Below are 68700 nucleotides of genomic sequence, written 5' to 3' on the forward strand. Positions count from 1 at the left end.
CAGAGCTGCTCTGGGGCCAAACTGGGGTTATCCTAGGGCTCACCAGGTCGAACAGGGATATCCTGGGCCAACAGCACCCACTCCGGGACCACCATCAGCCAAAATGGAGCCACTCTGAGGCAACCAGCGCTACCCTGTGGCCAACAGCAACCATAACGGGATCACCCATGGCTAAACTGGGACTAACTGGGTATGACCACCACCGTGTGCTGCCATGCAGCCAAGTGGGAACACAGAAGAGAGGCCCTGGCTCCCACCGCGCCCCGCCCGCGATGCTCCCGACCGCCAAACACCCCCAGCGCCAGCGCCCGCCACTCCTCGCAGCGCCGCCCCGCCCCTCTCCCCTCCGCCAACGACAGGCGCGGCCCTCAGCTGCCAATCACCGGCCGTGGCCAACCGAATCGCTGCGGAGGCGGGCCCTCAGTGGAGCAAAGTTGCCCGGCGGCTGCGGTGCCGCCTGGCTTAGTGCAGCTCCGCGTCGCGCTCCATACGCTAGTGTACCGCACGGCAGAACCCTACCGCACCCTACGGCATAACCCTACCGCACCCTACGGCATCGCGCCCTGCGGCAGCGTACCGCGCCCGCACCCGGCGGGGCCATGATGTCGTGCGCCGAGCTGCTGGCCGTGTGCCTGCTGTCAGCAGACCGCCGCCCCCCACTCCGTCGCCAGCCGCTCCCCATCTTCCACGACGTGAGTACCGCGGGGCGGGCCCCCGTCCCGTCCCCGTGCGGCGGTTGTCCCCTCACAGGGAGCTGCACCTGTAGGTCGTGACAGGGTGAGGTCCTGTGCTGCCTGCCCCGGCTGAGGAGCCAAAGCCGGGGGAGAAGCGAGCGGACCCTCGCTGCTGCTCTAGGCCTGGAGCTGTGAGTCGAGGCGTGGGTCGTGGTGCCTTAGGTGATGGCTCAGTGTTGTGTCCTTTCGCTGAATCGCGGTCCTGTGGGTGGCTAGAAATAGCCTGCGCCTCACCGCGGGCTGCGTGCCGTGACCGCCGGAGCGGGAGCTGCGTCTGCGGGGCAAGAGAGCTGCAGGAGGGAGCTGGAGCATCCCACGGGCAGAGCGCGTCCCATTGCCTGCTCCAGCCTCCATCCCTGGAGGACGGCTGGGCGCCCCAGCGGCTCTGGCTGGCTTGGGGGAGCCAAGATGCAATCAGTGGCTGTCTTCGTTTTCGTAAGACAGGTCCTGGCACGCTGTGTCCCCTGAAGCCCTGTGGTGAGGGTGCTCCTGTGGAGCCCTTGTTCTGGGCTAGCGGGGGCAGTGCCTCTCCCCTGTGGCACCCAGCGGGGTGGGCAGGTGGTCGCATGCCTGGCCACCTCCCAGGGCAAGTCGCACAGCCTGAGTAGAAGCCCAGCTCTGCTCTTGCAGCACAGCAGGGTGCTCAATCTCCCTGCTCCTGGACATCTTCTGTGAGCTGCAGGCTGCCTGGACTGGGTGGGCAGCACCTGAATCTCCCTGGTGGGCCACCAGCCCTTCATACCTCTGGGTCTGTCACCACTTGGGTCACCCTGTGCAGCCAAGGGAGATGTGCAGATGGAGGTGATGCCTCTGTCCTGCTGCAGGGACTAGGGAGGAGAAAGCAAACGAGGGTTAATGTGGTGCCATAGCACCTGGACAGCCCAGAGTGGTGCCAGTTGTCATCTCTTCCTTGGCCTGGGTGGTGTCACTCATTCATCCCAGGAGATCTTGGGCAGCAGGAAGGTGAAAGCCATGCTTGGCCCCATCCTCTGTCTGGGAGACCTCCTGGCATCACCAGGGAGCAGCTGGGAAGCAAGGCTGCTTTGACTGTGGTGATGTGCTTATGGCTTCCAGCTGTGGGTCAGGGTCTCCTGCCGTGGGGGGTTTCAGGCTGCAGGGCTCTCCAGCCAGCAGCATTAACTGCACTAATTACTTGGCTGATGAAAGATGGGCTGGAGGGGGGTTGGTGGTGACAGCTGTGCTCAGCTCAGCTCCTCTGGGCACTCCCTCAGTCTTGTATTTATCCCTCAGGGCATCATTAAGGCAATTAAAATGGGAAGTGTTAACAGCACTAGGGGCTACTTTCCGGTTCTGGTGGCTTCCCTTCTTCTTTCCCATAGCTCCCTTTGCTCCTGCCTCAGCTCTGGAGCTTGGCAGGGTGAGTTTAATGCCTCCACTTTGGGGTGTGGGCAGTTGGTTGGTCTCCAGTTGCCCCACCAAGCTTGTTGTGGGGAGCTGCCCCTGGCTGCAGTGGGGCAGGATCCTAACCTGCCCCTCGGGCAGCAGGAAGGGAGAGCTGCCCACAAGAGGTCCTGGGTGGCAGCTGATGCTTCTCCTGGGACCAGAGCCGCAGTCTCCTTGCCCACAGATCGCCTGCCTCCAAGAGAGGTGAGGAGGAGGAGGAGGAGGAGGAGGAGGGGGGCTTTGCCTGAGATGCTTTGCTGCCGGTGCAGTAGGTACTGCAGTGCTGCCATCGCAGGTGTTTCTCTGAGCAGACATCTCAAGCCTTTGGGATATTTGTCCCCCAGGCTGCTGCCCAGGGCTTCCTCACTCCCCTCTCCCTGTAGGAGAGGTTCAGGAAAGCTCTTTGGTGCCTGGTCACAGCCTGCATTAGCCTGCAGTGGATCAGTGAGCTCTGTGTCCCCTCTCCAACAGCCAGTGTGTCCCTGGCTGCATGTCCAGCAGCTGTGGCTGCTTCCAGCCCTGCAGGCAGGGAGAAGCCCTGGAATGTCCCTCCTTCCTGGGGTGTCTGGTGTTTGTCCCCACATCCATGCTTCTTCCATCAGCCCTGCTGTGTTTGCTGCTGCAGGCACTGAGTGGGGCTGTGGCTGCTTGGACCCAAGCCCAGGAGCTGGGGGCGAAGGGAAGTGTCTGGGGCTTGAGGCAGTGTCCCTGTGTTTCTGAGACTGCCAGACCCCTGTGTGCAAGCAAGGGATTGCCTGAAAGGCCTCTCCAGCATCTGACATAGACCCGATCCCATTTCAGTCCTGGTTTTGCACCAGGCTTTGTCCCAGTGCTGCTGTCCTCACCAGAAGCAGTGCCTGCCTGCCATTGCTGTGCATGTGCCTGTGCCCCAGGGGTCATCTCATGGAGCGTGGAAGCAGCTCTGGTGGAGCATGGAGGCAGCTCTGTGCTGTTTTTGCTTGGCTGGAGTTGGATCCTGCCTCATGCCCAGGAGCCAATGGTGTGTTTTCTGGTGTGTGCAGGGCTCTCCAAGGCAGCCTTTTGCACCTGGGGTCAGCCAAGGATGGACTGAGTGGAGGTGCTGAGGAGCCCCACCACGCCTGGGGCACAAGGAGCAGATGTGGCCTCACCTTGCAGGGCTCTGGCAGCTCCGTGGCTGGCACCATGTTTATTTGTTTTGAGCTTCAGGCAGCTGTTGCCTGTGCTCTGGCAGTGCTCTCCTTGCACTGAAGCAGAGGATCCTCTGTATGAGGGAGAAGCATCAGCTCTGTGTGCTGAGGTTTGTGCTGGAGCCAGGAAGGGCTCTTTAGAGACCTTCTCATTCCCATGGGAACCCTCTCAGCCCTCAGACAGACCCTGCTGAGCAAGACCAGCCTGTGAGTGGAAGTGTTTGGCCATGCTTGAATCTGCATTTAAGTGCCTGGGTGTCACCTGGTTGTCTTTGGGATGAGCCAGCTGCCCTCAGTGACATTTGGGGTTATAGAGATGTCATTGTGTCCCTCAGAGGACAGAGACTCTGTGGGATGGAGCTTTTTTACCTGTTGACTTGACAGAAAGTGGTGGCAGGGTGGCATAGGCATGTGGGACCTGCAGGTGGGACCCTGTGGCTGCAGGCAGAGCTGCCCCTGCAGCCTGGAGAAAGTTTTGCTTTAAAACCCAGAGAGATGCCCAGCATGTGAGAGCTGTGGGTTCCTGTGTGTGAGGCTCCAGAGTGCACCAATGCCCTGTGTGTGGGAGCTGTGGGTTCCTGTGTGTGATGCTCCAGAGTGCACCAATGCCCTGTGTGTGGGAGCTGTGGGTTCCTGTGTGTGATGCTCCAGAGTGCACCAATGCCCTGTGTGTGGGAGCTGTGGGTTCCTGTGTGTGAGGCTCCAGAGTGCACCAATGCCCTGTGTGTGGGAGCTGTGGGTTCCTGTGTGTGATGCTCCAGAGTGCACCAATGCCCTGTGTGTGGGAGCTGTGGGTTCCTGTCTCTGTGAAGCTCCAGAGTGCACCAATGCCCTGTGTGTGGGAGCTGTGGGTTCCTGTGTGTGAAGCTCCAGAGTGCACCAATGCCCTGTGTGTGGGAGCTGTGGGTTCCTGTCTCTGTGAAGCTCCAGAGTGCAGCCAGTGTGTATTCCCACAGGGGGTTCAGGTAGCCCCTGCCCTTCTTTCCTGCCAGAGAGGTAGCCTGGTTGGCTACAAGTCTCTGTCCCACTGGGATGGTTACCCAGGCTTAGGGCAGCCTCTGTTCCCTGGTTCTGGAGGAGCTCGCCTTGCTCAGAGGAGCATCCGAGGAGGAGGTGTCCCTGCTCCTGGTTTTGGTTGCAGGGAAGGACCAGGGAGCTCCCTACTGGGACCAGCGTCAGGAAAGCAAGCAGCAGAGGTTTCTCTGGGCAGCTCTTTCCTCCCCTCGGAGCTGTTTGTCAAGGACATTTCGGGGGCTGGCTGGGGGCTGCTGCCCCTCAGGCACACGGCGCCGCTGTCAGCTGCGGAGGGGAGCCGGGGGCGGAGGGGGCAGCGGCGGTGCCGCAGCGTCGTGCAGCAGGAGCAGAGCTGCTCCGGGGGTGGTTTTATCAGCTCCACTTTGCAGGTGCCTGGAAAAGAACAGAACAGAGTCCTCTTGCCCCTTTTCCTGTCCTTGTTCAAGCCTGAGCCTTCTCTACCCCTTCAGATTTCTTTGGCAACCAGGGTGATTGAAAAGAATGATGAAACAGAAGAAAGTTGTCGCACACAGAGCTGTGTTGTTGGCTCTGTGAGGATGTGCTGGCCTGCACCTCGTACTGTTTGGTGTGGCAGGGTGTTCCCAGGCTCTGGAAGTGATGCTGTTCCTCACCAGAGCCAGTCCCAGACCTTCTGCTGATCACTGGTGGAAGAGGAGCCAGGCAGGGGTAGGACACCCCAGCTTCTTCCTGGGCAGTGGGCAGGAAGAAGTCTCATGGTTGAGAACCTGAGTTGAGCCCCTGAACTGGAACAGTTCTCCAACTGTGCTCTGTGGCAGAATTAGTTGCAGATGCATTAATTAATCCATTAATTATTAATTACAGAGTGTGTGCATGTCAGGATGTCGCAGGAAGGATTGTTGTGAAGGGTGATTTTTGAGGGTGACAGAGCTCTGGAGCCAGGCTACCCAGAGAGGTGGTGGAGCCTCTGTCTCTGGAGACTTGCAAGGCCCACCTGGATGCATTCCTGTGTGACCTGTCCTAGGTGGTCCTACTGTGGTAGGGGGGTTGGAGTTAGATATCTCCAGAGGTCCTTTCCAACCTCCACCATTCTGTGATTCCATGGTGATGCCCAAGCACGAGGCAGGAGCTGCACCTCCTCAGTGCAGGCACAAAATGCTCCTGCTTTGGACTGGGTTTGTGCTCAATGTTCTTTGGTTTTAAAAGGTCTGAAAAATTAAACACTTCCCAGCATGAGGATGCAGCCAGGATTCCTTCCTCTCTGAGAGGTGCCCGGGCTAAGTGCTGGGCATGCTCTGGCAGCAGTGCCTGTGCTGGGGACAAGAAATGGGTTTAATGGTTTGCAGAGGGGAATTTCCCTGGAGCTGCCTGTGCAACCCTGGCAGTACCACCACAGGAAAACTGGCCCCTGGAGCCTGGGGAGCCCTGCTCCCCAGGCTCCAGGGGCCAGTTTTCCTGTGGTGGCAGTGCCAGATGCTGCCAGGCTTGCCCTTCAGCCATGCTCTCTCAGCCACCTCACTGAACCCTGTCTTGTTTTCTGTTGCAGATCTTCCGGCGAGCCGACAAGAACGGTGAGTGCTTGGCTCCTGCCACTGCCTTCCCTAGGCTGGGCAAAGCAGCACAGCCTGGCTGGCTCTGCTGGGAAATTTGTCTGAAGAGTGAAGGAGGCTAGGGGAGAGCAGCTCTGGCTGCAAGGAAGATGCTTTGCTTGGAGGGAAAGGAACAAAGGGCTGTGGGAAGTGGGCTCCCCCAGTTCATTGTCCACGTGCCATGCAGGGCAGAGCCCCTTCCAAGCCCTTTTCCTGAAGGCAAAGCAAACTGTGCAGCAGGCAATCCAGGCTTGAGTGGCACTGTGCCTGGATGCCCCCTCAAGCTCTCCTGGCATTGGAGTTAGGCTCTGCTCCCTTGCTTTTAATCTGGCATCCAGAAGTCCAGGGTCACAAATTGTTTCCCTGAGTCTTCCCACCCCATCTTGGGCTCTTCTCCTTCACAGGCTCCAGGAGCTGCTTTCGTTGCAGATCCAAATGCAACCTGGGAGCTGAAGTCCTCCACAGAGGGGAAGGGAAAAAACCTCTTGATTCAGTAGAGAGATTTTCACTCCTTCAAAAGCTGCTTCTGTCCTCACTGTGCTGTCTGTGACAGGCTCTATACTCGGGCAGCCAGCTAGGCGCAGCACCTGCTTGCCCTTCTGAAGGTGTTGCAGCGGGGCCCTTTTGGAAGGGGCTGAAATTCCTACCTGCAATTCCAGCAAGCAGTGGGCCCTGCTTGGCAGCAGTGTTGCTGGGTGTTGGCTGGGGACTGGTGGGACCTGCTTCCACCGAGATCTCTGCTCTCATTGTTATGCACCACACGCCCAAACGTCCCCCGCTCCCGCTGGAGAGGCTGCTGGGAGGGTGGCTGGGGCTGGCGTGCTTCTTGCTGCAGCTCTATAATTATCCTTCCCTTTGACTGAGATGCAGATGATGGGAAGCTGTCATTTGAGGAGTTCAAGAACTATTTCGCTGATGGGATCCTGAGCTCGGAGGAGCTGTGGGAGTTGTTCAGCGGCATTGACAGGCGTCACTCAGAGTAAGTAATGTGGGAGCGCAGGGGAGGGGAGATGGAGGATGGGAGGATGCTTGGAGGCTGGTGTGATAAATAGTCAGGGTGAGATTCATAGAATGGACTGGGTTGAAAGGGACCTTAAAGATCATCCAGTTCCAACCCTCCTGTCGTGGGCCCAGGTTGCTCAGTGCCTCATCCAGCTTGGCCTTGAACACCTCTGGGGAGGGGGCATCCACAGCCTCCCTGGGCAACCTGTTCTAGTGTCTCACCACCCTCACTGTAAAGAATTTCCTTCTAATTTGCAGTCTAAATCTCCTCTCTTCCAGCTCAAAGCCATTGTCCCTTGTCCTACCACTGCAAACTCTTGTCAAAAGTCCCTCTCCAGCTCTCTTGTAGCCCCCTTCAGGTCAGGGAAGGCTGCTCTAAGATCTCCCCAGAGCCTTCTCTTCTCTAGGCTGAACAGCTTGGACTCTCTCAACCCGTTCCCATAGGGAAAGGTGCTTCAGCCCTCTGATCATCTTCATGCCCTCCTCTGGACCTGTTCCAGAGGAGATCCTACAAGGTGAACCTACCTTTTGTAGCACACAGATGTTAGCATCTATTGAACAGCAGCTGGGAGCACTGGGAGCATTAGAGTCCATTGAACAGCAGCTGGGAGCACTGGGAGCATTAGAGCCCATTGAACAGCAGCTGGGAGCACTGGGAGGAGTATTAGAACTCATTGAACAGGACCTAGGGACACTGAGAGCATTAGAACCCATTGCACAGCAGTTGGGGACACTGGGAGCATTAGAACCCATTGCACAGCAGTTGGGGACACTGGGAGCATTAGAACCCATTGCACAGCAGCTGGGAGCACTGGGAGCATTAGAACCCATTGCACAGCAGCTGGGAGCACTGGGAGCATTAGAACCCATTGCACAGCAGCTGGGAGCACTGGGAGCATTAGAACCCATTGCACAGCAGCTGGGAGCACTGGGAGCATTAGAACCCATTGCACAGCAGTTGGGGACACTGGGAGCATTAGAACCCATTGCACAGCAGTTGGGGACACTGGGAGCATTAGAACCCATTGCACAGCAGTTGGGGACACTGGGAGCATTAGAACCCATTGCACAGCAGTTGGGGACACTGGGAGCATTAGAACCCATTGCACAGCAGTTGGGGACACTGGGAGCATTAGAACCCATTGCACAGCAGTTGGGGACACTGGGAGCATTAGAACCCATTGCACAGCAGTTGGGGACACTGGGAGCATTAGAACCCATTGCACAGCAGTTGGGGACACTGGGAGCATTAGAACCCATTGCACAGCAGCTGGGAGCACCGGGAGCATTAGAACCCATTGCACAGCAGTTGGGGACACTGGGAGCATTAGAACCCATTGCACAGCAGCTGGGAGCACTGGGAGCATTAGAACCCATTGCACAGCAGTTGGGGACACTGGGAGCATTAGAACCCATTGCACAGCAGTTGGGGACACTGGGAGCATTAGAACCCATTGCACAGCAGCTGGGGACACTGGGAGCATTAGAACCCATTGCACAGCAGCTGGGGACACTGGGAGCATTAGAACCCATTGCACAGCAGCTGGGAGCACTGGGAGCATTAGAACCCATTGCACAGCAGCTGGGAGCACTGGGAGCATTAGAACCCATTGCACAGCAGCTGGGAGCACTGGGAGCATTAGAACCCATTGCACAGCAGCTGGGAGCACTGGGAGCATTAGAACCCATTGCACAGCAGCTGGGAGCACTGGGAGCATTAGAACCCATTGCACAGCAGCTGGGAGCACTGGGAGCATTAGAACCCATTGCACAGCAGCTGGGAGCACTGGGAGCATTAGAACCCATTGCACAGCAGCTGGGAGCACTGGGAGCATTAGAACCCATTGCACAGCAGCTGGGAGCACTGGGAGCATTAGAACCCATTGCACAGCAGCTGGGAGCACTGGGAGCATTAGAACCCATTGCACAGCAGCTGGGAGCACTGGGAGCATTAGAACCCATTGCACAGCAGCTGGGAGCACTGGGAGCATTAGAACCCATTGCACAGCAGCTGGGAGCACTGGGAGCATTAGAACCCATTGCACAGCAGCTGGGAGCACTGGGAGCATTAGAACCCATTGCACAGCAGCTGGGAGCACTGGGAGCATTAGAACCCATTGCACAGCAGCTGGGAGCACTGGGAGCATTAGAACCCATTGCACAGCAGCTGGGAGCACTGGGAGCATTAGAACCCATTGCACAGCAGCTGGGAGCACTGGGAGCATTAGAACCCATTGCACAGCAGCTGGGAGCACTGGGAGCATTAGAACCCATTGCACAGCAGCTGGGAGCACTGGGAGCATTAGAACCCATTGCACAGCAGCTGGGAGCACTGGGAGCATTAGAACCCATTGCACAGCAGCTGGGAGCACTGGGAGCATTAGAACCCATTGCACAGCAGCTGGGAGCACTGGGAGCATTAGAACCCATTGCACAGCAGCTGGGAGCACTGGGAGCATTAGAACCCATTGCACAGCAGCTGGGAGCACTGGGAGCATTAGAACCCATTGCACAGCAGCTGGGAGCACTGGGAGCATTAGAACCCATTGCACAGCAGCTGGGAGCACTGGGAGCATTAGAACCCATTGCACAGCAGCTGGGAGCACGGGAGCATTAGAACCCATTGCACAGCAGCTGGGAGCACTGGGAGCATTAGAACCCATTGCACAGCAGCTGGGAGCACTGGGAGCATTAGAACCCATTGCACAGCAGCTGGGAGCACAGGGAGCATTAGAACCCATTGCACAGCAGCTGGGAGCACCGGGAGCATTAGAACCCATTGCACAGCAGCTGGGAGCACCGGGAGCATTAGAACCCATTGCACAGCAGCTGGGAGCACCGGGAGCATTAGAACCCATTGCACAGCAGCTGGGAGCACTGGGAGCATTAGAACCCATTGCACAGCAGCTGGGAGCACCGGGAGCATTAGAACCCATTGCACAGCAGCTGGGAGCACTGGGAGCATTAGAACCCATTGCACAGCAGCTGGGAGCACCGGGAGCATTAGAACCCATTGCACAGCAGTGGGGCACGGGAGCATTAGAACCATTGCACAGCAGCTGGGAGCACTGGGAGCATTAGAACCCATTGCACAGCAGCTGGGAGCACTGGGAGCATTAGAACCCATTGCACAGCAGTGGGGCACGGGAGCATTAGAACCCATTGCACAGCAGCTGGGGACACTGGGAGCATTAGAACCCATTGCACAGCAGCTGGGAGCACTGGGAGCATTAGAACCCATTGCACAGCAGCTGGGAGCACTGGGAGCATTAGAACCCATTGCACAGCAGCTGGGAGCACTGGGAGCATTAGAACCCATTGCACAGCAGCTGGGAGCACGGGAGCATTAGAACCCATTGCACAGCAGTTGGGAGCACCGGGAGCATTAGAACCCATTGCACAGCAGTTGGGGACACGGGAGCATTAGAACCCATTGCACAGCAGTTGGGGACACGGGAGCATTAGAACCCATTGCACAGCAGCTGGGAGCACTGGGAGCATTAGAACCCATTGCACAGCAGCTGGGAGCACTGGGAGCATTAGAACCCATTGCACAGCAGTTGGGGACACCGGGAGCATTAGAACCCATTGCACAGCAGTTGGGGACACCGGGAGCATTAGAACCCATTGCACAGCAGCTGGGAGCACTGGGAGCATTAGAACCCATTGCACAGCAGTTGGGGACACCGGGAGCATTAGAACCCATTGCACAGCAGCTGGGAGCACTGGGAGCATTAGAACCCATTGCACAGCAGCTGGGAGCACTGGGAGCATTAGAACCCATTGCACAGCAGCTGGGAGCACTGGGAGCATTAGAACCCATTGCACAGCAGCTGGGAGCACTGGGAGCATTAGAACCCATTGCACAGCAGCTGGGAGCACCAGGAGCAGGCAGTCATTCTGAGAACATTGCTCTCAGGTGTTCTGTAGTTCCCTGGGAGCAGGGGTCCCTTGCAAATTGCAGAGGTCTGGGAAATGTGTTCCAGAAATACCCCAGCTCTGCAGAGCTGTGTGTGCCTGCAGGAGCAGCATGTGGTGGTGTGAGGACGATGCACAGACTCTGCAGTTGCAGACTTTGCCACTGCTGACACAGGGAAGTGCTTTGCACTTATGTAAGAGCTGCTTTCCAGCAGGAGTGGGCCTTTGGAGTGGTCTAAATTCCCAGGTACAGCTCCCTTTCAAACAGAAAATCCCAAAGAACAGGAAAAGTAACTGCCCTGAGCCCTGCTCTCCTCTTTGCTGCTGCTGCAGTCTGTGGGGCTTGGCTGGGTTTCTCAGCCCAGTCTTTTGGATGGCAGTGTGGCCTTGCTGGGGGGTTCTCTGCCCAGTTGGCTGCTGTGAACAGGCATGGTTTAGGACTGGGACAAACTGGCCTGTCTGGGGGCTGCCTGTTCAAATGAAGCTGGTTGCAGCTTCCTCCTGGTCTTGGGTAGCAGGCTGGTCTCTGGCTCATGCCACTTCCCTGGCACCCCAGGGAGCATCACTTGCACCTACCTAACACCCTTGGCCAGGCACTGCCTGAGGAGATCTCTGCCAGGGTGAGGCCCTTGGAGCAGCCTTTAGCTGGACATGCTGGTCCCAGGGCTTTGCAGGGAGCCAGGGCCACCAGATACCACTGAGCCAGCAAAGGTGGGTACCCAGCAGTCCCTGGCTGAGTCCCCACATCACCCCCTGGGGTGATTGACTGCTAGGGTGCTGTGTTTAGCTGCTGCTGCTGCTTCAGTGACAGTGCACAGGAGTGGTCTGGTGAGGTGCAGCCCCTGGCTGTCAGTCCCCACATCACCCCCCTGGGGTGATTGGGTGCTGGGGTGCTGTGTTTAGCTGCTGCTTCAGTGACAATGCACAGGAGTTGTGAGGTGCAGCCCCTGGTACATGCAGCCTCTGCTGCCACTTGCTTTTAAGCTGCCTGCTGCTGCCTGTCCTGCCAGTGGGCAGCAGGTCTCATGAAAACACTTCTTGTCTGTCTGGGCTGTGATCCCAGAGAGACAGCAGAAAGGCCTTTCCCTTCCCTTTGCAAATCCCTCTTGCTCCATTTTGGGGTCACCCCCATACAAAAAGATGGAAAACACAGGCTGCAGCAAAGCAGAGTTTTAACTGTGTCCTTAAGTGAACCTTGAGGGCCTCCTGTCTTGCCTTCACTTTCAGTTCGGGCTTCTTCCATCTGTCCAGAGCAGACAGACAGGACAGACTGACAGGCCCATGCCAGCAGGCTGTCTCTGAAGGCCACACCCAGCCCTGGCCACAGCAGTGCTCTCCATAACCCGTTCCCCAGGATGGCAGTGTGGTAGCTATGACAACCTGGCACTCGCAGCAGTTGAGCTGCTGGCATCTATTAGCAGGGCACCACCACTGGGTCTTTGATCTCTTCCTGCCCTGAGGAGAAGAGGGGACCCTGCAGGCAGAGCTTGTTGCCAAATTCCTGTGTCCAGTGGCTTCAAGCAAATGTGAGAGACCTCCCTCCAGCCTGAGAGGATGCCCTAGTTTCTGAGGCAGCAGAAGGGAGAGTCCAGCCCTGAGACCACTGTGTGATTCCTGTTCCTGCCCTGCCTGGGGCATGGTCCCTGTGCATGTGTGCAGGGTCAGTGCGTGGCACAGCTTCAGTCTGAGCAGGTGGGAGAAGGGCAGGACATGGGGGGGTGGCAGCAGGGAACTTGCCCTCACAAGGCAGTGAGTTGCTGGAGTGTGCCCAGAGAAGGGCAGCAAGGTTGGTGAGGGAGCTTGAACACAAGTCCTGTGAGGAGCAGCTGATGGAGCTGGGGTTGTTCAGTCTGGAGAGGAGGAGGCTGAGGGGAGACCTCATTGCTCTGTGCAAGGAGGTTCAGTGAGGTGGGGGATGGTCTCTTCTCCCAAGTAACAAGTGATAGGATGAGAGGAAATGGCCTGGAGCTGCACCAAGGGAGGCTTAGGTTGGCCATGAGGAACAACTTCTTCCCCAAAAGGGTGATGGGGCACTGGAACAGGCTGCATGGGGAGGTGGTGGAGTCACCATCCCTGGAGGTGTTTAAAAGACATCTGGATGAGGAGCCCAGAGCCGTGGTCTGACAGTTGTGTTCAGGGAGGTGCTAGGTTATGGTTGGGCTTTGTGACCTTAGGGTCTTTAACAACCAGGCTATTCTATGATTCTGTGGATCCAGTACTCCAGATGTGGCCTCACCAGGGCAGAGCAGAGTGGGAGGAGGAGAACCTCCCTTGACCTGCTGGCCACACTCTTCTGAATGCACCCCAGGAGGCCATTGGCCTTCTTGGCCACCAGGGCACATTGCTGTCCCATGCAGAACTTGTCCCCCAGCACTGCCAGGTCCTTCCCCACAGAGTCCTCCCTCACCTGTCCTGCTGCAGGAGGTTGTTCCTCCCCAGGTGCAGGACTCTACACTTGCCCTTGTTGAACTTCATGAGGTTCTCCTCCCCTCAATTCTTCAGTCTGTCCAGGTCAAGGGAATGTGTCCCTGAGGATAGGGAAGAAGCCTTGAACTTGTCCACCAGCACTCCCAGGTGCTTCTCTGTGGAGCTGCAGAGGGCTTTGGATGGGATGCTGTAGTGGTGCACAACTTCTGCTCTTTGTCAGACACTGTGAAACCTTGCCAGGGAAGTGTCCTGTGGCCCTCCTGTGTCCTGTCCTGTGGCCCTCCTGTGTCCTGTCCTGTGGCCCTCCTCGTGTCCTGTCCTGCATCTGTCTGGAAAACTTAGAGAAATGAGGTCTGGCAAATCTTTGCATGAGATCTGTCAGATGGTGGTGGCAGGAATCAGGCACAAGCTGCTCAGGCCTGTGCCTCTGACTTTTGAGCCTCAAGGGCCAGAGGTGGGAGGGCTGAGCTGGTCCTTTTTACAAACTCTCAGTGGAAGCAACCTCAGGGCTCCTGTTCTGGGGAAGGAGGGACTGGGGTGAACCTTCCTGCCCTCTCTTCAGTCAGAGAGCAGAGCCACAGCCAGTCTCTGAGTGACAGGGAAGGTGACAGGAAACACTCTGGGTCACACTGGACAGGTTTGGAAACCAGCCCTGTGATGGCAGCAGGGGTGCCCAATGTGATAGATGATAGAAATCAAACATTTCCCCTCTGCTTCCCTGCAGCTGATTGCTGGCTTCTGCCACGGATTCCAGGCACATGCTGACAAAATCCCCACAGCACTCTCATGACAAGATCCTTCATCAGCAGCTCAAGCTTAATTACAGTTAATCATGGGTTTGAGCAGGCAAAATACAACTATGTGGGAATGTGGAGAGTCTCAGGATGAGTGCTTTGGAGGCAGAGGATGGCTCTTGTCTTGGAGTGGCAGAGAGAGGAGTGGAGCAGAGCCTGCTGCAGCCCTGCAGGATGGGTTGGGGGTTGCCATGCAGGTTCTTTACAGAACCACAGAGTTGTTTGGGTTGGAAAAGACCTCCAAGATCACTGAGTCCAGCCACCAAGCCAACCCCACCATGGCCATCAAACCATGTCCCCAAGTGCCATGGCCACAGCTTTCTTGAGCACCTCCTGGGGCTGCTGTAGGATGCAGGATGTGGGAAAGGGTGGCCCTGCAGTGCTGCTGTTGAAGCAGGCTGCATTGGGAAGGAGCACACCTTCTGGATGATCATCCAAGGTCTCTTCCAACCCAAAGCATTCTCTGATTCCACTGGACAGCCCTCAGAGGGCTGACTTTTGCCCCAAGATCTTGGTGACTGGTTTCAGTGGTTGAGTAGTTGGGTATTTTTAAGCACCAAACAGACAAGACAAAGAGTTTTTGATCATCTCTGGCCTCACCATGGAAGCCAAAGGGTTGGTGTTGATTTTAGCTCTTTCTCAGGTGGATCCCAGCTCCCCAGAGCTGAGGTGGGGAGTGGGCTGTGGGTTGAGCTGGTGGCCCCTTCTTCTTCCTGGTCAACCCAGTCCCAGCCCCAGGTCCTCCCTGGGCACAGATGCAAAGGCCTGGGTGATGTATGCATTATGTGTGGCACTGTGTGTTTTGGTGGCTCACCTCCACATCCTCTCTTTATGCCTTTGACCCATCTCTTGGATGGGAAGCAGTGGCTGTGGTTGGGGCATGGACTGAACCAGCAGTGCCCATGGATGCTGCAGTGCCAGCTCTCTCGTGGCTGTGCAGCAGCTGTGGCTCTGCAGGCTCCAGGCAGCTTTCAGAAGCCAGGGGAAGAATTAAGCAGGAGCAAGAAGACCTTTCTCCAGTGTAAAATTTGTGCCTCAAAGCCTCCTCAATGTCTCACAGAGCTGTGGTCGGCTGCAGGGAGCTGCTCAGAGATGGGCTCAGCAAAGTTTGATGGAGTGGAGCTGGCAGAAGAAGGGGCTGTGGTTTTGCTGAGTATCTGTATTGCATCCCAAGGGAGGCACTGGGAGGTTTGTTTTATCCACATCCAAACCAGGCAGCAGTGCCAGGACAGCCTGCCAGAGCCCTGCCTCCAGCAGCTCCTGCGGTGGGGGCTCAGAATGGCTGAGCCAAAGCACAGCCTGACGCTGCCCTGAGAGGCTGCCTGAGGCACTGAGCTGAACAGAGGGGTCTGCAGTGCCCCTGCATGGCTCTGAGATGACCTCTCACACCAAAACTCCTCCAGGGCTTGAAGCACAGCCTGTTACTGAAGTGCACAAAGTGGAAGCCCAGCAGAGAGATGAGATATTTGATATTTTTGATGCCTTTGATATTTTTTTTTTTTGGGGGGGGGAAGCTGTAGAAAGATTTTTCCTTAAATGATTCCACTTGTTCCTGGCATTTTGCACACAGTCTCACAGTGTATCAGAGGTTGGAAGGGACCTCAAGAGGTCATCAGGTCCAACCCCCCTGCCAGAGCAGCATCACTCAGGGGAGTCTGCACAGGAATGCATCCAGGTGGGGTTGGAAAGGCTCCAGAGAAGGAAACTCCACAACCCCCCTGGGCAGCCTGCTCCAGGGCTCTGACACCCTCACACCAAAGAAGTTTCTCCTCCTCTTGAGATGAAATCTTTTATATTCCAGTTTGAACCCATTGTTCCTTGTCTTATCACTGTGAACCACCCAAAAGAGCCTGGCCCCCTCCCCTTGACCCCCACCCCTCAGCTATTGATAGACATTGATCAGATCCCTCTCAGTCTTCTCTTCTCCAGACTAAACACCCCCAGGGCTCTCAGTCTCTCTTTACCACTCTCCTCTAATTTCACCTCAGGCTGGTTTTCCCCCAGTGCCCCCTGAGCAGTGTCAGAGGAGGGGACAGGGCAGTGTGGCCATGGTTTGACTTCCCCTGGGGAGTAGCACTGCAGCTGTCTTCCCACTTGGAGCCCAGCAAGCTCCAGGTAGCAGCAGTTCCTCATGGGTGACAGCACTTAAAGCCTTCAAAAACTCTCTTCCCTGCTGTCTTCCACTTTCCCAATCAGGATTCAAAATGGTTGTGGTCATTGAGGGGACTTTGAGACCTGAGCCAGCAGAGCTTGTTGGGTAGAGACAATGAATGAACAGCAGCCCAGGACATTTCCCTGCAGCTCAAGCAGCTCTGCCTCGGTGGCTTTGGCCACCTGAGAGGATCTGACAGCTTCCTGTGACCCCATGGTTCTGCCTGACATCCCATCCTGCACACAGGCAGCTCTTTCTGGACATTTCCTGCTCCCTCTCCACTCCAGCAGCACCTTTGTTCTCAAGAGGCCTGCAGGGATGCCAGCATTGGTGCTCCCTGTTACCAAAAAAGATGCAGGGAGCCTCCAGGCTTTTGGGCCCAGCTCCCTGCTCTCATGTCCTTCATGGCACACACAACCTCTCTGGTGGGCCCTGAAGCCATCCTGCTCTCACAGATGCTTTCCCAGCACACTCCAGCTCCAGGAGGTGTTTGTTGATGGAGCATCTTTGCCTGCTCCTTCAGCTGCTGAAGCAAAGGTGATGCTCTGCAGCCTCACCGTGGTACTGAAGGTGCTGGGCATGGCTCCTGAGCTGCTGGCTCTGCACTGCTGCAGCCTTTGATTATTTTTTTTTTGCCCTAATCCAGCTTTTGAAAAGACATGAGAGGAGCAGGGAATGCATTGGGGGCTCCAGACAACCCCTCAAGACCCTGCTCACCTCAACTGTTTCTCCTGAGCCAGCCCCAACATCTAACAGCTTCTCTTCTTTTCTTGTTTGTTTGTTTTCTGTTTCTTGCAGTAATGTGGACACAGAAAAATTGTGTGGTAAGTTGGGGGGAGATGTTCCTACCTTGGAGGGCTTCCTCTTGAGGGTCTGTGGTGGGGCTCTGTGTGTGTCTGACCTGGCACTCAGGTGGCATGGACAGTCCCTGTGCCTGAGTGCCAGCACAGAGGACACCCCTGCTGTTCATAGACTGACAGAAGCCCAGCACTGTAGGGGTTAGAAAGGACCTCTGGGGATCACCCAGTCCAACCCCCCTGCTAAAGCAGGGACATCCACAGCTGCTTGCCTGGAATCACAATGCCCAGGTGGGGTTTGGAATCTCTCCAGAGAAGGAGACTCCACAACCTCTCTGGGCAGCCTGCTCCAGGGCTCCAGCAGCCTCACACCAAAGAAGGTTCTGCTCATGTTCAGAGGGAACTTCCTGGGTTCCAGTTTGTGCTCATTGCCCCTTGTCCTGTCACTGGGCACCACTGAGGACAGTCTGTCCCCAACCTCTTCTCCCCTACCCTTTAGCTCTTGCTGAGCATTGCTCAGATCCCCTCTGGGGCTGCTCTTCTCCAGGCTCACCAGCCCCAGGGCTCTCAGCCTTTCCTCCTCACAGAGATGCTCCAGGCCCCTCAGCATCTCTGTAGCCTCTGCTGGACTCTCTCCAGCAGTTCCCTGCCTCTCTTGAACTGGGGAGCCCTGAGCTGGACCCAGTGCTGTAGATGTGGCCTCACCAGGGCAGAGCAGAGGGGGTGAAGAACCTCCCTTGACCTGTTGGCCACACTCTTCTGAATGCATGCCAAGACACCATTGGCCTTCTTGGCCACAAGAGCACATTGCTGGCTTATGGGGAACTTGCTGTCCCCCAGCACTCCCAGGTCCTTCTCTGCAGAGCTGATTTCCAGCAGGTGCCCCCTCACCTGTACTGCTGCAGGAGGTAGTTCCTCCCCAGGAGCAGGACTCTGCACTTGCCCTTGTTGAACTTCATGCGGTTCTGCTCCACTCCAGCCTGTCCAGGTCAAGGGGATGTGTCCCTGAGGATAGGGAAGAAGTCTTCATCCTAAGTGGGAGTGTGACCCTGGGGAGGGATATGAATGTCCCTCTGCAGTGCTGAGCTGTGTGTGGGGAGCAGCAGGTGCAGGGCAGAGATGGAGGTGCTCAGGAAGCTCACCATGGTCTTCTCTCCTGCTTCAGATTATTTCTCAGCATATCTGGGAGAATACAGGAATGTGCTCTCTGCCCTGGAAACCCTCAACTCTGCAGTCCTGGCAGCCATGGACAAAACCAAGCTGGTAAGGATGGGCCCAGGGGAGGGTGTTGGACCAGGTGGGTGTGGGACAGAAGCTGTGGTGGTGACCTTCCACTTGCTTAGTGTTGAGCTTAGGTGTCAGTGTGCTTCTCCCAGATCTGTGGGGTGGCCTCTGCATGCTTCACTCCTCCCCATGTGCAGTGGGGGCTGCAGCAGAGCCTGCAGCATGCCTGGAGGAGGGGGAGTGGTGCTGGGGGATAAGCAGGATAGAATCCTAGAATCATAGAATCAACCAGGTTGGAAGAGACCTCCAAGATCCTCCAGTCCAACCTAGCACCCAGCCCTATCCAACCAACCAGACCATGGCACCAAGTGCCTCATCCAGGCTTCTCTTGAACATCTCCAGGGATGGGGACTCCACCACCTGCCTGGGCAGCACATCCCAATGGCAAATCTCTCTCTCTGGGAAGAACTTCCTCCTAACCCCCAGCCTAGACCTGCCCTGGCACAGCTTGAGACTGTGTCCCCTCCTTCTGCTGCTGCTTGCCTGGGAGAAGAGCCCAACCCCCACCTGGCTACAACCTCCCTTCAGGGAGTTGTAGACAGCAATGAGGTCTGCCCTGAGCCTCCTCTTCTCCAGGCTGAACACCCCCAGCTCCCTCAGCCTCTCCTCACAGGGCTGTGCTCCAGACCCCTCCCCAGCCTTGTTGCCCTTCTCTGGACACCTTCCAGCATCTCAACATCTCTCTTGAACTGAGGAGCCCAGAACTGGACACAGCACTCAAGGTGTGGCCTGACCAGAGCTGAGCACAGGGCAGGATGACTTCCCTGCTCCTGCTGGCCACACTGTTCCTGATGCAGGCCAGGATGCCATTGGCTCTCCTGGGCACCTGGGCACACTGCTGGCTCCTGTTCAGAGGTAGAGCTGATGCATTTGTGCTCTGGAGACATCTTCCTCAGAGGGCTCTGGCAGTGGTTGTTTCAACAGCTTCTTGCAGACCACTTGCAGAGTCCTGAGGGAAAGTGTCTGGGAGTCCTGGCAGAGGGCAGGGTGAGCATGAGGCAGCACTGTGCCCTCATGGCATCCTGGGATGCATTAAGAGGAGTGTGGCCAGCAGGTCGAGGGAGGCTCTCCCCACCTCTGCTGTGTGCTCTGCTGGATGCAGCACTGTGTCCACTTCTGGGCTCCCCAGCTCAGGAAGGGCAAAGACCTGCTGGAGAGAGTGCAGCACAGCAGCACTGAGCTGCTGAGGGGGCTGGAACAGCTCTCATGTGAGAGAGGCTGAGAGAGCTGGGGGTGGTTAGCCTGGAGGAGGCTGTGGGGGATTTTATGCTTACAAATATCTGAGGGGTGGGGATCAGGGAGGTGGGGCCAGAATCTTAGTGGTCCCTGGTGACAGGACAAGGGGTGATGAACATAAACCTGAACATAAGTAGTTCCATCTAAACGTGAGAAGGAACTTCTGTGCTTTTGAGGGTGGCAGAGCCCTGGAGCAGCCTGCCCAGAGAGGTGATGGAGTCTCCATCTCTGGAGGCTTTCAAAGCCCACCAGGATGTGTTCCTGTGTGAGCTGCTTTAGCTGACCCTGCTCTGGCAGGGGGGTTGGATTGGATGATCTCCAGAGATTCCTTCTAAGCCCTAATGCTCTGCCTGTGAGCTCAAGCAAGGCCTTTTCCAGGAAGAAGGGTGGTGCAAACTGGAGCCTCCAGGGCCGAGCCTGCTGGGGACTGAGTCCAGCAGCTCATGCCCAGCACAGCTCTGCTCACAGCAGCAGGAAGTGGCTGCTGGAGAGGTGGCAGGAGGCTGCCTGGGGAAGCAGTGAGGCCTTGGGAGAAGGTAAGAGATGAGGAATTCATTGACTCCCAGCTTTGTGCCAGGGCCACCCCTGCAGTGAATGCTCCCTGCAGTTGGTTCTGATGGGAGGCAGATTGGAGACTGCTGATGAGGGCCTGCAGCCTCCTGCCTTGTGACCTGCCTGCCCCTGTGCTGATGAGCAGAGCTCTGCAGGGCACAGGCCAGGGGCTGCCTGCAGCCACAAAAAGCAGTGGGCAGTGCTGGAAGGGACCAGCAGCCCCCCAGCAGCTGCAGTGTATGGAATGGTTCAGCCAGGTGCTTGGGGCTGATGCTGTTTGACAGCCATGGGAAGGGCTGAGCCTTTGTCTCCCTTCCATGTGGTGGTTTGGTGTGTGGTAGGGAGCAGATGAAGGGCATCATCCTGCCCTACACTGACCCACTGGTGGGACAGAGAAGCAAAGGGGGGCTGGCCTCCCTGCAAGGCTTGTCCCTCTGAAGTGTCAGTTGTGATCTTGCCCTCTCTTTGAGTTCCCTCTGGCCATATGGGGTTGAAACTAGATGGCCTTGAAGGTCCCTTCCAACCCAACCCATTCTATGATACCCAAGCCCAGCACCATCTCCCCGTCCACTGGGGGAATTTCATGCCAGGAGAGGGAATCACTTGAACATGCATTTTCTCCTGGGTTCAGCTTCACAGTTATTAAATGCAAATCCAGAGGGAGACAACAAATCCTCTGCAGAGAGCTCAGCTTTGTGGCAGTTGTTTTGTGTTTGGGTTCTTTTTGGTAATGAATTTGTCTTTCTCCAAAGGGCAGCACAGTTCCTGTCTGCTTCACAGCACTGCCTTGCTGCATTCCTTCCCTCAGTAGTTCCCAGTGCCACAGGTGTTCCCTGGAGAGGGGAAGCAGGGGTGCCCTCTTGGAACAGCTTTTGGTGAACTCTTTTCCACCCCAATTTGGATCCACCTGGAGCCAGGGGCCCAGGGTAGCCCAATGCTGACAGCATTGCTGCTGGGGTGCTCTGCTCCCAGCTCTGTGACCTTCCTGGGAAGCATCTCCCTGTTCTTCCCTGGGCTCTGAGCTGGGAGGAGGCAGGAGAGGGCAGTGCTGCAGCCCTGTGGTGAGGGCTCTGGCAGTGCTGTGGGACACCTGCTGCTGGCAGAGATGATGAATGCTGCTGAATGCTGCCTTCTTACCTGCTGTGACTGAAGGTGTCCCTGCCTTTGGACTTCCAGAGTGAGTCTCCATGGTGTGGGTTATTATGGGGGCAGTGGGCTTGTTAGGTTGGGCTTTAGCCAGAGCTCACAGCTCTCTGAGCCAGGGCAGGGATTTCCTGGGACACCTCTGTCCCTCCTTTCTCTTGATTCAAACACCTCTGATGCCCCCAGGGCTGAGGACTGGTTGCTTCAGCTTGCCACAGAGACCACCCTCCTGGAAGAGCTGAATCAAACTCTGTCCTAGGGAGCTGGTTTGCTGCAGATGCAAAACAGCTGTGTGCTGTGTGCTCCAGCAGCCCTCAGCATGCAGCTCTGCTTCCAGAGGAGGGCTCTGCAGCCAGCAGGTGTTGAAGGACCTGCAGTCCCTCCCTGTTTGCTTCAGGCTGTATTTAAGAGAGCTTTGTGTGACTCCTGAGGAGGAGGAGGAAAGAGAGGAGGAGGCTACTTTGCTGTGAGGCTGCTGGAACCCTGGAGCAGGCTGTCCAGAGAGGGAGATTCCAATCCCACCTGGGCATTGTGGTCCTGGGCAAGCTGCTGTGGGTGCCCTGCTTTAGCAGGAGGGTTGGACTGGATGATCCCCAGAGGTCCCTTCCAGCCCCTTCCACACTGGGATTCTGTGATCTCTGACTTGAGCTGGGTCTCACCAGTTGAACCCCAGCATCCATCTCTGGTAGTTCCTTGCTTCTGCTGCCTCAGGACTGCTCACCCCTGCACCCAGGGCTGCAGATAGGCACTTGACAAGCAGGAGAACAGAGAGTGTTAAGCCAACAAGAGCAGAGCCTAGGAGATGTGCTGGGCTTGCCAGGGGGATGAGCTAGAGTGGGGGGAGAGAGAAATCAGAGGAAAGCTCAGAGGGAGCTGCTGCAGCTCTGTGCTTGGGAGCTGTGGTTTGGAGCAGTGCTGCCAAAAGCCTTTTTGCTATTCAGGATTCCCACCTCAGGCTGGGTACCCAGTGTGGATCAGTGCTGAGTCTCCTTGCTGGCAGGCTCCTGGACCTGCTGCTTGCCAAGAGCATTGCTGACTGCAGGATAAACACTGGGAGAAAGCAGGGGCAGTGCAGACCAGGCTTGGCCTCCTCACTGTGACTGTGGTTGCTGTAGGAGTAGTGCACCTGTGGGCAGCCAACCTGCTCCTGGGCTTTGGTGTGGATCCATAGGTTGGCAGGGGGGCACCAGGTCACTAAGGGTTCCTGTGCTGCCATCTTGCCCTGCTGAGCTGGCAGGACATGGTAAGGAAAGGATGCCTTGTCAGGGAGAGAGGGAGGAGTCCTGCAGGGGAGAGAGAGAGGCCTTCTCCAAAGGAAAGCAGGTATTCCCTCAAATTCTGTCACTCCTGCTTCCATTTATCAACTATAACTCATAATCAGAGAATTATCACAGAATTGTCAGGGTTGGAAGGGATCTCAAGGCTCAGCCAGTTCCAACCCCCTGCCATGGGCAGGGACACCTCACACCACAGCAGGTTGCTCACAGCCACATCCAGCCTGGCTGCAAAAACCTCCAGGGATGAGGCTTCCACCACCTCCCTGGGCAACCTCTGCCAGGCTCTCACCACCCTCATGGGGAAGAACTTCTTCTTAACATCCAATCTCAATCTCCCCACTTCCACCTTTGCTCCATTCCCCCCACTCCTATCACTCCCTGACACCCTCAAAAGTCCCTCCCCAGCTTTCTTGGAGCCTCCTTCAGATACTGGAAGGCCACAAGAAGGTCTCCTGGGAGCCTTCTCCTCTCCACACTGAACAGCCCCAACTCTCTCAGCCTCTCCTCATAGGAGAGGAGCTCCAGCCCTCTGCTCATCCTCGTGGCCCTTCTCTGGTCATGCTGACCACCCTGCAGTGGGCTCTCATTGCAGCTTGTCTTGTGGCTAAATGTTGCATTCACAGTGTAATAACATCAGAGGGAGAAGTGAGCTGTGGACATGCCTTGGGAAGCAGCCTGATGTTTCTCACAGGGGCCCTGTGTGCCAGGGGTTTGCCATTCCCCCATTTGTAGACACTGCAAAGCAGCTCAGAAACTGAGCTCCAAGTCAGGTCCTCTTATTTCTCCTGTGGCAGGAGCTCTGCAGTCACCTACCCCACTCTGACCTGAGCTTAAAGCCTCTCAAAAGTAGAATTACAGGATCAGAGGATGTGAGGGGTTGGAAGGGACCTCTGGAGATCATTGAGTCCAACCCCCCCTGCTAGAGCAGGACCATAGAATTCAGCACAGGTCACACAGGAACACATCCAGATGGGGCTGGAAAGTCTCCAGAGAAGACTCCACAGCCTCTCTGGGCAGCCTGCTCCAGGGCTCTGGGACCTTCACAGTGAATTACAGCAGCTTTCAGCAACTTTGGGATTCTCATCTGGGTCAAGGGAGCTGAAAGATGACCAGAGAGCCTTGCTGAGTTGTTTCCTCCATGACTCCCTTCCCCTGGTCCTTGCTGTGAGCAGAACACTGCAGTGCTGGGTGAGGCAGAGCAGTGTCATTGAGCCTCTCTGCTTGCAGAGGGCTTTGAACTGCCTGGTGCAGCAGCTGGCAGGAGGGTTGTGCCTGTTTGCCCCCAAGTGAGGGGTGCACAGGGGCAGCTGAACTAAGGGAAGGTGCATTTTGCAATTGATTTCCTCCCCTGGCATGAAATTTTCCAGCAAGAGCAGTTTGGGCTCTCTCTGGAGATGGCTATTTCCATCCCTCTCTGGGGTGCACTCCCCTGGGTGTGCTGTGCTTGATGAGGAGAGACAGGAGGCAGCTGGCTGCTCAAATGCTGCTGTGCCCCTGGGGCATCTGGCTGTGCCCCTCCAGGGTGGGAGCAGGAGGAGGGGGAGCCCCCTTCAGAGCCCTCCAAGCACAGCCTCCTCCAGCCTGGCAGTTGGGCCGTGGGGGTTGGCACAACCCTGCTGCCCCTGCCTGTGTGTTGGGGGTGTGAGGACTGTGCTGGGTGAGCTGCAGGGCTCAGGGCTGGCTGAAGATTGTCCTCCCCACAGCTGTGGCATGATGTCAGTGTGAGCAGCTGCCTGCTCCTGTGACAGAATTCCAGCTCCTGACTCAGCCACACAGGACATCAGATCAGGCCATGCCCAGGATGAAGGCTGGGAGGCTGGGGAGTGCTGGGGGGCTGGGGAGTGCTGGGGGCTGAGCAGTGCTGGGGGGCTGGGGAGTGCTGAGAGGCTGGGGAGTGCTGGGGGGCTGGGCAGGGCTGAGAGGCTGGGGAGTGCTGGGAGGCTGGCTGGGGAGTGCTGGGAGGCTGGCTGGGGAGTGCTGGGAGGCTGCCTGGGCAGTGCTGGGGGCTGGCTGGGCAGTGCTGGGAGGCTGGGCAGTGCTGGGGGGCTGGGGAGTGCTGGGGGGCTGGCTGGGGCTGGGCAGTGCTGGGGGGCTGGGCAGTGCTGCGAGGCTGGCTGGGGCTGAGGCTTCTCCCAGAGCCTGGCCCTATGGAGGGGAGATGCAGCTGGGGAGAAGCATCTGGCCCCTGTGCAGGGGGAAGTGTCCACATGGCTGTGGGGGCACTGCTGGCTCTGGAGGGGTAGGGGTGAGGTGGGGAGGGGGGTGGGAGATGGCAGCACACCTCATTAACCTGGCTGCAGGGGAAGTGTCCCCTGTGAGAAAGGGGTGACAGCATGTGGGTACTTGCACCCCTTGGGAGTGGGCAGGGGGGGCACAGGGTCCCTGCCTGGTCCAGCCCTGGGCTCTCCCCATGGAGAAGAAGGGCTGGGGGGAGCAGGTGAGTTGCTTGGGTGGGGAAAGCCTGGAGATGCAGAGCTGGAGCTCAGCTTCCCATGGCTGCACAGGATGAGCTTTGCTGCCATCCTCTTCCTCTGGCAGAGCAATGAGGTTCATTTCCAAGCACCATGAGCAGGAGTGGGAAATCTGTGAGCTGAGGGATGTGGTGGCACTGCTGGACTTAGTTTTGGACAGGAAAGAGTTCATGGTGCTCAAGGAGGGTGAAAGCAGCCTGGCTCCTGGTCTTGGAGGCACATGAGGACACCATGGGGAAGGCAGGGGGGACTCTGGCCCAGTCTGTGTCCTCCCCTTGTGAAGAAAAGGGGTTGATATATCCTGTGGAGCAACCTGCCCTCCATGTCACGTGGAGATTCCTTCCTTGTCCTCCCACTGCTAGTCCTGTCTCCGAAAGCTCACAGTGATGTCTTGTGGTTGCTGTGTCCCTTGAGGAGCTGGGGATGGGGGCTGGCCACGGGGAAGGAGTCTGCTATGACAGCTGGGCAGTGCCAGCTGCTTCCCTCGTGCAACCTCTGAGCCTTTTCCAGTTAGTCTGGAGCCAGGTCCCTACAGCAGCAGCAGCAGAGGCAGGTGAGTGCCATTCTGCCTGCTGACTCCACTCCCTGCAGCATCAAGTCCCCTTTACACTGAAGTGACCAAGAGCAATTTCAGTTCCCTGGTCTTCACCTGCTCGTTCTCTGGGCTGCTTTGGTGCCAAGATCAAAATTAACCTGCCCTAGGGAAAGTCTCTGCAGTGCAGGTGCCCTGTGGATCTTCTCCTCAGCTTCTTCCTCCCGCCCCTGTGCCTCCTTGCAGACCTCCGGGGTGCTGCTGCTGACTGCTGGAAGGAGTTTTCCTCCCTGCTGGGGCAGTGCTGGCAGCTGCAGGCAGGACATTCCTGAAGGGCAGCTTGGGAGTGTCCATCTGTGGTCTCCTGCAGGGACTGTGGCTGGGGACTAGAGACCACGGGTGCTGGATCCCGGTGTGCATGCCCCCGGACGATGCTTTCGCCCACAACCAAGCCCCGGGTCGGAATCCACCCCGTTTGGTCTGTTTAAGGGCCGGCCCTTTCCAGATGTGTCTGTGCTGCCCCGATGCGGAGCCGGAGGTGCCTGACTGAGCCTCTGCCCTTGCCCGCAGCGGTACGAGAGCGCCTCGAAGCTGGAGCAGTTCCTGACGCGGTTCCTGCTGCGGGAGACGCTGCAGCAGCTGCAGTGCCTGCAGTGCTCGCTGGAGTGCGCTGTGGACACCGTGGAGGAGCAGGCAGGACGCGAGAGGTAACCCAGGGCCTGCTGCGGGGCCTCTGCCTCGGGGGGAGAGGGGTGGGCTGCAGCGTGGGGCACGACTCAGAATCACAGAAACATTCAGGTGGGAAAAGCATCACCAAGTCCGACCCAGAACCCTACTCTGCAAGGGTCACCCCTAAACCACAGCCCCAAGCACCACATCCAGACCACCTTGAAACACAGCCAGGCTTGGGGACTCCACCACCTCCCTGGGCAGCACATTCCAATCCCTGACCACTCTTGATGGGAAAAACATTTCCTACTGTCCAGTTTAACCCTCCCCAGTCACAGCTTGAGGCCATTCCCTCTTGTTCTATCACTAATTACCTGGGAGAAGAGACCAGCACCAACCTCTCCACAACCTCCTTTCAGGGAGTTGTAGACAGCAAGGAGGTCTCCCCTCAGCCTCCTCTCTTTCACACTAACCATCCCCAGCTCCTTCAGTTGCTCTTCATCAGATTTCTTCTCCAGGCCCTTCACAGCTTCCTTGCCCAGCTCTGCCCTGGCTCCAGCACCTCCACATCTCTCTTGGATTGAGGTGCCCAAACTGGACACAACACTCAAGGTGTGCTCTCCCCAGAGCTGAGTCCCAGGGGACAATCCCCTCCCTGCTCCTGCTGGACACAGCATTGCTGATCCCAGCCAGGATGCCTTTGGCTCTCTTGGCCACCTGGGCACTGCTGGCTCCTCTTCAGCTGCTTGTCCATCAGCACCCCCAGGTCCCTTTGTGCCAGGCAGTTTCCAGCCACAGTGCCCCAAGCCTGGAGCATTGCTTGGGGTTGTTGTGCCCCAAGTGCAGGACCTGGCACTTGGCTGCAGCTCCTCCTGTAAATGTTGGCCATGGATCCAATCTATTCAAGTCCCTCTGCAGAGCCTCCCTACCCTGGTGCAGATCAACACTGCCACCCAGCTTGGTGTGACTCAGGGCAGGGGCTCCTGCCGGTGGGACCAGCCCTTTGCAAGCTGTCTGTGAAGCTGCCCCCTGGCTGTGGCTGGCTTCAGCTCCTCCTGTGGTGTTTTGCTCTTTCAGGAAGGAGGTGCAGAAAGCGGAGGCCTCGCTGGGCCCCAGGCCAGGCCGGCGCTGTGGGCGCAGGGGACAGAAGAACCTCTGCCTGTCACCCACAGACCCCTACTCTGGGATGCTAACCACAGGTAGCTGCTGCTGCCTGGCAGCCACACCTGGGGATGCTGTCTGTCTGCTGCTGGAACCTGCAGTGGGGGTGGGAGCAGCAGCAGCGTGGCACAGGGAGGCTGGTCCAGGACCATCTCACCCAGCTGCCAGCTGGAGCTCCTGGCAGGGGGGGTTTGTGTCTCTTAAGCAGTGGGGAGAGTTTCAGGAGAAAAACAAAGCAAGTTTTTGGTTAAAATGGGAGGTCTGGAAGTTTTTGTGGTGTTCTGGGTCTTGAGCAAGCTTTTGCCATGGCAACAGCCAGCTTTTCCCATGGCACCTCTCTGCCTTTCCCTGTGCAGGTGTTTGTGTGGAGGACAACAGCCAGTGGCTGGCGCAGATCAACAGGCTGCAGCAGCTCATTGAGAAACTGGAGTGCAAGGTGAGGGCACAGGGGAGGGCTGGGGGTTGCCCCACACCTTGGCACTGCCAGCTCGGTGCTGGGTCCCCTCCCTGTGCTATTGGCCCTGGTATTTGGTGCTGGCATTGTTACAGAGCTGCACCCACTCTCCAGACCCAGGCTGGCAGAGCTGCTCATCCCTGGCTGTATCCAAAGCTCCCCTGCTCCCCTCAGCTCTGCTGACCCTCCTCTGGCTTCTCCATGGTCTGTGCTGATCTGACAAGTCCCTAGTCCGCCCCTGAGCCCCATAGATGTGCAGGTCATCCCCCTGAGGTGCCCCAAGAAACATCCCCAGAGCAGTACCCATCTGTCACACTGAGCTGAGCTGGGCTGGGGGTTCCTGCCACCTTGTCCTGGTTCAGAGTTGTCCCAGTGAGGCTGATTTCTCCTCTGGTGTTAACACAGAGCCCACGGCTGGAGCCCCTGAAGGAGGAAGCGATGTGCAAAGGAAGAGATGCAGTAAGTCCCTGCCTGCTGCTTGTGTGCACAGACCCCCTCTGACCCTGCTCCTGCAGCCCTGTCCCCACAGTCACCTGGCTGAGCTGCTGGCTTTGGGCTGCTGAGGACTCTGCTGGTGTAGCAGGCTGGGAGTCAGAGCTGTCAGCTGGCCGTAGGACCATCCATGGGACAAATGCAGCTCCCCCAGCAGTGCCCACAGCCAGGAGGGCAACACCCTGCTTGTGAGGCCCCAAATCCCCCAGACCATGCAGAGCCCCAGCAGAGGGATCTCAAGACCCCTTTCTGCTGGGGGAAGCACACAGGGAACTGCAGCAGGCCCTAAACAAGACCCCCACCGCTAGGGGATTGAACACCTCCTGTTGGTGCAGCCCAGGTAGGTAGAAGCTGCTTGGTGCTGGCATTGTCCCCAGGGTGGTGGTGGTGCCGGCATTGTCCCCAGCGTGGTGCTGGTGCCGGCATTGTCCCCAGCGTGGTGCTGGTGCCGGCATTGTCCCCAGCGTGGTGGTGGTGCCGGCATTGTCCCCAGCGTGGCGGTGGTGCCGGCATTGTCCCCAGCGTGGTGGTGGTGCCGGCATTGTCCCCAGCGTGGTGCTGGTGCCGGCATTGTCCCCAGGGTGGCGGTGGTGCCGGCATTGTCCCCAGCGTGGCGGTGGTGCTGGCATTGTCCCCAGCGTGGCGGTGGTGCTGGCATTGTCCCCAGCGTGGTGCTGGTGCCGGCATTGTCCCCAGCGTGGTGCTGGTGCCGGCATTGTCCCCAGCGTGGCGGTGGTGCTGGCATTGTCCCCAGCGTGGTGGTGGTGCCGGCATTGTCCCCAGCGTGGCGGTGGTGCCGGCATTGTCCCCAGCGTGGTGGTGGTGCCGGCATTGTCCCCAGCGTGGTGCTGGTGCCGGCATTGTCCCCAGGGTGGCGGTGGTGCCGGCATTGTCCCCAGCGTGGCGGTGGTGCTGGCATTGTCCCCAGCGTGGCGGTGGTGCTGGCATTGTCCCCAGCGTGGTGCTGGTGCCGGCATTGTCCCCAGCGTGGTGCTGGTGCCGGCATTGTCCCCAGCGTGGTGCTGGTGCCGGCATTGTCCCCAGCGTGGTGCTGGTGCCGGCATTGTCCCCAGCGTGGCGGTGGTGCTGGCATTGTCCCCAGCGTGGTGCTGGTGCCGGCATTGTCCCCAGCATGGCGGTGGTGCCAGCTCCGTCCTGCAGCTTCCCCTGCGGAGCTGGGTGTACCTTGCCCTGCAGCAGGGTGGGCGCAGGGAGGCCAGGAGGGGACAGAGCCACCCTGCTGCCACTCTTGTGCTGTCCCTTCCCAGCACATCCTGGTGGCAAAGAGGCAGATCTCGGTGGCGAGCAGCGGCGTGGAGGAGTTCCGCCAGGCCTTCAGGTCCTACACAGAGCTCACCGCCGGCCACAGCAGCTGCCTGCAGTAAGTGTGGCAGCTGAGGGGGGGTTGGGGTCGTGGTGTGGCTCCCCCAGACGTTTGGGCTTTCAACACAGCACCCCTGGGGGCCAGAAGGGGTTTTGTGGTGTGTTTCATGTGCTGGTCAGTGCCAGGCTGAGCTCGGTGTGCAGAGCTGGCAGAGGCAGGAGGAGAGGACGTCCCAGGTGCTGCAGTGTCTCTGCAGGATCAGCACAGCTCTTGTTCCCCCTGGACTCAGCACTGGTGAGGCCACACCTTGAGTACTGGGGTCAGTTCTGGGCCCCTCGCTCCAAGAAGGACATTGAGGGGCTGGAGAGTGTCCAGAGAAGGGCAACAAAGCTGGGGAAGGGTCTGGAGAGCAGGGCTGGGGAGCAGCAGCTGAGGGAGCTGGGGGTGTTTAGCCTGGAGAAGAGGAGGCTCAGGGGAGACCTCATTGCTCTCTACAGCTCCCTGAAAGGAGGTTGGAGCCAGGTGGGGCTTGGTCTCTTCTCCCAAGTAGCAAGTGTGATGGGACAAGAGGAAATGGCCTCAAGGTGCATCAGGAAAGGCCTAGGTTGGACATCAGAAGAAAATTCCTCACTGAAAGGGATCTCAAGCACTGGCACAGGTTGCCCTGGGAGGTGGTTGAATTCCCATCCCTAGAGGTGTTCCAAAGAGGCAGAGCTGTGATGCTGAGGGCCATGGTTTAGCAGCAGCCTTGACAGAGTTAGAGAAGGGTTGGACTGGCTGGTCTTGAAGGGCCTTTCCAACCAAAACAGTTCTGTTTCTGTGATCTCCTGCCGCAGGAACCACTGGTCAGGGCTGGCAGGGAGGGGGTGGGCTTGTAGCAGCAGGGATGGCCAAGCTGTGCACACTTAGGTGGGAGAGAGCCAAGGGGAGGGCTGGTGTCAGAGCACTGCTGCCTGTGAAGTGCTGCTGAAGGAGCAGCCTCCACCAGTCTGAACCTCACCCCTGCGTGAGACCAAGGCTGAGCCCCCCTCTAGTGCTGTGCAGCTTGGAGCTAACTCCTGTGCCGTGCCACTGCCAGGCTGTCCCTGCAGCTGGCACAGCTGCTCCTGGAGAGGCCCTTCTTGGTCACAGGGGCACTTACTGGTGCTGTTGCCCCTGGCAGTGCCTTGCTCAGCTCTGCAGCTGCAGCAGCACAGCACTGTGTGTGCAAGCCCAAACAAAAGGGAGCTGCCCCTTGTGACCCAGCTGGCAGGGACAGGGAGCTGCAAGGCCTCTCTGTCACGAGCACTGAGTGCAGGCAGCTGGGTGGTGGTGCCTGGGCAGGCTCTCCACGTGAGGAATGCTGCAGCACAGCCCTGGGCAGCCTCTGCTCTCCTGGGTCACCCCAGGGGACTGCAGAGTGCCTTGGGGACCCCACACAGGGGGATTGCAGCTGCCACCTGAGTTGCTTTGCTCTCCCCCAGGGCTGGGGCCCTTCCTGCAGCCCTTAGCAGCAGCTGTAGGAAGCCTTCATCCACAGCTGGAGCTCAGGATGCTGCAGCTGAGTGCAGATGGTTCCCCAGCCCATGTACCCCCCCCCCAGCCTTGCTCTCTCACTTCCCTGCTGCTTCCCCTTCCAGCTTCCCAGGGACTGGAGGAAGCCTCAGCCTGTTCCTCTGGCAGGAGGCAGCGTGGGAAGCATCTCCTGGCCAGACAGCATCACCTGGGGGGGCAGCAGGCTGTGGGTTTGTGCTGTGGTCTCAGCTCCTCACACTCCTGCCCCACTGTGTGAGGGTGAGGGCTGCCACACACCTGCAGAGGCTGCAGGGGGGAACTGCCCTGTGTGCTGCACTGCTAGGAATGCTTCACTGCTCTCTGGGTAGCAGCAAGGAGCAGCCTAGGGGCTGTAAAGCTCCTGTCAGGCATCATCACTGATACTTGAGCAACCTGTCCAGTGGGAGGGGTCCCTGCCAGTGCCAGGGGGATTGGAACTAGATGGTCTCCCAGATCCCTTCCAACCCAACCCCTTCTATGACTCCTGAAGTGTGAGGGCTTTGGGATCCCCTGGAGCTGGGTGCTGGCTCCTGCAGCCACTCCTCTTGGGTGCATCCAGACTGCTCTCTGAAACCCTGGTGCTGAGGCCCATGTGCAGAGCCATGGGGGCCTGGTGGCACTGATGTGGCTGCACTGTGCTCAGTGGCACTCCTGTCCCCACAGTGTGTCTGCCTGCAAGCTGACAGATGAGGCCTGCTTCATCCTCTACGAGTTCTGGCAGGATGTGACCTCGTGGAGAAGGTTGGAGGCTCTCCTTGTGCAGGGCTGGGGCTGGGTGCTGTGGGCTGGGGGGCAGCTGGAAGGGGTTTCCTTTTGGGGCTCCACCAGGACTCCACTGCTCCCACTCCTTGTGGGGCCTGTCCTGCTGCTGGCAGCTGATCCCAGGGCACCCCAGGGCTGTTTGCAGCAGGAGGGGGTGAGCAGAGCAGGGCAGGAGTCCTCTGGGGGTGTGCAGTACCATCCCTGCCCCCATGCATGGGCAAGCATCACAGTGCAGCCCCAAGGCAGGCAGAAGCCCTGCACCCCCGACCCTCTCCCTCAGAGCCACTCACAGCCCTGCACCCCCGACCCTCTCCCTCAGAGCCACTCACAACCCTGCACCCCCGACCCTCTCCCTCAGAGGCACTCACAGCCCTGCACCCCGACCCTCTCCCTCAGAGCCACTCACAGCCCTGCACCCCGACCCTCTCCCTCAGAGCCACTCACAGCCCTGCACCCCGACCCTCTCCCTCAGAGCCTCTCACAGCCCTGCACCCCTGACCCTCTCCCTCAGAGCCTCTCACAGCCCTGCACCCCCGACCCTCTCCCTGCCTCAGAGCCACTCTCAGCCCTGCACCCCCGACCCTCTCCCTCAGAGCCACTCTCAGCCCTGCACCCCCGACCCTCTCCCTCAGAGCCACTCTCAGCTCTGCACCCCCGACCCTCTCCCTCAGAGCCACTCACAGCCTGCACCCCCAACCCTCTCCCTCAGAGCCACTCTCAGCTCTGCACCCCCGACCCTCTCCCTCAGAGCCACTCCAGCTCTGCACCCCCGACCCTCTCCCTCAGAGCCACTCACAGCGCTGCACCCCGCCCTCCCTCAACCCTCACTGCCCACTCTAGAGCCACTCTCAGCTCTGCACCCCCAACCCTCTCCCTCAGAGCCACTCTCAGCTCTGCACCCCCGACCCTCTCCCTCAGAGCCACTCTCAGCCCTGCACCCCTGACCCTCTCCCTGCCTTACAGCCACTTGCAGTCCAGCTGCAGCAAGACTTTCCAGCGCTCCATCCTCAGCTTGCTGGAGTCCCCAGAGCTGCTGACCACCATGCTCTTCCCAGGTGAGGAGGGAGTTGGGGCTAGGCTGCCCTGGGGGGGCTGTGGGACCCCCCCTAGACCCCATGCTTCTGCTTTGGGTGTTGTGCAGAGAGCAGGAGCAGTGCAGGGAACAGGCAGGTACAGAGCAGAGGATTGGGTTGGGGGTGACCTGAATGGTGACCCCCAGATAAAACACCAGGAAACATGGATTCATGTGTCTGGAGTTGAGTCCAGGTGCCTCTGGAGTCCTCAGCTCAGCACAGACAGGGACCTGTTGGAGCAGGGCCAGAGGAGGCCACAGCAATGCTGGGAGGGCTGGAAGGTCTTTGCTGAGAGAGTTGGGGTTGTTCAGCCTGGAGAAGAGTCAGCTCCAGGGAGACCTTCTGGTGGTGTTTCAGTGCTTAAAGGGCTGATCAAAAGCTGGGGACAGACTTTTGAGCAGGGCCTGTGGTGATGGGACAAGGGGTGATGGTTTGAAACTAGAAGAGGGAGATTCAAGCAGGAGAGAAGGAAGACATTTGTACCACTTGGGAGGGTGAGAACCTGGCCCAGGTTGCCCAGAGAGGTGGGAGATGCCCCATGCCTGCAACCATTGCAGGTGAGGTTGTTGGGGCTCTTGAGCAACCTGCTCTGGTTGCAGAGTCCCTGCTGCCTGCAGGGGGTCTGGACTGGATGACCTTGAAAGGTCCTTTCCCACTCACACCAGTCTGGGATTCCATGATTCTATGAACTGACTAAATCCCCCACTGGCAGTGCTGCTCCTGCCCTGCTGGTCCCACTGCCAGTGCTGCCCTGCAGAAGCCACCACAGCTCAAGTGCCTCACCCCTCCCTGGGGGGGTTGTGGATGCTTAGGAGCCAGGTGCCAGGGAGCTGCAGTGCAGCCTCAGCTCCCCCCGAGCAGGGCTGGATCCGTCCCCATCTGCCACCCCCACTCCCCCTGCTGACCCTGACTGCACAGCCCTGACCCCTTCCCCTCTCTCCCCTCAGCCTCCTGGTGGATCATGAACAACAACTGACCCTGGGCAGCTTCTCCAGGATGCCAGCAGCATGCGGGAGGCGGCGGAGCCCCCGGCCCGGCCAGCGCCGTCCCTCACCTGTGCCACCTGCCTGCCCCTCCTCCCCTCGGGGGTGCCCACCCCTGTCCCTGGCACTCTTTTACCCCTTTGCTCTGCTCATGGTAATTTATGGATTCCCTCACCCAGAGGCTCTGTGGGGAGCAGGGCAGCCCCAGCAGGGGTGACAGCCCAGCCTTGGGGGAGCACAGCCGTGCCCTGGCAGCCCTCAGCCCCTCTTGCCTTCCAGCTCCTCTTCCTCATGCTCCACTTCCTCCAGGCTCCACAGGGACAGGCTGAGGGATGTGGCTCTGGCCCAGCTGTGGCATCCCTGTGGCACCCGGAAGCCAGGTTGCCTTGGATGGGTTGTGAACAGTGTTTCATAGGGGAAAAAAAAAAAAACCCACAAAGGAAGTTTTCCTGGCAAGAAGTAGGTCTGGCCCTGGCCACAGCACCAGCCCCTGTGGCCACTGCAGTGGCTTTGGCATTGGCCTTGTACTCCCCCAGCAGTGCCTGTGGCACGCCAGGGCAGGCCAGCAGGGCCAGTGGCTCTCTGGTGCTTCACCCTGGGGCTCAGCACTGCCAGAGCAGGAATGCAGCTGAGTTCATGGTGGGAGGAGGCTCAAGCCAAGCAGGGCTGCCCCTGTGGCTGGAGCACAGCAAAGCCCCCCTGGGGGGTGGTTTGCACGGGGGGGGTTTCTGTGTTGCTGCTGCAGCAGCAGCTCCTCCCCTGAGCTGGTGTCAAAGCTGCTGCTGTGAACAGCCTGGGAGTGAGAGACTGGGCAGGGCAGGCAGCTGCCTCCTGGCATGGCAAATGGCACTGCCCCTCCCAGCCTGGCCCTGACACCTGCTCTGCTTCACCCAGCTTGCCACAGCTGCCCCCATCCACCCCTCCCTTGCCTGGGTACCTGCCCACTCCAACATCCTCTCCCCCTCCCTGTGGGTGCTGCTCCCCACCAGCACCCCCAGAAATAGCAACCTGCCTGCTGCTTCCCCAGTGCCCTGGTGCAGAAATTAAAACGCAGTGAAGCTGTGGCTGCAGGGGTGGTGTGGGTACAGCTGCAGCCTGAGCCCACTGCAGCCAGGCTCTGCTGGCACCTCCAGCACCCTGCCACCCCCTGCCCAGGCTTGGGAGGATGGAGACAGAGTTGGGAACTTGCTTTGCTCCAGCAGGAGCTTCCCTGGGTGTGTGGTGCAGGGAGGGGTCCTGGCTGATGCTGGCAGTGACTCCTTGTTGGAGGAAGGAGCAGCAGCCCCTGCTGCCAGCTTGGGTGGGCACCATCAGGCAAGCAAAGGGCAAATGCCCCCTCCCTGGGGCAGGGCTGAGTGTGGAGCCTGCCTTGTCTTCCAGGTGGGGCCCACCCTCCCCATGCCCAATTATCTCACTAATTAAGGCTCATTTTCCCTGGCCAGAGCCACAATTTGCCATGGTGGCTCCAGCCCAGGGCTCGGGCAGCTGCAAGGCCTTGGCTCTGCTGGGCTGAGGGCCACATTTCCACAGGTGAAGGGGACAGGGGAGTGCTGCAGGGTGGGCTGTGGGCAGGGGATGAGCTGTGCCAGGGCACATCAGGGGTGGGTTGGAGATGGGCAGCCACAACTGGCACAGCTGGAGTGACCTTTGGGATTCCTGAGGCACTGGCAGCAGAGGACACCAGCAGCCTCCTCACAGCAGTGTGGGGTTTGGCCCAGCTCTGGGTTTCTTACCTTCTGGATCAGTGTTTGCAGTTTGAAGTCCTCAGTTTGGGCCAAGGTGTGCCCCAGGGGGCATCCTCAGGTGGCTGGTGGGTGACAGAGGGCTGGAGCCTCAAGCCAGTTGTGGCCAGCAGGACAGCACCAGGCAGGATTTAAACCTGAACCTCGAGAAGTTATGGAGTAAGGGGAGCTCTGCCCTCCAGCTGCTCCCCCATGACCTGCAGCAGCAGCAGCAGCCCCCTGCAGCTCCCCTGGCCCAGGCTGTGGCATGGCAGCATTCCCCCAGCACCACCCCCAGCTCCTGCCCAGAGAGGAAGAGGAGCTGGCTGCTGAATAGAGTCTTTTTATTGACTACTTTGGAGTAGAACAAACTAAATACATCTGTACCAGGTGTGGGGGGGTTCCTTTATACAGTAACATTAAATAAGTTATGCACAGGAATGAAGTAACAAATTTCTATGACAGAATTAAATGTCCAAAAAAAAAAAAAAAAACCCAAAACCAAACCCAAAACAGAAAAAGAAAAATCATTGAAGCCTTTCCCCACTGTCTTCCCATGTCCCAATTTCACATTTATCATTCCATGTGGGAAAAGAAAGAAAAAAAACCAACCAAGGAGCACTCATCAGCATTTGATCCACGGAGGAAGGGGGAACTGCACTGCCTGGCCGTCCGGGGGTCATGGAAGACAAATCTATTTACAAGCAACTCCTCCAGCCCTGCCCTGCCCCCAGCCCCTGCCCCACAGCCAGGACTGGCATGGCACAACCAGGCTGCCCCCCCTGAGGCAGCAAAGCCCTTCAGCCCCCTTGGCTCCTGCAGAGGAGGTGTGCACAGGCAGCCCCCAGCCTGCTGCTCTCACAGGCCCAAAGACTTTGCTGCTCCTCCCTGCTGGGCACAGCACCCTGCTCGTGCCACGCACCTGGGCACAGCAAATCCTCCCACCTCCTACAGGCCTGGGCACAGCAAATCCTCCTAGGCTTTGCTGCAGGGGTATGGATAGAGCCCCTTTGCAGGACCTTTGCAAAGGGCACACAGCAGGCAGGCAGCTCAGGGCTGCAGCAGCCTGGGGCTCACCTTTGCTGCCACCTCCATCCCTCCTGCAGTGAACACCTGCAGGCTGAGTGGCACCTTCCCTAGGCTGCTGTGGGCAGAGGGGCTCTAGTGCCATCCCTGTCGGGGGGCTGCCTTAATCCCAAGGACACAGCAGCCTCATGCTCCCAGGAGCCATGCCCATGGCAAGGGCTCTGCCATGCCCAGCAGCCCTGGCCCTGTGTCCTGGGGCACAGGGAGATGCTCCCAGCTGCCACTCCAGAGCGGGGGCTTTTTTGCATAACAAACCTGTGCAGAGATGGAAGTCAGGGCTGGGCCCCCCCCAGGGCAGCAGCTCTTCCTGAGGGCCAGGGCTGGTTCAGCAGGTCACTGGCACAGCCCCAGCGCTGCAGCCTGGTGTGGGTCATTCCTGCTGCTCCATGATCCATGGGAAAAGTGATCACAAAGAATTTGGGAGTTCCTTGCTCACTGGGCTGCAGCCCAGCACTGTGCAGGAGCAGGCAGGGCCTTGCTGAATGGCTGCTGCCCTACAGCCTGCTGGGGAGCAGTATGGGAAACTGGCACAGCACCCCAGGGGACACTGCCCAGCCCTCTGATGGCCTCCACGAAGGATCTGAGATCAGCTCTGCTGGGCCCCAGAAGAGCCCTGCTGGGGGTCAGTGTTGACTGTTGGGTTTCCCTGCCCTGATCCCTCCTTCCACAACACGTCAGAGACTCTCTGAGCAAAGGACCTCCTTGGGCTGACCACAGAATCCCCACAGGAGCTCACTCTGCAGGCGTGGGGTGGCCTCTGCAAGCTGGATGAGCTGGCAGTGGCTGCACAGCCCCTCCAGGGAGCAGCACCACAGCAGCTCCTTGGGCTGGGGGTGAGAACCACCACAGGACACCAAGTCCTGCCTGCTTTTAACAGTTTGGCCAAGGCAAGGGGAGAGAAGAGACCATAACTGACCCTTCAGCACCATGGGAGGAACACCACAGCAGGAGCTCTCCCACCAACAACTTCCACGCAGTGAAAGAAACCCAACCCAACGTTTTCTGCATAGCAAAGTAAGAGGGCCCAGGTGGAAGGTGCTAGAACTGCCTGCAACCCATCCAGATCTGCTCTGTGCTTACCCCCAGCAACAGCCCCTCCCCAGGGAGCACCCTAACTGTCTGCCCCATCACAGACCAGGACTAAGCCCATGCCATCCAGAAGTGACCAGCTCCATGTTCCTGGCACTGACACTTGGTTTAGAGCAGATGGTTCCTCTCCTCCCTCTGCAATTATCAGCTGCCAACCCGCTGGCAGGAGAAGAGGAGAGGAGAGAAGAGGGCTTGGCTTTTGCCATTCTGCTGGAGGACAAGATGCTGCTGCTGGGAATCAGCTCTGCTCTGCCCACAGCGACACCCAGGCAGCACTGCCCCCTGAGACACTGCTGGCTGGGAGCAGGGCACAGAGTGGCTGCAGGCTATGGAAGAAACATGGCTGCAGGAGGTGGCTCAGGCACCTCAGGGGGGATCTGACCCCTGAGGATGGGGCTTGGTATCTCCCATGTGCACTGGCAGCACTCTCCACACAGTCCAGGTCCCCCCAGGCAGTGCCTGAATTCCCTCCAGGGTCCTGAGTGACTCTCTGGGACCCCCCTGCAAAGAGACAGGCAGGGAGGTGCCGTGGGCAGGGCTGGCCCCAGTTCTTCACAAGCTACAAAAGAAAAGGGGCAGGATGGGAAGGTGAAGCCCAAGTGCTGAGAGCCAGGTGTCAAAGGTGGCAGCTGGTACCAGTTGCTGGGTGGGGGAGGGGAGGAGGATGGTTTTGGCTTAAAACCCCCTCAGGGAAACGAATCAAGAGGGCTGAACCCAAACCTGCCCTTCAGAGTCCGTTTGTCTCTATGGCAGTGACGGAGGCCGGGGTGGAGGAGCGGGAGGTGGCGGCCGAGCTCTTCTCGAGGGCAGGGCTGGCCACGCCGTCCAGGCTCTTGGCGGCGGCGGCAGCTCGGGCCGCGGGCAGGGCCAGGGGCTTGCTCTGGCCGTGCAGGCCCTGGCCGCAGATGCGGTGGTGCCGCTCCCAGTCCTTGTGCTGGCAGAAGGAGCCGCAGTAGCGAGCGATGTTGCAGCCGCTGCAGGTCTCGCTGGCCTTGCGCCCGCAGTTCCAGCAGCTCTGCAAGACCAGAGACACCACCGCTGCAGGAGGGGTCCAGTTCCCTCGGGGGGGAGCTGCCGGCTGCTGCTGACTCGACAGCTCTGGAGGGGGCTGGTCAGCACCCCCCACCCCTGCCCAGATTTAGCAACGTTCAGATAAGCAATCCATTCATTCCTGCTCTTTCCCAGCCCTCTGCCGAGGCTGCTAACCTCTAGGCTGTCCCAAACCGCCTGCCAGGCTGCACCCGTGACATCTCCACCCCTAGATCCACCCAAGTGCTCAGAGGGAACAGCAGGCAGGACTCAAAACCAGGCTGCAGATGCTGCTCCTGGCTCCTTTTATTTCCTGTTTGAAGCAGCTCTGCGCTGGGACCGCTCCCAGCCAAGTGCTCTCTGCAGGGATTTCAGCCTTGCTGCACAGGCACCATTTGCTCTGCACCCTGCCTGGCTGCACAAGAGGTCAGAGCAGGCTCATTTGGAAAAGAAAAAGCTCATTTGAAAGCCTCCCAAGCAGGTGGAAGCACTGCCAGAGCCCGGGCTTCAATCTGGGAGCAGAGCAGAGCCCCTCTGGTTGCTGGGAGAGCTGTCAGCTGGAGGGCTCACAGCAGCCACAGCTTCCCTGTGAGCTCAGCTCTGAGCTGGGGGACAAGAGGCCAGCACCAGGAGCTGAGGCTGCAGCTGCTGTGAGGAGACTGGGGGAGGAACAGCTCCCTGCAGCTGGACCTGCATGCTGACAACCACAGACTGGGGAGGGCAAGGTCAGCTGCGGGGATGAAGCCTCTGCTAGTGCCTGCCTGCATCCAACCCTGCCCTGTGGGCACCTTGCACCAGGCACCACTTCTGCAGCCAGCAGCAAAGAGCTGCAGAAGCAGGAAAGCAGGGTGGTGGAGCAGCTGGGCTGCACTGGTCAGCCCTGCTCCAGGGAAGGGCAACCTGCATGCTGGACTGTGTCCAGAGAAGGGCCACCAGGATGAGCAGAGGGCTGGAGCTCCTCTCCTATAAGGACAGCCTGAGAGAGTTGGGGCTGTTCAGTCTGGAGAGGAGAAGGCTCCCAGGAGACCTTCTTACGGCCTTCCAGTATCTGAAGGGGGCTCCAAGAAAGCTGGGGAGGGACTTTTTAGGTAGTGATAGGACCAGGGGGGATGGATCCAAGCTGGAGAAGGGGAGATTAGATTAGACATTAGGAAGAAATTCTTCACCACAAGGGCAGTGAGAGACTGGCAGAGGTTGCCCAGGGAGGTGGTGGAAGCCTCATCCCTGGAGGTTTTGAAGGCCAGGCTGGATGTGGCTTTGGACAACCCCATCTAGTGAAAAGTGTCCCAAGCAGTCCCTGGTTATTACACTGGGTCCAGCTCACGGTGCCCACTGGTGCCTTCATGTGGCTGTTGCTCACTCACAGGTGCCACAGGCACCAGTCAGGCAGATTCCCCTGACAGCAACACCAAAAGCCAAAGGGGTTTGAATGGTATCAGCTTTATCCCTCTAGATACAGACAAGAGAGGCTCCAAAAGGAAAGGGATGGAGGGTGGCCCTGCCCATGGCAGGTGGGTTAGAACTAGATAGTCCTTGGAGTCCCTTCCAACCCTGACAACTCTGTGACTCTGTGACCCAAGTCACTGCCAGGCAGAACCTGGAGGCTTTCTAAGACTTTGGAAGGCCCTTGGCTAGGATGCCCCCTGGCACCTCACCTCTGTGGACTCCTCCTGCTCGTTGATCACCAGGAAGGCATCCTCGGTGGCCTGGCGCTTGGCGTCGGCGATGGTCTGCTCCATGCGCGCCCTCTCGGAGGCGATCATCTCAAAGGCCTTCTGCTCCGCCTCGGCCACTGCCTTCTGCACCTCCGACATGGCCTGGCGCTTCACCTCGTTCACAGCTTCTTCTGGAGGACAAGAGCAGCTTCACACACCCGCCCCAGGAGCAGCGGACCCCCCACCCCGACAGAATGGAGTGCTGGGAGAATCACGAAATGGTCAGGGTTGGAAGGGACCTCAAGGCTCAGCCAGTTCCAAGCCCCTGCCATGGGCAGGGACACCTCACACCACAGCAGGTTGCTCACAGCCACCTCCAGCCTGGCTGCAAAAACCTCCAGGGATGAGGCTTCCACCACCTCCCTGGGCAACCTCTGCCAGGCTCTCACCACCCTCATGGTGAAGAACTTCTTCCTAACATCCAATCTGAATCTCCCCATTTCTAGTTTTGCTCCATCCCCCCCAGTCCTATCACTCCCTGACACCCTCAGAAGTCCCTCCCCAGCTTTCTTGGAGCCCCTTCAGATGCTGGAAGGCCACAAGAAGGTCTCCTGGGAGCCTTCTCTTCTCCAGACTGAACAATCCCAACTCTCTCAGTCTGTCTCCATAGGACAGCAGCTCCAGCCCTCTGCTCATCCTCGTGGCCCTTCTCTGGACACCTTCCAGAGCTGTGGAGCATGCTCAGCACCACCACTGCTCCTGGCAGCAGCCAGGCCGGGCCCTATGGAATCCCCACTGCCACAGCACACAAGGAGCAGAGCCCCTGGGATAAACCCAGACACATCCTGAGTTTAGACCACACCTCAAGTACTGGGTTCAGTTTGGGGACCCTCACTACAAGAAGGACATTGAGGGGCTGGAGCATGTCCAGAGAAGGGCAAAAAAGCTGCTGGAGGGCCTTGCACACAGGTCCTATGAGAAGCAGCTGAGGGACCTGGGTTGTTTACCCTGGAGAAAAGGAGGCTGAGGGGAGACCTCATTGCTCTTTAGAACTTCCTGAGAGGAGGCTGGGGCCTCTTCTCCCAGGTAACAAGTGATAGGATGAGAGGAAATGGCCTGAAGTTGCACCAGGGGAGGTTTAGGTTGGATCTTAGGAAAAATGTCTTCCCCAAAAGGGTCACTGGGCACTGGAACAGGCTGCCCAGGGAGGTGGTGGAGTCACCATCCCTGGAGGTGGTTTAAAAGATGTCTGGATGAGGACCTTAGGGACATGGATGTATATGTTAGGTCATGGCTGGCCTCTGTGGTCTTAAGGTCTTTTCCAATCAAAGGCCATTCTATGATTTCATGATCCAGGTGCACTGGGGAACCCAACATGCACATCCCAGAGCATTCCTGCACCTTCCTGTGCCAGGTCCCCAGCAGAGCCTTGCCCCAGGTCCCCAGCACAGCTCTGCCCCAGGCCCCCAGCACAGCTCTGCCCCAGGTCCCCAGCACAGCCCTGCCCCAGGTCCCCAGCAGGACCCCTGGCCCAGACCCCAGCAGGACCCCTGCCCCAGGTCCCCAGCACAGCTCCTGCCCCAGGTCCCCAGCACAGCCTTGCCCCAGGTCCCCAGCACAGCTCCTGCCCCAGGCCCCCAGCACAGCTCCTGCCCCAGGCCCCCAGCACAGCTCCTGCCCCAGGTCCCCAGCAGGACCCCTGCCCCAGGTCCCCAGCACAGCTCCTGCCCCAGGTCCCCAGCACAGCTCCTGCCCCAGGTCCCCAGCAGGACCCCTGCCCCAGGTCCCCAGCAGGACCCCTGCCCCAGGTCCCCAGCAGGACCCCTGGCCCAGACCCCAGCAGCCCCTCACCAGCTTTTTTCCAGATCTCCTCGGTGACGTAGCCTGTTCCTGCCCTGCTGCTGAACTCCCGCAACGAATCTGTGGGGACAAGGGACAGAGGGACAGGTTGGCAAAGCCTTGTCTCACCCAGCTGCTGCTGAAGTGCCCAGCAGGACCTCTCTGCACCCCGGGGCAGGGCAGAATTCACCAGCTATAGCTCAAAGCTGAGGACTCTGACAGCTGAAGCCATTCATCAGACACTCAGATGATAAATTACGACATTTAATTAGGGCCTTGCATCATTTATGAGGCTGTGGAAGCCATCTCCATCTCCTGGTGCTCTCTAACAACAGGCACTGCTCATCAGTCTGAGCCATCAAACATCTGCACCGCTCAGCACCTCTGCAGCCATCTCTCCACAGTTCATCTTCAGCACAGCACTTCCCATCCTAGGGGCTGCAGGTGATGGACAGCCTGGCCTGCAGCAGCTCTGATGCTGAGGTGTATACATTCCCCTGCACCCACAGCCTGCCAAGAGCCTGTGACAGATGGGGACAGGCACACAAGGACCTCGACACAGGCTGCAGGCACATGGGGAAGCTGTTCAGAAGCCTTGTTCTGGGTTCTGTCTGGGTTCTATCTTCAGAAACTCCCTGAAGGGTCAAAGCAAAAGCTGGTTTCGATCAAAGGCTGGGGGAAAACCAAAGCACCCAGGGAGGTGGTGAGCTTACTTCAGCCTGTGGCACAACTGGGGAACAGAGGTTGGAAGGGACATCAGAGATCATCCACTCCAACCTCCCCACCGTGGGCAGGGACACCTCTCACTAGACTCAGCTGCTCGAGGCCTCATCCAACCTGGCCTTGAACACCCCCAGGGAGGAGGCAGCTACAACCTCCCTGGGCAGCCTGTGCCAGAGTCTCACCACCACTTCTTCCTAAGACCCAGTCTAACCCTGCTCTCCCTCACCTTCAAACCATTCCCCCTTGGCTTGTCTATAGACACCCTCATGAAAAGTCCCTCTGCAGCCTTCCTGTAGGCTCCCTTCAGGTACTGGAAGGCAGCTCTAAGGTTCCCCTGGAGCCTTCTCTTCTCCAGGCTGAGCAGCCCTAGCTCCCTCGGCCTATCTTCATACCCAAGGTGCTCCAGCCCTTGGATCATCTTTGTGGCCTCCTCTGGACTCTCTCCAACAGCTCTGTGTCCTTCTTCTGATGGGGACACCAGAACTGGAGGCAGTATTCAAGGTGGGGTCTCAGCAGAGCAGTCAAGGGGCAGAATCATCTGACTGCACCTTCTCACAACCACAACAGAGCCTGAAAATCTGCCTGAGGTCCCATGGGGTGAAAGCATCAATGACCTCTTGTGTTTTATAAATCACATCAGTGACCTCCCAGTTTATAAAACAAACTAAAGTGGCCTTCCAGGACTTGAAGGGGGCTACCAGAAGGCTGCAGAGGGACGGTTTCCAAAGGTCTGCAGTGACAGGATGAAGGGCAATGGTTTGAAATTGGAGAAGAGCAGATTAAGTTGGAAGTGAGGAACAAGTTCTGCACCATGAGGGTGGTGGAACACTGGAACAGGCTGACCAGGGAGGTAGTTGAAGCCCCATCCCTGGAGATATTCAGGGCCAGGTTTGACAATGCTCTGTGCAAGCTGCTCTGGTGGAGGATGTCTCTGCTGATTGCAGAGAAGTTGGACTGGATGACCCTGGGAGGTCCCTTCCAACCCAGTCCATTCTGTGATTCTATGACAGGACCTTTAACGAGGTGAGGCTGCCCCTTAGCCAGGATCTGTTCAACAGAGAAGGGCTAGGAGCTGGCTGTGCTCCCTGGGCTGTCACACACCCAGCTCTGTCTCCTTGCAGGAGGATTCACTCTTTGTGTTGTACACCACCAAGTCAGACAGAAATCAAACTGAGGCTGGGGTTAGCTTGACATGATTCTTCCTGTCAGAAAACATTTTTATCATCTACTGATCAGGGCTGGGCTCTTTGATCTGCAGCAGATTTGATTGGTTAAAAACGAGTCAAAGCAGCATTGCCTCTTGTGTAGGGCCAAAGCCCTGCATACTGCAGGGGAGAAATAGTCACTTTAATAAAGATAAGTTGGCTCATGATACAAAAATAGCCCTGAGAACCCAGGGAGCAGGCTCCTACACCTAGAGCAGCCCCGGGTATATTTAGTATTAGCAGACCTTGGCATTTAAAACCCTTTAGGCAAGGCAGGATGGAAGGGAGGAGGAGAGGAACCCAGCACCTCTCCTGCCTTTTCACCTTCTCAACTTTGGATGAACTCAGCTTGGTTTGGTCAGCAAGGACAGCTCAGTGACAGGGAGAATGTGGAGAACCTCCCCTATGGGGACAGGCTGAGAGAGTTGAGGTTGTCCAGCCCAGAGAAGAAAAGGCTCCAGGGAGACCTTAGAGCAGCCTTCCACTGTCTGAAGGGGGCTGCAGGAGAGCTGGGGAGGGACTTTTGACAAAGGCATGGAGTGACAGGACAAGGGGAAATGGCTTCAAACTGAATGAAACTGGATTTAGATTAGACATTAAGAAGAAATTCTTCCCCAGGAGGGTGGTGAGGCTCTGCAATAGGCTGCCCAGAGAAGCTGTGGAGGCTCCAAGGCTGGAGGCGTCCAAGGCCAGGTTGGATGAGGCCTTGAGCAGCGTGGTCTAATGGGAGATGTCCCTGCCTATGGCAGGAGGGTTGCAACGAGATGATCTTCAAGCTGCCTTCCAACCCAAACCATTCTGATTCCCTGATCCTCCTGACACTGGCAGAAGCTGCTGCTTGAAGCTGTCTTCAGACACCAACAAAAGCTGCTTCCAGGAGCTCACCCATGAGCTGATGACTTGTCTCTCTCCCAAGCTTCAAGCACTGCTTTAGTCTTTAATTCCCAGATTCGCAAGATGGTTTGGGTTGGAAGGAACCTTCAAGATCACCCAGTTGCTGCCCTGTGGCAGGGGGTTGGAACACCTCCCACCATCCCAGGCTGCTCAAGGCCTCATCCAACCTGGCCTTGAACACCTCCAGGGAGGGGACATTGGCAACCTCCCTGGGCAACCAGATCCAGTGTCTCCCCACCCTCACTGTCAAGAATTTCTTCCCAATCTCCAGCCTAACTCTATATATCTATTATCATCTGAATACATCACCAATCCCTTTACTACAGAGCCCCAGAATGGTTTGGGTTGGAAGGAACCTTCAAGATCACCCAGTTGCTGCCCTGTGGCAGGGGGTTGGAACACCTCCCACCAGCCCAGGCTGCTCAAAGCCTCATCCAGCCTGGCGCTGAACACCTCCAGGGAGGGGGCTCAACACAGCTCTGTCCTAGCCAGACACCCACTGCTGCCAGAGGGGCTGGCAGGGCCCCGTGGCCTGGCTCACCGCTGCCCATGGAGTCGGAGCTGCTGGGGCTGTGGCGTGCCAGGAGCTCGCTGCCCGCCTTGCGCGGCTCGGCCTCGCTGCAGCGCCGCTTCCAGTAGTTCAGCTCCTCCCGGTCCGCCTCCTGGCAGCGCCGCAGCACCGCCATCGAGCGCCTCGTCTTCTCCACCATCTCCATGATGCAGTTCAGCGCCTGCAGGAGGGACCACAGCACGTTAGGGACCTCTGGAGATCATCCAGTCCAACCCCCCTGACAGAGCAGGGCCACAGAATCCGGCGCAGGTCACACAGGAACACATCACAGGATCAGAGGATGTTAGGAGTTGGAAGGGACCTCAGAAGATCATCCAGTCCAACCCCTCTGCCAGAGCAGGGCCATAGAATCCATCACAGGACACAGAGGAATACATCACAGGATGTTAGGGGTTGGAAGGGACCTCAGAAGATCATCCAGTCCAACCCCTCTGCCAGAGCAGGGCCATAGAATCCATCACAGGACACAGAGGAATACATCACAGGATGTTAGGGGTTGGAAGGGACCTCAGAAGATCATCCAGTCCAACCCCCTGACAGAGCAGGGCCATAGAATCCGGCGCAGGTCACACAGGAACACATCCAGACAGGGCTGCAAAGGCTCCACAGAAGGAGACTCCACAACCTCTCTGGGCAGCCTGCTCCAATGCTCTGGGACCCTCACAGTGAAGAAGTTCCTCCTCGTATTGAGGTGGAACCTCCTGTGCTGGAGTTTATACCCATTGCCCCTTGTCCTATCACAGGGAAGGTGCCTTCATGATGGCTCCCCAGGTTCTCCTCAGAGGGTGAAACATGAGGTCACACCACAGGAGCAGGCCCTGAGAAGGGTATTTTGGGCAATGTGGTGTGAAAAATGCAGGTTAGATGCAGTTCTGGACCCACAGGCACTGCAGCAGTGCTGAGGGGGAAGGAGGTGGTCACACCTGTAGCTTGGCCTTGGTCACCACCACAGGAGGTGACTAAATACCTTCAAGCTTGGCTCCTAGAGAAGGAGAGGAAAAATCTCACTGCTTTCCCAAGGTACCAGAGTGCTCATGCAAGGGCTGGCTGTGATTCTGGTGCCAGGATCCCAGCTCACGTATATACAGCTATGGGGCCTCTAATCCAACCTTCACCCCCCAAAACACCACCCCAACATCTTTAGAACATGAGCAAGCAGGAGGTCCCTCTCATTTGTCTCTGCATTCATGATCAAAGCTGAATTTCAGTCCCATCTCTTCAGGGGAACCCTATAGTGGAGTGGCTGGAAGCAGCCTTGCTCAGATGGAAGAGGCCAAAGAACGTCTGACAGAAGTCCCAACTCTTGCTGTTGGTGCCCACCTGAGGCCCATGAAGGCTGGAGCCTCAGGGGCAGTCTTAGAAGCAGCAATGATGGCCTTGCTTATTTTCTACCTCCACATCCTCACAGCCCATAGCACATCTGCAAGCTTCTCAGTCCAGTGCTGCCCAAAGCTAGGGCAGAAAAGACCCAGGTAGGGACAAGGTTGGGTTTGGTTGCTCAGCCAGCTAAGGCAGCATGTGGTCATGCTCTGCAGAAGTTCCTCAGCTCCAGACACATTATCCAGGGTGATTTTGGCATCTACTGACCGTGGGCAGCAAAATGCTGCCAGGGAAGTGCTACCTATCTGCCCTTCCACTATCCACCTTTGTGTGGGGGCTTGTTCTTCTACAAGCCTGGGTACGGTATCCACAACAAGAAAGTGACAAACTGGGGCAGGTGGAACCCTGGGGTTGCTGCATCCCAGCGAGCTTCCCACACCCCCTGGAGTTCCTTACGTGGTCGAGATGCTTCCACTCGTCAGCCCACTCTCTCTCCGTTAAGCGGTGGTCCACCAGCTCGTCCTGGTAGCCTCCATTCAAACCTGCAACAAGGCACAGCCAGAAGAGCCATTGGATGGATCACAGATTCATGGAATGGGTTGGGTTGGAAGGGACCTGAAAGATGATCCAGTTCCAGTCCCCACTGCCACCATGGGCAGGGACACCCCCCAGCAGCCCAGGCTGCTCAAGGCCTCATCCAGCCTGGCCTTGAACACCTTCACAGAGGGGGCATCCACAACCTCCCTGGGCAACCTGTGCCAGTGACCCTCACTGTCAAGAATTTCTTCCTCATCTCCAGTCTCAATCTCCCCTCTGTTCAATCCATTCCCTCTCCTTCAATCCATTCCCTCTCCTCCAATCCATTCCCTCTCCTCCAATCCATTCCCTCTCCTCCAATCCATTCCCTCTCCTCCTGTCACCACAGACCCTCGCCAAAAGTCCCTCCCCAGCTCTCCTGTAGCCCCCTTCAGGTACTGGAAGGCTGCTCTGAGGTCTCCCCAGACAGGTCTCCTCTCCAGGCTGAACAAACCCAACTCTCAGAGCCTGTCCCCACAGGTGAGGTGCTCCAGCCCCGAGCCAAGGTTTGTTCAGCATTAAACCTGCAGAAGACTCTGCCAGCCAACTACAACAGGCAGACCATGCTGTCCTGAACCCAGAACAAGGCCAGGAGACCTCACACAAGTGTTGGGGTAGGGGGGAAGGTGGCCCTGAAGGGATAATAAAGAGCTGTACTCCCAGCTACAGGAGTTTAAAACACATCTCAAGGAGGTGGCTCTGCAGGGGCAACCCCACATCAGTGTTTTCATTCTTAACTCCGTCCCTGTGTGCTACAATCCACTCACAGGTCTGGATGTGACCTTCCTAGGGAGCTGGATCCCTCAGGACATACCCCCAGGAGCTCAGAGCCTGTGATTCAGGCTGTCCTGTTGGAAACACAGCCTGTACCTCCCATACACCCCAGAGAGAAATGGGGCCTGGGGGCCAGGCTCTGCTCTGCTGCTTCAGTGATCTTGGAAAAGCTGATTTGCATTTCCCTGACCCCACTCTTGCCTGCTGGGTTGGCTACACCCAGCTCACAGACTGGGTCCCTCACCCTTGGTGGCTCTTTGTGTCTATAAAGGGAAATACAAACTTTCCATCCTCCCATGCCAGTGATTTTCTCTGAACTCCCTCTGCAGAAGCTCTGCTGAGGCTGTGCCCAGCACTACGCAGCTTTGGGTGCCAGCAGCCAAGCAGGGCCTTAAAATGCTGAAGCTCAGCTGCTGGATCTCCCCAGCTCCTACCACTAAAAGCCCTCCAAGGCTTTCTCACCGATGCCACTGTGCCTGTCCCGCATCTCTCTGTGCTCCAGCATCTTGCTGGGGTCCCTGTAGAGGTGGGAGGTGGCGATGTCTTCCAAGGTGTAGTGCTGGAGGGGTGGTGGGGTGGGGTGGAACTGTCCCCCAGGGTTCATCAGAGGGATTGTCAGGGCAGGGCTGTGCCGGGGCGCAGGGCTGATGGTGCAAACCCTCTTGGCTGGAGGCTCCGTCGGCAGCGGCTCCCTCTCAAAGCTGCTGTCCTCCCTTCTGCAACCACACAGCAGAGAGAGAGAGAGGAGTTTGTTAGCTCTGCACAGACCTGCTCAGACAGAGCAGATCAGGGCTTGGGCTGTGCTGGTTTTACTGGGGTGTAAAGGCAGGGAGCTAAACCAAGCAGACTCAGAGAATGCTTTGGGTTGGAAGGGACCTTTCAAGGCCATCTAGTCCTGTCCCCTCCCCCCCCACTCAACTTGTGAACAAATCCACAGAGGGACCACTGGCAAAGAAGAAGTTCAAGATGCCCCAGCACTGTGATTCATCTTCCTGAGCATGACCAAATTAAAATTTCACAGTTTGGATGAATTTGAGGCATGCTCCACATAATTACATAACAGCTTCTGACTCTGAATAACAAGTGGTGAAAATGAACCACATCCTTCCCATCTTGACACAGCCTCCACTCGATGCCCAGGGAGGTGAATAACCACTCAGTTCTCCAGCTCAGTTTGCTCAGTGCTACCAACAAGTGCCTCTGGGACAGAACCTGCCTGAAAGGTTCCCAGTTTGAATTCACAGTGCAGGAGCAGCAGGCACTGGTGTCTTACTGACAGTCAGAGCAGCTGTTGGGAGCGATAAGATCCTACAGTTTAGCCCTGGATGCTGCTTGAAGTTTTATGGAATTACAGAACCATTCAGACTGGAAAAGACTTTTAAGATAAGGAAGTCCAATGTTAACCCAGCACTGCCAAGCCTGCTGCCAAACCATGTCGCTCTCAGCACCACATCTCCATGGCTTTTAAATCCCTCCAGGGATGGGGACTCCACCACTTCCCTGGGCAGCCTGTTCCAGGGCTTGACAATGCTTTGAGGTTGAAATTTTTCCCAATGTGCAACCTAAACCTCTCCTGGTACCACCTGGGACCATTTCCTCAAGTCCTCTCACTTGTTACTAGGAAGAAGAGACCAAGCCCCACCTGGCTCTAACCTCTTTACAGGGAGTTGTAGAGAGCAATGAGGTCTCCCCTCAGCCTCCATTTGCTCCAGGCTGAACAACCCCAGTTCCCTCAGCTGCTCCTCACCAGCCCTTCTCTGGGCTCACTCCAGCACCTCAGTGGAGTGAGGAGCCTAAAACTGAACCCAGTATTTGAAGTGCAGCCTCAGCAGTGCTGAGTGCCTGGGGACAGTCACCTCTCTCATCCTGCCAGCAGCAAAACCGAACCCAAAGCGACAGCTCCCCAGGTAGAGGGACAAAGGCTGTTACCTGTCTGGGCTGTGCCTCTTGCCGTTGCCATTGACCTCGATGAGCAGCTCAGAGGAGTCTGCAGGGGAGGTGGTGCTGATGCTGAGCAGGATGTGCTCGTGCTGTGCCAGGTACTGGGAGGGCGTCTGCTTGGCAGCCCGGGCGCAGTGCAGCAGCTCGCGCTGCAGCAGCGGCAGGTTGGCCTGCAGAGCAAACACAGGGCTGCTTCACAGCCTGCAGGGGAGAGCCTCCAGCCCTGCCCACAGCCCTTGCTCTGCACACAACACCCTGCAGCCCCACACAGCAGCCTCCAGCTCCTGCTGCCTGCGCTGCCAGAGTCACCCGGACCTTCTCCAGAGCTGAGCAGGGCCTGACATCGATGCAGCCAAGCCCCAAGTGGCACAGGAAGTGCTCCCTGCTGCCAGCACCCAACTGCCCCAGAGGTGCTTCATACGCCAACACTTCCAGGATTCTGGATCTGAACATCTGCAATAAGGTTGTAGGATCAGAAGCTGCCCAGTGGAGCTTGCTCTGGCTCCTTTTCCCCTGCCACACAAGCAGCCACGTGGCATCGTCACATCATTAGCTTGCCACAAGCTAGTCCCACGTGGCCAAAGCCAAGGGCTATGCAGCATGTCTTGGATGTTAACAGATCCCCATGGTGCCTCAAACAAGAGGTTTTCCAGAAGGACATGCTGCAGAGGGTCACATGGAGCATCAGCAAGCACCCCAGCCCCCTGTCACCTTCAGGAAGGGGATGACAAATGGCCGGAGGGGGAAGTTGGTTGCCTCTTGCAGCTTGCAGTGAAATTCCTCAATGGTCACCGTCGAGTTCTAGGAAAAGCAATGAAGAAACGCCATGACAATTTGTTCTTATTTTTAGACATGTGGGAAATGGCTCCAAACAAACAGAACTGGAAGGCAGACTGCATCTGCCACTGCAGGCCTTACAGGGTTTGCATCAGATCCTGCCTCACAAAGCCAGGAAGACTCAGGGCAGCACTAGGCAAGGGGTGAAGGCTGCACACAGCCAGGCGCTGCCTTGCCCAGCAGCATCCCAGCACTGGGGCCAGGAGGCAGGGACCAGCTCTGGGAAAGCAGCAGGACCCAGCTGGCATATCCTACACCCTGGCCAGGTGGCCTGGGGCAGGCTGCGTGGAGCCAGAGAGTGGTTCCAGCTGCTCAGAGCTGAATGCTGTCCTCTTCTCCTGCCTTCCTTTCAGTTCTTCCCATCTAATCCATCCATGAAGTCACCAATAGCCTGCTGCTCACCCCACTAGCACTCTCCTCACACCCCCTGTGCCTACTGAGGCTGGGTACTTCCTGGGACAAGCAGCATTTGACAAGCTGCATGTACAAAGTTCAGTCCTGCAGCAATTACCACGCTCAGTGGTGTCAGAGGAACGTGCACAGCCTCTTCCCTGTCCAACAGTGTAAGCCAAGGTACTGCCCTCCACCCATGGAATCTATCCTGTACTGTAGGTACACACCTTCAGCAGAGCATAAGCAGAGGGTCATGCAAAGGTTTGGGTCAGAAGGGACTTAAAGGGAGGAGGCATCCACAAGCACTCTGGACAACCTCTTCCAGAGTCTCACCACCCTTGTACCAAAGAACTTCTTCCTAAGATCCAGTCTAACCCTACTTCCTCTCAGCTTAAAACCATTCCCTCTTGCCCAGTTGCTAGACACCCTCATGAAAAGTCCCTTTGCAGCCTTCCTGCAGGATCCCTTCAGGTATTGGAAGGCAGCTCTAAGGTCCACCCAGAGTCTTCTGTTCTCCAGGCTGAACACCCCAGCTCCCTCAGCCTGTGCTCATAGCAAAGGTCCTCCAGCCCTCGGATCATCCTCGTGGCTTCCTCTGGACTCACTCCAACAGTTCTGTGTCCTTCTTATGATGCTTTGCCCAAATCCTTCCAGGTTTCCTTAGGTGTAGCTGCACAGCAGCTCACCCCAAAGCCACCGGACAAGCAGCATTTTGAACCCCACTGAAGCCAAGGAAAAAACCCCATGAAGTCAGCAAGTTCAGCAGAAAACAACCACAGAGAACAGCTCTGCTTGTGGAGACACAAAGAGATGCGAGGTGGGCACGAGCTGGCTGCCAGGAGCCCATCCAAAGAGGCAGTGGGGGAGCTTACCACCAGCGCCAGGACCAGGGTGCGAACCTTCTCCCCGATCTCCGGCGAGATGTCGTTGCCGAACTGCTGCAGGGTGGTGAGGAAGCGCTTCAGCTTGCTGAGCTGCCGGGCACCACACGTGGCAGGGAGCTGCTGGTTTGTCAGGGAGGAGGAGGAGGAGGAGGAAGGCCCGTTGCTGAACCTCTGGGGTGGGGATGGTGCCCCGTTCAGCGTCGGAGGGGAATGGTTTATGCCGTTGGGCACTGCAAGCGGGAGACAGAAGCGATGGTGAGCATCAGATGGGCACATCCCTGTGGCACTGAATCATGGAATGGGTTGGGTTGGAAGGGACTCCATCACTGAGTCCAACCCCCCTGCCAAAGCAGGGTCACCTAGGGCAGGCCACACAGAAACACTTCCAGGTGGGTTTTCAAAGTCTCCAGAGAGTGAGAGTCCACAGCCACTCTCTGGGCAGCATGCTGCAGGGCTCCAGCACCCTCACAGTAAAAAAGTTTCCCCTCATGCTGAGGTGGAACCTCCTGTGTCCCAGCTGACACCTGTTGTCCATGTCCTGTCACTGGGTTTGGGTTGGAAAGGTCCTTAAAGATCATCTAATTCCAACGCCCTGCTATGGGAATGGACACCTTCTACTAGACCAAGTTGCTCGAGGCCTTGCCCAACCTGGCCTTGAACACCTCCAGGGAGGGGGCATCCACAACCACCCTGGGCAACCTGTGCCAGTGTCTCCCCACACTCACTGTACAGAGTGGTGTGTAAAAGGATCCATCTTCCACCCAAGAGCCTGCTGCTGATGGTGAATTGCTGCTAGTAAACAGGGCAAGAACCAGAAAAGGAGCTATGGCCAGAGCAGAGCCCTCAGACCCTGCTGGAGGGCACCCAGCAATGGAGCAAGTCACCAGCAGCACATCTGCCTTCTCCTCAAACCTTCCCCTGAGCTCACGGGGAAGTTCTGCAGCACCCAGCACCTGAGAACCATGCACTCAGCCAAAGCATCCACAGGAGCTTATCTTTTAGGATCACTTAGGTGTGACAGCATAGCCAGTAGCTTCCTCTTCTTTTTTGTCCCCACCTTTTCTCAGTGAGCTTCACATCCAGGGCAGAGACATCTCCACTGGCATTTGAGGCAGCTCAGGGAGATGTGGTGTTAGGCTGCAGAAAGTCACCACTCAGCCCAAGGAATTAAAAGGTGCTTTAGCTCAAAGTTTACAGCCCTTGGCAAGAGCTCCTGAGCAGTGTCTTCTGACCCAAGGCTGAGCCATCAGTGCCCCTTGCAGCCACAATCCCACTAGCAGACACCCCAGCACATGTGCCCCCACCTTGTCCAAGGATGGTTGAAGCACCCTGCCCCATGGCACCTGCCCACAATCCCTGGGGCACTACAGGGAGTTTTGCAAGCATGGTTGTTTGTTCCAACCTGCTCCCATCCACAGCTTCACCTCCTGTAAGCAGCAAGCATGTCGAAACAGACCGAGGGGCTGGAAGTCTGGGAGCTCAGCAAGGGATTAGAACAAATTGTTGACATCCCCAGGAGCCCTTGTGCAATCTAGAGCCCTGGCTGAAGAGCAGCTGTGTGCCTGGGGCCCCAGCTCCCAATAAACCCAGAACTTCAGAGGTGAAAAGTACATCATGGTAAATATAGCCTCAGCTGAGCCGCTGGGTTAGTCCCAAAGCCCATCCCTGAATTCCGTATGGATGCAGGCACAGAAAAGAAGACCACAAGCTGTAAAACCCATTTCAGATGCCAGTGGTCAGAGCAGAAGCACTGAAGCCACTTGGCAGGGCTGCCCCTTGCATGTGGGGCAGGGGAAGGTGCATGCTGTGATACAACAGCAGCTTGCAACAAAAAGGGTCAACATTTCCACTCCAGCTTGTAGGACCATTCCAAATCCTCACAAGAACCATTCCAAATCCTCACTACAGGCAGCAGGAACAGAATCACAGAATGCACCAGGTTGGAAGTGACCCTCAAAGGTCATCTTGCCCAACACTCCTGCAGTGAGCTGTGACATCTCCAACTAGATCAGGCAGCTCAGGGACACATCACTTGAATGTCTCCAGGGATGGGACCTCAACCACATCTCTGGGCAACCTGTTGCAGTATTTTACTCCCCTCATTGTAAAGGAAGTACTTGAGCAGTTAAACCACTCTGGGGCACACCAGGGTGGAAGGCTGGAAAGGTTCCAGACACCTGGACCTCCCGTGGTGAGCTTGGGAGGGAACCAGAGAAGATTACCCAGAGTCAGTTAAGATGCAAGGAAAAGATAAGGCTGAAGAGACCATCAGGTGGTTCCTGCTAACCAGGGAGTGACAGGCTCTGCTGGGGCATAACAAAGGTGTGTCCTTTCATAGACAGAGAGATGATGAAATGAAGGTGAAGGCCAGGATTGAGATGATGGAGGTGCAAAGGCAAAGCTTCCCCAAGGCTGCAAAGGAGAAGAGATGACCTGCAGAGACAGCACATCCTCATGGGGTGAGCTGCCACGGAGCACCAGCAAAGGCTGAGCTATGTGAAGGGGAAAGCTTCTAGCAATGAGAATCATTTCTTCCTCAGTCAAAGTGTTGTAAACAGGGGGAAAGCTGCCCAGAGAAGGTCCTCTCAAGCAGGGCTGTACAGCTCCATGCTCTCTGGTGACCACAACCAAGGTACTTTACCCCCTTCTCTATTTCGCTTCCTCTTCTGTCAAATTAAACACCAGAGACAGCAACCAGCTCTATTTATACCCTGGGAGAAGCAGGGGCTGTGCAATCCACCCAGGGCTGGGGGGGGATCCTCAGGGGAGGCTGCCAAGGGTGGGAGTGGTGCAGGCTGATGGACTCAGGAGATGCCCAAGGGGGCTCAGGGCTGCTGTTAGATGCAGCCCCTGTAACGGCGCTCACCCTGCCCGACCCCCCTGCAAACGGCGTCACCGCAGGGCTGCTGGCAGTTATCTGATCATCTGCACCAGGATCTACTCCCCCACAGACCACAGAGCAGGTTTGGGACCTCTGCTTCCAGGTGAGAAGACAGTGGTGAAGCAACTGGTGCTGGACTGGGACCAGTGGGATTACAGCTGTGGGGGGAGGAGGATGCAGATTGCTGTGGGTACAGAAGTCGTCACCCAGGGCTGCTGTTAACCCTGCCTTAGGCTTGGTACTCAAAGACTTCCCTTGCTTCTCCAACACTTCTGGTACTGATCTGCAGGCAGGCCTGGCCTTTCTGCTCTCCTGGGGTGCATTAACAGGAGTGTGAGCAGCAGGTCAAGGAAGGTTCACCTTCCCCTCTACTCTGCCCTGGTGAAGCCACAGCTGGAGTATTGTGTCCACTTCTGGGCTTCCCAGTTCAGGGGTGACAGGGATACACTGGCGAGCATCCAATGGAGGCTATGAAGATGATGAAGGGAGTCGAACATCTGATGAGGAAAGCCTGAGAGACCTGAGACTGTTTGGTCTGGAGAAAAGAAGGCCAAGAGGGGACCAAATTCATGGTTCTAAGTACCTGAAGGGTGGGTGTCAAGAAGGGGCCAGGCTCTTTTCAGTGATGTCCTGTGGTAGGGCAAGGGGCATAAGACAAACTGGAACCCAGGAAGTTCCACCTCAACAAGAGGAGAAACTTCTTTTACTGTGAGGGTGGTGGAGCAGGCTGGAGCAGGCTGCCCAGAGAGGTTGTGGAGTCTCCTTCTCCAGAGACTTTCAAGCCTGGTCTGGTTGTGTTCCTGTGTGGCCTGCCCTACGTGACCCTGCTTTGGCAGCAGGGTTGGACTTGATCTCTGGAGGTCCCTTCCAACCCCTACCATTCTGTGATTCTATGATTTCCCCAGCCTGCTTTTTCTCAGCTGTCCAAGCCATGGCCTTTTACAGGGCAGGGCACACACCCACTGACTCTGACAAAGTCCCTTTGGTGCAGCTGAGAAGTGAAAAAAAAAAAAAACAAAGAGTAAACTTCACCACAGGCTGCATCTCTCTTCTCTCTTAGAAACAGCAATTAAGTCATCTGCAATCAGCAGAGTCAGGCTCCCTGGCCCCTAGCAGTGTGCCAAGCAACCTCCCTGGAAAAATTAATTTCTGTCACTTTGCTAATGGTCTTTTTCTGCCTGAGCAAAAGGAGAGCCATTAAAAACCCCTTGGTGCATAAAGCTGGGGACAAAGTGTCTGGCAGGGTAACCTGCTGGTTAGAGCCACTGCCAGCAGCACTTTAGAGCGTCCTGAAAGAGGCTGGAGTCTAGCTCTGAGATCACTGCCAGAGCCAAGCACTCAGATATCACAGAATGGTAGAGGTTGGAAGGGACCTCCAGAGATCATCCAGTCCAACCCCTCTGCCAAGGCAGGATCACCTAGAGAACAAAGGAACATATCCAAGCAGGTCTGGAATGTCTCCAGAGATGGAGACTCTGCCACCTCTCTGGGCAGCCTGTTCCAGTGCTCTGTTGCCCTGAAATTCAAGAGGTTCCTCCTCATGTTTAGATGGAACTTCTTAGCTCCAGTTTGTGCCTGTTACCCCTTGTCCTGTCACTGGGCACCACTGACAAAAGCCTGGTCCCATCCTCCTGACACCCACCCCTGAAGTGTTCATCAGCACTGTTGAGATCCCCTCTCAGGCTGCTCTTTTCCAGACTACAAAGCCCCAGTTCTGTCACTCTTTCCTCATCAGGGAGATGTTCCAGTCCCCTCAGCATCTTTGTAGCCCCTTGCTGTGCCCTCTCCAGCAAGTCCCTGGCCCTCTTGAACAGAAGAGCCCAGAACTGGACATGGTATCCTAGATGTGGCCTCACCAAGGCAGAAAAGAGGTCCCAGACACCATTGTGGGCAGAGCCAGCCAGGGAGACACCTGGCACAGGGCAAGAGAGGTGAGGAGAGCCTGGAAACTGTGCCACATGCTGGGGGCAGATAACTCCATGCCCAACAAAGTAAAGCAGCTTTATTCCAGAAGACATTAAATGGCTTAAATGTTGCCTAAGGGTGGGGAAAGGCTGAAGGCTGTGAGTCCATCCTGGGTACAGAGGCACCCAGCTAGAAAGGGATGCAAGGGTGAGCCACAGCTGAGCAGAGCCACAATCTACTGCAGCTCAACAGCAAAGGTCACACAGCCAAAGTGGAGCAAAGAGAAGCTGGGTGGACAGCAAGGGACTTGCCATGCTGGGAACTCAGATAAAAAAAGAAAACCTTCTAATCTCAGCTGCAGAAATGCTGTCTGCAAAGTGAGATACAGCAGAGTGGGAATTAGCTCCTCCAAAAGATCCACTGCAAAGCCTGGCTCTTGGCCTGTCTGAAGCTCTCCTGATAAAAGGCTTCCATTGCTGAAGGAGTTTATGGCAGAAATCAAGGCTGCACAACGAGAAGGACCCAAGGCATGAGGAAGGTGTGTGTGTCTTGGGGGGGTGGTTACAGACCCCATTACACATCCTGCACACGCAGCCCCACAGCAGCAGAGCCTCAGCTCCCCTTTCATGCTAGCCCTGCAGCATGGCTGGGGCTTGCCATGCTGCCCAGTGGCAGAGACATTCTGCAAGCAGAACCTTTCCTCCTGGCTACAGCTGGTCCCAGAGAAAAGTTCCTGGGGTCTTACGTGCAGTCGGGGTGAAGGAGACCGGCCGGGGGCCACCGGAGTTCACGGGGGGCAGCGGTGGCATGTTGGGAGGAGAGGACCTGGACTGTATCTTCACTTCCACGGGCGATCCGGGCATCACTGGCACCCTCTTCTCACCAGCAACTGCACAGAGAGAAGGTAGGAACACTTAGGGACAGTCCTGGACAAGCATTTCCCCACCCAGCAGAGCTGCAAGGGTGAAGGTTGAATCAATCATGGAATCATAGAACTGTTGAGGTTGGAAGAGACCTTTGAGGCCATCAAGTCCAAGCACTCCCCCAGAGCTCACAATTCCAGCACTGCTGCTAAGCCACTGCCACTGCACCACCTCCCTCAGCACCACATCCATGCAGCTTTGAAACACCTCCAAGGATGGGGACTCCACCACCAACCTGGGCAGCCTGGGACAGTGCCTGAGAATCCTCTCTGGGAAGAACTTTTTCCTAATGTCCAACCTGAACCTCTCCTGGTACAACTTAAGGATGTTTCCTCTTGTCCTGTCACTTGCTGCATGTGAGAGGAGACCAACTTCCACCTCACTCCAACCTCCTTTCACGGAGCTGTAGAGAGCAATGAGGTCTCCCCTCAGCCTCCCCCTTCCAGACTAACCAACCCCAGTTCCCTCAGCTGCTCCTCCCAAGACCTGTGTCCAAGACCCTTCACCAGCCTGGTTGCTCTTCTCTGGACATACTCCAGCACCTTGCTGTCCTTGGAGTGAAGAGCCTAAAACTGAACCCAGTACACAGATGAGGGTGGGTAGGGGGGTAAAGTCCCACAAGGTTCCCATGCCGCTCTGCATGGCCCTGAGCCACCCCAGGGAAGAGGCAGAGTATGGCCCTGGGGCGCAGCAGGTTTGCTGAGGTGGTGCTGGGCAGGCTCAGGACACCTGTGTTCACCATCCCAGTGCCTCTCAACTGCACCCTTTCACCCCTCATGCCCAAAGATGCTGCCTCAGAGTACTTCTGCCTGCTTGCTTTGCTTTTCCCACTGCTTAACACCCCCTCGGCACTGCCCAGGTGTGCCCGCACACCTCACCAGTGTGCACAGGGTGGCACTGAGGGGTGCTGAGGTTTCACCTCCTGCTGCCCAGCCAGCAAAGCCATGCTCTGAAGCAGCCACTCTGGCAAACAGTTCTCTGACAGCTCTGCACATTTGCTTTCTAAAAAGCCTCACAACTTAAAGCGTTCCTGCACCTCCTCTCTCTTGCACCAGGGTGGTCCCCACTGCCTCCCAAGCCTCCCATGCACCCCCACTGCCCTGGCTCTGAGGCAGCTGTCCCAGAGGAGCTGCCAGCTGAGGAGACATGCAGTAGGTTTTTGGGTGGATGCAGGGAGCATGGGGGCGATGGTGGTGGCAGCTGTGCCAGCAAGTGACAGAAAGGGTCACAGGGCTGTAAAAATGAGCCAGCACTGGCTGGTCACAACACACCTCCTCTGCGGAGCCCCTAGGGGCTGGCACAGCACCAGCTCACAGCACAGCCCCTGAGGATCCCTCCGGAGGGCCCAGGCTCAGCTGGGACGTCCCAGCCCGGCCTAAGAGCGCGGCTGAAACCAGCCCCGAGGGGAGCGAGCCGGAGGAGGAGGAAAGATGAACCTAGGCCCCAGGGGCAGGGGGCAGCTCCGGGGAAGGGGAGGTGTAAAACGAGACAAACAAACCAAGAGAGCTCAGCACCCAGGGCCCCAGCACCTCCAGCAGCTCAGCACCCAGAGCCCCAGCACCTCAGCACCCAGAGCCCCAGCACCTCCAGCAGCTCAGCACCCAGGGCCCCAGCACCTCCAGCAGCTCAGCACCCAGGGCCCCAGCATCTCCAGCAGCTCAGCACCCAGGGCCCCAGCACCTCCAGCAGCTCAGCACCCAGGGCCCCAGCACCTCCAGCAGCTCAGCACCCAGAGCCCGAGCACCTCCAGCAGCTCAGCACCCAGAGCCCGAGCACCTCCAGCAGCTCAGCACCCAGAGCCCGAGCACCTCCAGCAGCTCAGCACCCAGAGTCTGAGCACCTCCAGCAGCTCAGCACCCAGAGCCCCAGCACCTCCAGCAGCTCAGCACCCAGAGCCTGAGCACCTCCAGAAGCTCAGCTCCCAGAGCCCCAGCACCTCCAGCAGCTCAGCACCCAGAGCCCCAGCACCTCCAGCAGCTCAGCACCCAGGGCCCCAGCACCTCCAGCAGCTCAGCACCCAGAGCCCCAGCACCTCCAGCAGCTCAGCACCCAGAGCCCCAGCACCTCAGCACCCAGAGCCCAGCACCTCCAGCAGCTCAGCACCCAGAGCCCCAGCACCTCCAGCAGCTCAGCACCCAGGGCCCCAGCACCTCCAGCAGCTCAGCACCCAGGGCCCCAGCACCTCCAGCAGCTCAGCACCCAGGGCCCCAGCACCTCCAGCAGCTCAGCACCCGGGGCCCCAGCACCTCCAGCAGCTCAGCACCCGGGGCCCCAGCACCTCCAGCAGCTCAGCACCCAGAGCCCCAGCACCTCCAGCAGCTCAGCAGGCAGAGCCCCAGCACCTCCAGCAGCTCAGCACCCAGGGCCCCAGCACCTCCAGCAGCTCAGCACCCAGGGCCCCAGCACCTCCAGCAGCTCAGCACCCAGGGCCCCAGCACCTCCAGCAGCTCAGCACCCAGGGCCCCAGCACCTCCAGCAGCTCAGCACCCAGGGCCCCAGCACCTCCAGCAGCTCAGCACCCAGGGCCCCAGCACCTCCAGCAGCTCAGCACCCAGGGCCCCAGCACCTCCAGCAGCTCAGCACCCAGGGCCCCAGCACCTCCAGCAGCTCAGCACCCAGGGCCCCAGCACCTCCAGCAGCTCAGCACCCAGGGCCCCAGCACCTCCAGCAGCTCAGCACCCAGAGCCCCAGCACCTCCAGCAGCTCAGCAGGCAGAGCCTGAGCACCTCCAGGAGCTCAGCACCCAGAGCCCCAGCACCTCCAGCAGCTCAGCACCCAGAGCCCGAGCACCTCCAGCAGCTCAGCACCCAGAGCCCCAGCACCTCCAGCAGCTCAGCACCCAGAGCCCGAGCACCTCCAGCAGCTCAGCACCCAGAGCCTGAGCACCTCCAGCAGCTCAGCACCCAGAGCCCCAGCACCTCCAGCAGCTCAGCACCCAGAGCCTGAGCACTTCCAGCAGCTCAGCACCGAGGGCCCCAGCACCTCCAGCAGCTCAGCACTCAGAGCCCCAGCACCTCCAGCAGCTCAGCACCCAGAGCCCCAGCACCTCCAGCAGCTCAGCAGGCAGAGCCTGAGCACCTCCAGAAGCTCAGCTCCCAGAGCCCCAGCACCTCCAGCAGCTCAGCACCCAGAGCCTGAGCACCTCCAGCTCAGCAGGCAGAGCCTGAGCACCTCCAGCAGCTCAGCACCCAGAGCCCCAGCACCTCCAGCTCAGCAGGCAGAGCCTGAGCACCTCCAGCAGCTCAGCACCCAGAGCCCCAGCACCTCCAGCAGCTCAGCACCCAGAGCCCCAGCACCTCCAGCAGCTCAGCACCCAGAGCCCCAGCACCTCCAGCAGCTCAGCACCCAGAGCCCCAGCACCTCCAGTGCTCAGCACCCAGAGCCCCAGCACCTCCAGGAGCTCAGCACCCAGAGCCCCAGCACATCCAGGAGCTCAGCACCCAGAGCCCAGACACCTCCAGCAGCTCAGTTCCCGTGGGTGTACCTCCAGGGGTGCTCCATGTCACCACAGCCTGCTGCTCAGGTGCCTGTCTGGCTGTGAAGCTCACACCCCTGGGCAATGGGGCATGAGGCAAATGGCTCCTCTGAGAACATGGTCACTGCTCCCTCTCCTCGAGTCACTGCTCTCCTCACTCCATTAGCTCCCCAACGAGTTGTGGCTGTGTCCAGCAGGTCCCTGCACAGGAGCACAGATGTGTTCCCAGTTCCCCCATTTGCAGCCCAGCTCAGGCAGTGAGGCAAGGGCAGGTTTCAACCTCTCTCTGGTGCAAGCAAGGCAGGCTCTGGACTGGGCAATCCCAGGCACTTGTTGGCTTTGGGCAAGTGGAAATGTCTGCTGGAGCTTTGGGGCAGCAGCCAAGTGAGCATCCCCACAAGGAAAAGTGGGCACGGTGGGCACATCCCAGAAACCACCCGGGAGCAGCCCTGGTGCCACCTGAAGCCACCAAGGGAAGGTATGAAGGTGCAATCTAATCATACTGCATCACAACCTCCTGTGCAGCCCACAGTGCTTACCAAGACCTCTCAGCTGTCAGAAAGTCACCTCTGAAGTCCTGCAAAGCAACTCAGCGCTGCATCCCCCAAGGCAGAGGAGCACTGGGTGCACAGCACTGAAACACAACCACAAAACCTGCTGCTCCCAGCTCCTGACAACACAAGTGCTGCTTTCCAGAAGAGCACAGAAGATGCAAACAAGCTGGTTCCCAAGTCCCTTGTGCCACTGGCCTGGAATCTGCTCCATGAGCCACCAGCACCTGCTCAGCCACCAGGAACAGACTCATTTATTAGCCTCACAGCAAGTCATGGTTAGCAGCAGCAAGGCAACAGATGAAGTCTGCTGCTTCTAGCAAATTCTTGCTGTTTGCAGGGTGATTTGTAGAAGGGGAAGCACAGAGATGAACACAAGCTGCAAACTCCTTTTTCCTGCCATTTCAGTGCAGCTGGAGTAACTGAGGTGGTGGGGCTGGAATCACCCTACAGCCCATAGCCAGGATAGCTCCATGGCAAGAAAGTACTTCATGGAATCACAGCATGGTAGGGGTTGGAAGGCACTCCTGGAGATCATCCAGTCCACCCTCCCCCTCTACTCTGCCCTAGTGAGGCCACAGCTGGAGTATTGTGTCCAGTTCTGGGCTCCCCAGCTCAAGAGGGACAGGGAGCCACTTAGAGAGGCCAATGGAGGCTATGAAGATGATGAAGGGAGTGGAGCATCTGTCTGATGAGGAAGAGCTGAGAGACCTGGGGCTGTTTAGCTTGGAGAAGGCCAAGAGGGGACCTAATTAATGGTTGTAAGTATCTGAAGGGTGAGTGTCCCGAAGAAGGGGCCAGGCTCTTTTCTGTCATGTCCTGTGATAGGACAAGGGGCAGTGGACACAAACTGGAACCCAGGAGGTTCCACCTCAACAAGAGGAGAAAATTCTTTACTGTGAGGGTGCTGCAGCCCTGGAGCAGGCTGCCCAGAGAGGTTGTGGAGTCTCCTTCTCTGCAGACTTTGAAAACCTACCTGGATGTGTTCCTGATTAACCTGCTCTAGGGGATCCTGTTTTGGCAGGGGGGTTGGACTGGATGATCTCTGGAGGTCCCTTCCAAGCCCTACCCTCCTATGACGCTGGCTCTTTTCCACAAGCTCTCTGTCCACCTCCACACCTGCCCAGCTGCAGGCAGGCCAAGGAGAGAATCACATTGGATCCCTTTCCCACCACACAACATAAATCAACACATTCCCATCAACACACTGCCATCCACTTGCCTCATCTGATCTTCTCCCCAGATGCACCCAGCCAGCCTGACACTGCCATGCTCTGGTAAGAAACTGAGCATAAACCCAAACCTTAAAGTTTCTCTCCTTTCCTCCTAAAACACTCCTAGGGCTCATTAAGACAGCAGAAGTAATTTAGTTTATTCCCTGGGGGGGGTAGGGGGGTGGAAATTCCACACAGAGTTTATAACCTCAAAATAAAACCAGCTACTGCTGAGCTACTGCATGAGACACCAAAGCCCCTGAGAAGGCACCACCACCTTTTCCAAGCTCCCTCCTACAGGCAAGCAGCAAACAGGACTGTTAAATTTAAAAGCTTCCTGCTAGTGACCTGGGGCATCTATAAAGGCAGATGAAAAACATCTTTCCAAAACTCCTCACTTTTAGCCTAAACACAGCCAGTTAATGAGAATCATCTGAGCAAATCAGATGGCAAACAAGGACTTGAGTCAGCCTCCAGCTAAACTTGAGCCAGTGAGAGGGTCCCTGGAGAAACTTTGCCTTTCCAGTCTCTCTATTCCCCATTTCACTGTTCAGAAATAGTCACTGCCCCACCAGCAGCAACGTTTCAGAGCTGCCTCCAGCTGCACTGAGAGGGGGTTAGGATGTTCCTCAAAATGCCCCCAAGTCACTCCACGACCGTATCAGTCAGGCTGAAGAGTCAAAAGCTTTCTGGATGCTGCTCCAACGAGAGCAATTCTTGTCAATACCTGAATGCTCCAAGTGTCAGCACAGGAACCCTGCCTAAACTTGAAACATTGGACTGGGTTCCTTCATAAACTCCTCCTTCCAAACTCTGCTTGGACCCAGAAACGTTCACAGAATCATCAAATGGTAGGGTTTGGAAGGGACCTCTGCAGATCATCCAGTCCAACCCCTCTGCCAAAGCAGGATCACTGAGGGCAGGTCACACAGGAACACATCCAGACCAGGCTTGAAAGTCTCCAGAGAAGGAGACTCCACAACCTCTCTGGGCAGCCTGCTCCAGGGCTCCAGAACCCTCACACCAAAATTTTTCCTCGTGTTGAAATGGGACATCTTGGGTCCCACCTTGCATCCCTCACCTCTTGTCCTATCACCACTGAAAAAAGCCTGGCCCCTTCTTCTTGACACCCACCCCTCAGACTTTTATTGACATTGATATGATCCTCTGCTGAGGCTGAGGCCTTCTCCTCTCCAGGCTCAGAACACAACACTCCCAAAGCTGTGTTGTTCTCTTTCAAGCAGTGCCTGCAGGTCACAGACTGAACATATTTAGCAAAAGCATTGTGGCATATCAAGCTGCCAAAGGTCCCAACTTCACTTTGCACCAAGGACCTGCAGAGGGTGACCAGAGGAAGGCATCAGTGATGTATAAGAGGTCCTGGAGGGTGTCCAGAGAAGAGCAACAAAGCTGGTGAGAGGTTTGGAGAGCATTGTACAAGGAGAAGCTGAGGGAGCTGGGGTTGTTTAGTCTGGAGAAGAGGAGGCTGAGGGGAGACCTCAGTGATCTCTCCAGCTCCCTGAAAGGAGGTTGGAGTGAGGCTGGTGCTGGTCTCTTCCCCCAAGCAATCAGCAATAGGATGAGAGGAAATGGGTTTAAGTTGTGCCAGGGGAGGTTTAGGTTGGAGATTAGGAAAAATTCCTTTGCTGCAACAGTGGTCAGGGATTGGAACAGGCTGCCCAGGGAGGTGGTGGAGTCACTGTCCTTGGAAGGTGTTCAAGAAGCTGCAGATGTGGTGCTTCAGGATGTAGTTTGGTGGCCATGGTAGTTGGGTTATGGTTGGAGTCAATGAGCTTAAAGAGCTTTTCCAACCTTAGTGATTCTCTGATGTGGACACCAGCCAGGTGGGAGAGCTGCCTGCCCAGCCTTGGCCAGGCAGGAGTTGATTCACTCGGAGTAAAGCAAAATCTGATCACAGAGACTCTGTTTTACTCTTGGCTTGATGCAAGAATTTCATCTTCTCCAAGCTGCTGAAGTCTGAAGCCCAGATTTGACAGCGTCAGGAGCTGCAGATTTCAGCTGCTGCCTGGGTAAGGCCAGCTGCAGGCACAGGGCAGTTTCTGCTGCATGCCCTACATATTCCTGTGTCCCACTTACAGAGCCCAGGTGTGCAGCAGCCTGCAAAGCCCCAGAGCTCTTGGATCCACCTCAACCCCCACCCCCCACCCCTCTGCTCCCTGCAGACACCCTCCAGGCCCCTCTCTGCACTATGGGTGCACACCTTGGCTCCTTCACTGCCCCACCTCTCACCCTGCCCTCACAAGCATGGAGCATGTGTCAAGGTTAAAGTGCAGCTGAGGAGTTTCCTTTCTGGAGAGGAGAAAGAGATGAGAGAAACAGGACAGCAAGCTGGCAGAAAACTCAGGGTCTTGGCTGGTCCTATTTCTGTGCCCCCAGGGGACTGAACTCCAGCTCTCCAGCACAGCAGCACACTTTAGAGGGGGCAGTTCCAACGCCCACTTGAGAGATTTCATAGAATCATGGAATCATTTTGGTTGGAAAAGCCCTCTAAGATCATCCAGTCCAACCATCAATCCAACACCACCACGGCCAGGCTACACATTTCTTGAACACCTCCAGGGATGGTGACTCCACCACTTCCCTGGGCAGCCTGTTCCAATCCCTGTCCACTCTTGCAGCAAAGAAGTTTTTCATGATCTCCAAACTAAACCTCCCCTGGCACAATTTCAGGCCATTTCCTGTAGTCCTATCACCAGGTACTAGGGAGAAGAAACCTACCTCAACCTCACTGCAACCTCCTTCCATAGAATCATTCAATTGTTTGACTTGGAAAGCCCTCTAAGACCATCCAGTCCAACCATCAACCCACCACCACCATGGCCCATAGTGCCATGGCCACACATTTCTTGAACACCTCCAGGGATGGGGACTCCACCACCTCCCTGGGCAGCCTGTGCCAATCCCTGACCACTCTCTCAAGAAAGAAATTTCATCAGAGTTAGCTCCTTTAAAGAAGTTTTCCAGCTCTGGTGTTTAGTCCAAAGCGTGGCTGAGACAGGTAAGCTCTGAAGGAAGGACAGCACTTAGTGGTGTAGGAAACTGCAGAGAGAAGCTGCTTGGTTAATCTCTTCATGTCTGTGGGCTTGAGAGAAAGGAAAAGGCACAAAAATAAAAAGTAGTGACAAGTTAGGGAGTAGCTCAAGTATATTGGAACTGAAATTAATCCTTAAATACCATTAGCAACTAGAGAATAAACTGAGTTATCAAGAAGAAATAAAAACACTCGGGGGAAACTGGATGTTATCCTCCCCATCTGTTTCCCAAGATGAAAATATAGTTCCTACAGAGAACAGAATAACATAGATTCACAGAATGGTTTGGGCTGGAGGGGACCATAAAGATCCAACTCCCTTCCATGGGCAGGGTCACCTCCCATGAGACTAGGTTGCTCGAAGCCCCATCCAGCCTGGCTTTGAACACCTCTATGCATGGAGCCTCCACAACTTCCCAGTAGCAACCAAAGTTATCTCTGGCAGGAGAAATTCTTGGGTCACCCAGGAGCTGGGGCCAAGCTTTCTCTGGAGCCAAGGAACAGAGAAGATATCCCAAAGACAATTCAGGCAAGTCCAGAAGATTCACCAAAGCAAAGCAGACAAAGTCACACTCCAGACACACCTCCCTTTCCACTGGTTCAACCACCTCTGATGACCACTCAGACTAGAGGCATGAATTACAGATCATCTACAAGTCAGCAAAACAAACCCTTCCTGGACACACTTTGAACCAAGGGCTCACCACTCACATGGGTGAGAGTCCCTGGTTCAAGATACAGCAACACAGAAGTTGTCTGAAGGGGTAAGGAGGCTACTGAAGGAAGGAACCAAAGGAAGGCCAGACCTTGGTGGCCTCTCCAGAGACTGACACGACCCTGCCTACAGCCTAGAAGAGCTGCCCTGGTGAGACCACATCTGGAATATTGTGTCCTGTGTTGGGCTCCCCAGTTCAAGAGAGACAGGGTTCTGCTGGAGAGAGGCCAGTAGAGGCTATGAGGATGATGAAGGGAGGGGAACATCTCTCCTGTGAAGACTGAGAGAACTGGGGCTGTATAGTCTGGAGAAGAGAAGGCTGAGAGGGGATCTGATCAATGTCTATCAATAGCTGAGGGGTGGGAGGCAAGATGAAGGTGAATAGAATAGAATAGAATAGAATAGAATAGAATAGAATAGAATAGAATAGAATAGAATAGAATAGAATAGAATAGAATAGAATAGAATAGAATAGAATAGAATAGAATAGAATAGAACAGAACAGAACAGAACAGAATCAAGAAGGCTGGAAGAGACCTCAAAGATCGAGTCCAACCTGTCACCCAGCACCTCATGACTATCTAAACCATGGCACCAAGTGCCACGTCCAATCCCCTCTTGAACACCTCCAGGGATGGTGACTCCACCACCTCCCTGGGCCATTCCAATGGCCAATGCCTATCCAGTGATAGGACAAGAAACAACAGACAAGCTGGAGCACAGGAGGTCCTACCTCAACATGAGGAGAACCTTCTTTACTGTGAGGTTTCTGGAGCCCTGAAGCAGGCTGCCCATAGAGGCTGTGGAGCCTCCTCTAGAGACTTTCAGGACCTGCCTGGATGTGTTCCTCTGTGACCTGCCCCAGGTGATCCTACTTTTGCAGGGGGCTTGAACTTGATGATCTTCAAAGTCCCTTCCAACCTCTACCATTCTGTGGTTCTGTAACGGCTTTGAGCTGGAAGAGGGGAGATTTAGACTGGAGATTGGGAAGAAATTCTTTCCAGCGAGGGTGGTGAGACACTGGAACAGGTTGCCCAGGGAAGATGTGGACACCCTGTCTGGAAGTGCTCAAGGCCAGGGTGGACAACGTTGCTACTTGGTCTTGTGGGAGGTGTCCTTGCCCAGGGGGGGTTGGAACTGGCTGATCTTTAACGTCCCTTCCAACCACAAACCACTCTCTGACGCTAGGCTAACGAGCTCAAGATCTCGTCCTGGAGAGGCAGCCAGGGGAAATGGCCCAAACCCATCCATCCCAGCCCAAAGACATCCCTGAGGAGCAGGACATGCTGCAGTTGGCTGGCTCCCTGTTGCCAGTCTGAATGCAAACGAGAGGCAGCAGCAGTGTAACCTGACCTGATAATGTAAATAGGGTGAAATGAAATATGGTTCGCCACCTCCCCAGCTCTGGCGAATGTTTATTTTCAATAACATGCTTATCTGCTCCAACTGCTCACCATCTGTTTTCAGTCTCCACCAAGCTAATATTTTTCACATTTAGGAACTGAGAAATGGGAAGAATTAC

At 57.1% G+C, this 68700-nt stretch overlaps 2 protein-coding genes across 2 annotated transcripts; one reads left to right on the forward strand and one right to left on the reverse strand.

Annotated features, from left to right (window-relative positions):
• Positions 1–599: 599 nt before the first annotated feature.
• Positions 600–33918, forward strand: NECAB3 (N-terminal EF-hand calcium binding protein 3). Its single transcript, XM_054392007.1, has 13 exons — positions 600–692; positions 5847–5871; positions 6760–6868; positions 16981–17006; positions 18145–18242; positions 26045–26181; positions 27221–27342; positions 27661–27740; positions 28164–28217; positions 29519–29631; positions 31771–31848; positions 32833–32924; positions 33890–33918. The coding sequence occupies exons 1-13, from the start codon at positions 600–602 to the stop codon at positions 33916–33918; spliced, it is 1056 nt and encodes a 351-aa protein (XP_054247982.1).
• Positions 33919–38548: 4630 nt separating this feature from the next.
• Positions 38549–58144, reverse strand: CBFA2T2 (CBFA2/RUNX1 partner transcriptional co-repressor 2). The gene is made up of 10 exons (XM_054391769.1): positions 57994–58144; positions 52451–52692; positions 51060–51149; positions 50337–50518; positions 48870–49123; positions 47514–47599; positions 45708–45897; positions 42357–42425; positions 40506–40696; positions 38549–38836 (listed from the first exon to the last, which is right to left on the reverse strand). The coding sequence occupies exons 1-10, from the start codon at positions 58109–58111 to the stop codon at positions 38549–38551; spliced, it is 1710 nt and encodes a 569-aa protein (XP_054247744.1). The 5' UTR covers positions 58112–58144.
• Between the last annotated feature and the right edge of the window lie 10556 nt (positions 58145–68700).

This window comes from Indicator indicator, chromosome 24 (genome assembly GCF_027791375.1).
Source record: "Indicator indicator isolate 239-I01 chromosome 24, UM_Iind_1.1, whole genome shotgun sequence".
Taxonomy (NCBI): Eukaryota; Metazoa; Chordata; class Aves; order Piciformes; family Indicatoridae; genus Indicator; species Indicator indicator.

Excerpts from the sequence above, each read along its gene's own strand:
- NECAB3 (XM_054392007.1), top strand. The coding sequence starts at position 600 with ATGATGTCGTGCGCCGAGCTGCTGGCCGTGTGCCTGCTGTCAGCAGAC. Across the intron at positions 27,343-27,660 it reads CTCTGGGATGCTAACCACAG|GTGTTTGTGTGGAGGACAAC; the intron begins GTAGCTGCTGCT and ends TTCCCTGTGCAG. Across the intron at positions 32,925-33,889 it reads GACCACCATGCTCTTCCCAG|CCTCCTGGTGGATCATGAAC; the intron begins GTGAGGAGGGAG and ends CTCTCCCCTCAG.
- CBFA2T2 (XM_054391769.1), bottom strand. The coding sequence starts at position 58,111 with ATGCCCGGATCGCCCGTGGAAGTGAAGATACAGTCCAGGTCCTCTCCT. Across the intron at positions 45,898-47,513 it reads AGTGGAAGCATCTCGACCAC|GCGCTGAACTGCATCATGGA; the intron begins GTAAGGAACTCC and ends TCCCTCCTGCAG. Across the intron at positions 40,697-42,356 it reads GGAGATCTGGAAAAAAGCTG|AAGAAGCTGTGAACGAGGTG; the intron begins GTGAGGGGCTGC and ends CTTGTCCTCCAG.